Source organism: Nycticebus coucang, chromosome Y (assembly GCF_027406575.1).
Source record: "Nycticebus coucang isolate mNycCou1 chromosome Y, mNycCou1.pri, whole genome shotgun sequence".
In the NCBI taxonomy this organism is placed as follows: Eukaryota; Metazoa; Chordata; class Mammalia; order Primates; family Lorisidae; genus Nycticebus; species Nycticebus coucang.
The window spans coordinates 10,004,910-10,076,998 of record NC_069805.1 but is presented as its reverse complement, the minus strand read 5'-3'; positions in this window follow the sequence as shown (position 1 = coordinate 10,076,998).

Sequence of the window (72,089 nt, the reverse complement as noted above, 5' to 3'; positions counted from 1 at the left end):
TCATTTTCCTCCGTAGTAACCCATATCAACATCCATTGTGATTGTGATCCACAGTGACCATGTAGTGACTTCAGTTTGTAATGCCGGATCCAGGCTTCCAGTCAAAGATCCTAAATGACTGTATCTGCTCACTTCAGCTTGTGTCACTCAAGAGTTTGAACTGGGACTCTTCTTAGTCCTCTATCCACTGAAAGAGAAGTAATCTCCCATTGATGGTTGAAATTCCAGGCACTTAGCCTGACATAACAGTTAAGATTTTGTGCAGCAGTGTAACTCAAGCAGCATCATAGCTGACAAAACTGCATGGAGTAATTTAAATAGGAAGATTTTTCTTTTCTTTCAGACAGAGTTTCACATTGTCTCACTAGGTAGAGTGCAATGGCTTCACAACTCAAGGGAAGTTCCAACTCTCAGGCTTAGGTGATTAGTTTGCTTCACCTTCCTGAATTGCTGGAACAATAATAGCCCACTACAACACCCAGCTATTTTTTTTTGTTGTTGCATTTTGGCCAGGACAAAGTTCAATCTCACCACCCTCCATTTATGGACCTAGTGACCTTAATATTGAATCACAAGCACCACCCTTGGATCTCTATTTTAAGGACGTCTTTGACACGTACCCCAAAACATTTGAGTGAAGCTTACAAATTTACTATTCCTGGCTACAACCTCCATTTGGTCATAGCTTCATACATGTTTAGCATGTCTACTTTGCTTGAAATATCAAGATAATTCTAGTCTTTTTAGATGATGAAAGTGTTTATTGGTTGGTTTGCCAGTTTGTCTGTGCATGGTTGTGTCTATTTTTGAAATATTATTTTTCTATGTAGTCCAGGCTAGTCCTTTGTGGCTTAAGCCTGGATCATAGCAACCTCAAACTTCAGGACTCACAGAAACCATCCTGTTGGAAACAGCCATGTACCTATGAATACAGGTGCCTGTAACAAAGCCTAGCTAATTTTTCATTTTCCTTAGAAACAGTTTGTTATACTTATTCTGTCCATTCTCAGCACCCCCTCATACAAGTACTCCACCCATTTCAGCCTGTCAAGGGCTAGGATTACAGGTGTGAGCAACCAAGTTTGTTTGCATTCTCTGTCTTTCTTTATCTCCCCCTTCCCTTTACCCTTGCTCAGTTTATCCTTCCTAACTGCATTTCAGTCTCTCTTATTTGCTTCCTCTGTCCAGTCTTTACTTTTCTTCATTCCTTTATTTTCTCTATCACTCTCTACATTTTAAGGAAAATTTCTCTGCTAAGAAACGAACAACAACAACAACAACAAAAAACTACACAAGTGATCCCTGAATGTGTATGCTTGAACACTATATTTGAAATGGGTTAATTGTGTAGTGTGTAAATTATATCTGCATAGATTTGTTATATTTTATTCTACAGGCTATATGAAGGAAATAGAGAAAAACTTTGAGAAAATCATAAGTTTGGATGAGCACTATACCTGACACCTATAATCAAAGCAATTTCAGAGGCAGACTCAGAAAGATTCCTAGTAGCTGAAGTGTTTCTGTCCAGAATGAGCAACTCAGTAAGACCCCACAGGTCCTAAACAAGAGTGTAAAATTTCCTGATCAGGGGTGGCAGGGTCTTGTCCTCTAACCTGCTGAGGATAATGTCAGAGGGACCACTTGAGTTTAACAGCTTATATTTCCTTGAGCTATGAAGATACCAATGCATTTTTGGGGACAAAATTTGAAACGAAGTAAGAAGTCTATAACAGATATACTGCATAGATGCAGGAAAAGCCTGGTAGCATACCATATATTTTATACATGTATCCAAAATGAGATTTATTACTAGGATTTCCAGCGTAGCTCAATACGGGAAAATCAACTAATAGAACACATTACCTTAATAGAAAAAAATAAAAGTAACCACATAGTTACCTCAAGAAACAGAGAAAAGGGTTTTGACAGTGCCAACATAACTTGCTGATTAAAAAAAAAAAAATCCTGGTTAAAAAGAAAACATATTTAGACTACCATTGGTAACTACAGATGATTGTATACATATACTGTGCTACATTTAAGGATGGAATATTTTTTGACAATCAAAATAAAATAACCATAACACAATAACTAATAAAATGTGATGAAGGGTATGATAAGTAGTTTGATAGAAATATGTCAAATGGTATATAAAAACAGCACATTGTACCCCATAATTGCATTAATGTACATAGCTATAATTTAATAAAAACAAAATAAAAATAAAACATGAAGAGAAGTCCAATTGTCTGGTGGGGGAGGTTTGTAGGGAAGATGAAAGTGACTGGTGGTAGGTATTGACATTCTTTGGGGAGAATACAGTGCTCTAGAATTAGATTATGGTGATAGCTGTACATTACTGTGACTATTATAAGAAGCAGAGAAATGTTCATTTGCAAAGAGTGAACTGCTTATTTAAATAAAGCTACTTGAGAATGTTTACCACAACTTGAGTCAAAAGTCTCACAGCATAAGAAATACCCAGGCCCGGGGTATACCTGATAGTCAAGACTATCTCCCTGAATTGACATGGAAGGCACACTGTTCCATCCTGCTAAAGTTGTCATTTCCTTTTTCCTTGGAGGACATTTTACCTCCTTCCCCCTTGTAGAGTGCTATCACATCATCATAGCTAACAGCAATTTCAAACTTCTAGGGTGAACAGATCTTTTTTTTTCCTTCCTTTTTTTTGCACAGGGCAACTTTTTGGCCTAGGCCCAAGTTGGATCTGGACAATTCTGGAATATAGGGCAGGTGCTATACTCCTTTGAGTCACATGTACACCCAAGGGCTCAACAAATCATATTTCCTTTGCTTCCTAAGCATCAAGGAATGTCCAGGGCCCCCCCACCTCCACAATGCCAAGTTTCTTTGGACCACCCTCCTCTGCCTCCCCAAAGTGCTAGGATTATAGGTGTGAGCCAAACTCCAGACCTTGAAGTTGAAATATTTTTCAAACTATCATTTTGTCGCCAGTTGTGGTGCCTCCTGTCTGTCATCATGGCACTTCATCAGGGCCAGTCAGTTGGATTGTCTTAGGTTCTGAATTGGTGACTATCCTGAGAACTAGTGAGATCCCCATCTCTGAAGAATAAAAAATGGCCAGATGTTATGCAGGTGCCAAGAGTCCCATCTGAGGAAATTGGTTTATTTTTTGATAATATGTGAATATTGCTGTGAGTTTTGATACCAGGGCACTTTACTATTTGTGATACTAGAGCACCAAGGCGGGAGGGATGAAATTCTGCCTCAATAGATGGAGAAAACTATTGTGTTTGGATTTATACCTCATTTTTACTTTTTTCCACAATTGGAGTTTTTAAAAGTTACTCCTATATTAGATGTCAACTAGAGAAATTATTCTCACATAAGAGCATTTTATTCCTGAAAACTTTATTATTTAATCCTTTTAATTTTATGTAACTATAATCCTTTGATATTTTAAATTCTTATAGCCATTATAGCCATTGGAAACTGCCCATTCAGTGAATTCTTGAATCTAGTTTGTCTTCTCATGCACACTAGAAAATTCAGAGTACTCCCGCAATCTCTTTTGTTGAGATCCTTCAATATGGGCCAATAATCACTCAATCTCTTTTGTTGGGATCTTTCAATCTAGGCCAATAATCCCTTGCCCTAATCAGTAAGATTCCAGGGACCAGAATTTCATATAAAAACTCACTACTCATGAAATCAGCTGGCAGTGTCTTAATGAACAAATCCCAAACTCAGAAGTTTTGACTCATTGATTCTCTACACAGAAGCCACAGCAAATCTTATACTTTATGTAGTCTCCTATTCCATGTACCTACTGACCTCTCACCCAACCGTTGCTGTTGGAAACGATCCCTAGCAAATGTTCTTTCTGTCTAAATTTTATTTTTCATGAGACAGAATCTCACTCTACTGCTTAGTCTAGAGTGTCCTGGCCTCAGCCTATCACACAGTGACATCCAACTCTTTGATTTAAAGTATCCTCTTGCTAAGCCTCTGGAGTAGCTGGAACTACATGAAAGTCCCACAAGGCTTGGTTACCTTTTCTATTTCATTAGAAACCAGGTAGGAGATCATGGCTGAAGGTGTTTTCTGTTGCTCAGCCTTGTCTCTAAAACCTGAGCTCCAGGGATCAGTTCATCTTGGCCTCCCTGAACATCCAAGCATTGTAATATAGCTTGCCAATAGTTACTGAGCTTTACTTAAGAAATGAGCTTGTCTGGGGCTTTCAGGAGTTTCCAATCTTCATGACCCAGTGACACATTGGGATTATGTCAGGACTGTTTGGCATATTCGCAGTGGCAGATATTACAACCATTATGTAGACATCACTTTTTTGCTTATCAGATTTCATTAATGTTTGTGTATTGAATGTGTGTCCCAACGTAAGTCTTCTACTTCCTGTGTGGCCATGAAGCCAAAAGATTCAATACACCTGGCACATAGGTCAGAAATGTTGGAACTTTTCAGATAGGCTGTTTTGTTCTTTACACTCAATTTCTTTTTCTATAAGTTTGTTTGTTTATCCGGCCAAGGGATTCAATAACCCTTCCTTTCCTTTTCACGTCATAGATTTATAAGCAATGGAAGAGTATGGTTTATAAATAGAGCTGCCCTGGAATGTTCCCCACCAAGAACTGAATCCGAAACAGTGATCGCACAGAGCTGACAGGTACAACACACAATTCTCATTTCTGCTATACCTGAGAATTTGTTTTTTTCTCTAGAATATGTTTGTTTTGGGATGATAGGTGTCTTACTGAAGGTCCCCTCATGAAATATGTTTAGGCTATGTCTCCAGTAGTGTATTGTATAACTGCAGTTTTTCCTTCTGATCCTGAAAAATATTAGCCTATGTGAAAAGTTTTCACATTTCAGGCTTTCTTGCCAGGTGTGTCCAAACTTTTGGCTTTGTGGCCACAAAGAAAATTGAACAGTTAATTTGGGCCATTCATTCAATACACAATCACTAATGAAACCTGATTATGAAGTAAGAGATGTGGGCATAATTGTGGTGATAGCCACCTACACGGATATGCAAAAAAGTCCTGACATAATCCCTATGTCCCTTTGAGGACTGGACACTCCTCAAATTTCTTGATAAGGTCCCTTCTTAATTAGAGCACAATAATTTCTTCCACACATAAATACAATATTTGGTTGCCCTGCAAGACCCAGATGGGCTAATACTTTGAGCTTAGGGTTTGGAAACTAATATGACCAACAGTAAATCAACATCAGCCCTGATCACAAACCCAATTTGTACTAAAATAAAAAAGTTTGTCCACGTTTGTGAGCCTTGCCTTAAGTTTCAGCTAATCCAGAGGGTGAGAAAGGAGGAAATCTTCATGCTAAAACTTGGATTTTGCTGTGTGCTAGGCCGATATTATGACGGTATAGCCTGGAAACATAGTGAGAGTCTGTCTCATTAAAAAAAAAAAATGAAAGAAGAAAAGAAAGAAAGAGAGAGAAAAAAAATTGTAGGCTCAGTTTTGAAGATCTGAGGAATGAGGAGAGGTCAGTAGGTAGATGAAATATGGGACTACATAAAGGAGGAGATTTCTTGTGGCCTCTTGTGGTGGAAAATGAGTCAGAACAAGGGGGTTTGGGATTGGTTTGTTAGAACATTGTCAGTTCCTCTGATGGGCAGGTGTTCTCCAGAGATGTCTGGTCCCTAGGTTGGACTTATTGGGGCAAGGGAACCTTGGCCCACATTGAAGGACTTCAACAGAAGAGTTAGAGGGTATACTCTGGATCTTTTAATGTGCATAAGAACAGCCTGATTTGATCCAAAAATTCCTTATGTGTGTAGTTTCCAGTGTCTACAAGAATCTACAATATCAAAGGATCATAGTTACATAAAATTCAAATGGTTGATTAATAGTGTTTTTAGGAAAATGATTTCTTTATGAGAGAATAATGTATTTATTTTACATCTAAACTAGGGGAATAATTTTAACTCTAGGTCTGTGGTCAAAAATACAACTGAGGTCTAAGTTCCCTACCGATTGTTTCCTCCATTTAAGTATTAAGACAGTCTCTTTATTTTTTGCCCTCAGTAGAGTGCCCTGGTATCATATCTCACAGCAAACTTCAAATATTGTCATCAAGAGAACCTATGTCCTCACCTGGGACTATACATGCCTGCATAAAATCTGGCATTCTATATGGGGATCTCAGAATTGCTCATGGAGGTCTCAAATTTGGAAACTCAAGCAATCCAACTGACAGAGCCTCTCAAAGTGCCTAGATAAGAGGCATAAAGGCCCACCACATAGTTTAAAAAAAATCAAAAATTCAATCTGGTGTGGTAGCTCACACCTATAATGTTAACACTCTGGGAGCAAAAAGAGTGTGGTCCACAGAAACCAGGCACTGTCGGGGAACACCTGGACTCCCCCTTGTTCCTAAGGCTGAGGCAATAGGATATGTTGACCCAGGAGTTTTAGATTGCCTTTAGCTATGATGACTTAAGGACACTCTACCCAGGAGGAAGGTGTCACATGCTGCTTCAAAGAAAAAAAAAAAAAGTCCACTTCTGTAAAATGGAACAATGTGCCTTCCATGTCAGTTCATGGTATCCTGTGTGTGAGTAGTAAGGTAAAGTTGACTGTATCTAATGACATAGGCATTTCTTTTGCTATGAACTTTTTGAGTGCCTCATGTTTTGGAAAACATCTTCATGAAGCTTCATTGAATTGAGAAGTTCACGTTTTGAATTTATAAAATTCTGTTTCTGGGTGGCGCCTGTGGCTCAGTGAGTAGGGCGCCGGTCCCATATGCTGAGGGTGGCGGGTTCAAACCCACCCCTGGCCAAACTGCAACTAAATAATAGCCGGGCATTGTGGCGGGCGCCTGTAGTCCCAGCTACTCTGGAGGCTGAGGCAAGACAATCGCATAAGCCCAAGAGTTACAGGTTGCTGACGCAACGGCACTCTACCGAGGGAAAAAAAAAATTCTGTTTCTTAGGGTAGTTACATAATTGTACAACTATCATCACAATCCAATTTTGGAACTTGTCTTCTCCCCCTAGACAACTAATGTCAATACCTGCTGGCAGTCACTTACACTTTCCTTCCACCCTCCCCTAACTTCCCCCTTCTACTTGCAGACAATTGGCTTTGTTTTGATGTTTTATTCTGAGGTCAGCCATGCTTGGTATGGTCCTGTGTAAGTGGTCTTATTCCCTTATTGCAATGATTTAAGGCTCATTCCTTTGGTAACATAAATGTACTGTGTTCATTTAGATTGATGAAAAATATTCCATTGTATGAGTAGAGCATGTTATATTTACCCATTCATCTGTAAATCCCATTAGTAATCCTGAAGACAATCCCTTCTCATCTAAGTTATTTTGTTGTTGTTATTTTTGCAGTTTGGCTGTGGCCAGCCACCCTTCATACATATGGCCATTGCCCTACTGACAGAGCAACAGGCTCTGCCCCTTACCTAATATTTTTAAGATATGTTATCAACTAGTTATGTTCCCACTGTCAAATCCTATTTGGTGTCTCTTGAGGTGACCCTTTGGTTTTCTTTATTGATTCTATTAATGTAGTTTGTTCTATGACTTGATTTTCACATATTAAACTACACTGGCAATCCTGATAAGAAATCCATTTTGGTTCATGTATAAAATATTTTGTATGCTACCTGACTTTTCCTACATGTATACAGAATCTCTCTTATGGATTGGATACTACTTTTTCCCCTTTGTCACAGAAATATGCTACCACCATTGCTTAAGTAAATTTAAGCTGGCAGGTTCAAGGGATCCTTCTGAGTTTATGCTTCACAGCAGGTGAGAGTACAGGAAGATGCCACCACTCCTGGGGAAGTTTTTCACTTGTTTCTTGGACAAGAGGTGTCTTACTATGTTTCTAAGTCTGGTCTGAAACCTCTTGGCTTCCAGGAATCTTTCTACCTTGGCCACAGAATTAGCTGGTATTATAGGTGTGAGCTCTGGTGCTCACCCATGCTTATGTTTTGGTGAAGGTTTATCTCGATAATCCTCATAGATAACAGCCCATCGATTAAATAAAAAACAAAATAACAAAAAAAATAAAAAAAAACAAAATAACAACAACAAAAAAAAAACTTTTCAGATATCGTTTATAACACTCCACATTTCACCCATTTCATATACAGTGTTCAAGACTGCATATTCAGGGATCAGTCATAGAGTTTGTTGTTACTACAGAGATTCCATTAAGGTGAAAGGAGAGAGGTACAGGCTTGAAAGGAATGAAGGAAAGAAAGGAATGGAGAGAAAAAACGAATGAGAGAGAGACAATTGGAGGAAGGAAGAATAAAGTGAGAGATGGATGAAGCGAAGGAGGGATGTTGGAAACAAAGAGAAAAAGACCAAATTTACTGGCTCACATTCTATAATCCAAGCCATCTGGCATGCTGTGATAAGTGGAATTCTTGTTTGAGGGAGTGCTGAGAATGGGCTGAGAAAAAGTCAGATCCTGTCTCTACTAAGATGTGAAAAATCATATAGGCATTGTGAACAGAAGCTGTAATTCTGGCCACATGGGAATATCAGGGAGAAGGATTGTTTGCATCCTGGAGTTTGAGGTTGCTTTTATCCAGGCTGAGGTCATGAAAAACTACCCTGGGCCACATAAGGAAACAGTTGGTGTATATAAAGTCTACATATTTGTGAGTATTGATTTCTTAACCACAGATTCTACTGTACTCCATGATCTCTTCTAAATGATTTGTATTTGAATCCCTGGGTTGTTTCTGATATACAATCATATTATCTGCGAAGAGCGCAAGTTTGATCTTCTCTAATCGTATCTGTATGCATTTGATAGCTTTTACTTGCCTTATTGCAATGGATAACACTTCCATGATAATGATAAAAAGCAGTGGAAACAATGGGAAACCTTGCCTTTTTCCTGAAATGAGTGGAAATGATTTTAATTTAATTCTATTATATATTATTTTAGCAATAGGTTTGCTGTGGATGGCCTGTCTCAGTTTAAGAAATGTCCATTCTGTACCTATTTCTTTGCTTAATTTACTTTTTTCTTATTTTTGTTTCTTTTCTTTCTTTTTTTTTTTTAGTAGTGACAGAGTCTCATTTTATCTTTATCACTTTTGTTAATGTGCATTGGTGTCACATAGCTCACAATGGCTTCCAAATCCTGGACCAAGATAATTTTCTTGCCTCAGCCTCACAAATACCGAGAACTACAGACACTTGCCACAATGCCTGGATATTTTATTTGTTTTTATTGCAATTTTGCCAGGTCTGTGTTTGAAACTGCCACTTTTGGTATATGAGGCCAGTGCCCTACAAGTGAGACACAGGTTCCAGACTTTGCTTAATTATTGGAGGATCTATCCAACTCTGCCAAAGTGTTGTTAAAATCTCTAACTATTGTGATGCTGTAGGAAACCAAGTTGCTCATGTCTGTATTATAAATTTAGGGACATTCTTTTTGAGAGCATAAATGTTAACAGTTGAAACCTCATCATGTTGTGTATTACCCTTACCAAAGATGAAGTGCCCATCCTAATATTTCTTTACTTGTGTCAGTTTCAAGCATATTGTGTCTGTGAATAAAATTGCAACACATTTTTTTTTTCTGATTGCTATTTGCCTGAATTATGTATGGCCATCTCTTCAACCTGAGTATTGATTTATTTTTTATGGCAAAATGAGATTTTTGTATGCAGCAATATCTGGCTTGAGTTTTTCCATCCAGTCAGCCAACTGTGCCCATTCAGAGAAAAATTTCAGGAATTTACATTAATTATAATTATTGACAATCTGGGAATATAGTTTTCCTCAAATTGTCCCAGACCAATATTTCTTCCTCTTTGACAATTGGGGGTATTTAAAATGCATATTTTTAGAAAATTTTTTCAAAAGATCCATTATTCTGCCTGCTGCATTCTGTTACTAAGAATTCTACAGTATTTCTCAGATCTCTGAGGACTGCAATTTTTTGCCTCAATGTATCAAAATCTCTGTCACTTTGTCTTTGAATTAATTCAATTCTTGAGAAAATTTTTGAGATACTCCTTGAATTTCTAATCTAATTTGACCTTCATTCTGTTGATCATGTTTGCCAAAAAGTTACCGAATTTGATTTCTGATATCTCCCTAATTTGTTTATGAATGGGATTGACTGGTGTACACAACGTGTTGTTCCTTGGGGGAGATGATCTACTCCAATGATTTCTGTTGTCAGAGTTTTTCAACTGCTTCAATGTTATGATAATTCTTCACTATTGTAGATGAGAAGATAAAATGTAACTGAGTTAGGGGCTCTTGGAGAAGTGATTAATCGTCTTTTCCCCCAATAGTTGTAACAGTTAGCAGCTTTATCCCCACAGCTTTACAAAGGACCCATACATTATTATTGACTCATGCACTGCGGGCGTCTTTGGTTTGGTGGGTCTAAGTGACACTTTCTTGTTCTCATCTTGTCAGTTTCCAATCCTATTGAATCAGCAACTCTTGATGATGTCTCAGCTGTGGAGAAATACCAGCAACAACAAAGAAAACCTCAACTAGCCAACATATTAATCAGAAATAAAAAAAAAGGAGGAGGAATCACGCTACCAGAAATCAGACTATACTATTTATTTATAGTGATCAAACAGCATGGTACTGGCACAAAACAAAGAAGTAGATGTCTGAAACAGAATAGAGAACCAAGAGTTTAATCCAGCTACTTGCTGTTATTTTTTCTTTTACAAGCCAATTAAAAACATTCTTTTGGGAAAATATTCCCTATTTAACAAATGGTGCTGAGTGAACTGGCTGGCAATCTGTATAAGTTTGAAACTGGACGACCCACACCTTTCACTATTAACTAAGATAGACTCTCACTGTATTAAAGATTGAAACTTAAGACAAGAAACTATAAAAATCATACACTCACTTCATAGACCATTTGACACATTTTTATCACAGTGGTTAACATAGCCTTTCCGGCGTTATCTCAGTAACTGTGCCAAAACATCATATCAATGTATACAGTTATGATTTAATAAAAAAATAAAATAAAATAAAAATAAATAAAAATACAGAACTAAATATAAAATAAAATAGTTTTAACTAAAAAAAAAAAGAAACTATAAAAATACTAGAAGAGAGTACAGGGTAAATCATTGAAGAAAATACTCTGGGTGAGTATTTTATGAGGAGGACCCCCTGGTGGACATGATGAAACTAAAAAGCTTCTGCACAGCCAAGAACACAGTAAGTAAAGCAAGCAAACAGCCTTCAAAATGGGAGTAGATATTTGCAGGTTATGTATCTGACAAAGGTTTAATAACCAGAATCCATAGAGTACTCAAACATATAACCAAGAAAAGAATAAGTGATCCCATCTCAGGCTGGGCAAGGAACTTGAAGAGAAACTTCTCTGAAGAACACAGGCGCACGGCCTACAGACATAGGAAAAAGTGCTCATCATCTTTAATCATCAGAGAAATGCAAATCAAAACTATTTTGAGATATCATCTAACTTCAGAAAGATTAGCCTAAATCACAAAATCCCAGGACCAGAGATGTTGGCGTGGATGTGAAGAAAAGGGAACACTTCTACACTGCTGGTGGGAATGCAAATTAATACATTCATTTTGAAAGATGTTTGGAGAACACTTAGAGATCTAAAAATAGATCTGCCATTCGATCCTCTAATTTCTCTAATAGGCATATACCCAGAAGATCGAAAATCACATCATAACAAAGATAATTTGTACAAGAATGTTTATTGCAGCCCAATTCATAAATGCTAATTCATGGAAAAAGCCCACGTGCCCATCAATCCACAAATGGATTAATAAATTGTTTTATATATACACCATGGAATATTATGCAGCCTTAAAGAAAGACGGAGACTTTACTTCTTTTATGTTTACATGGATGGAGCTGGAACATATTCTTCTTAGTAAAGTATCTCAAGAATGGAATAAAAAGTATGCAATGTGCTCAGTCCTACTATGAAAATAATTTATGGCTTTCACATGAAAGCTATAACCCAGTTATAAACCAAGAATAGGGGGAAAGTGGGTGGAGGGAGGGTGATTGTTGGTATTACCCTGCAGTGCATCATACAAGGGTATATGTGAAACTTCATAAATGTAGAATGCAATTGTCTTAAGATAATAACTAAAAAAATGCCAAGAAGGCTATGTTAACCAGCGTGATGAAAATGTGTCAAATGATCTATAAAACCAGTGTGTGGTAACCCATGATCCTATTAATGTATACACCTATGATTTAATTAAAAAAAAAAAAGAAAAAGAAAAAGAAATGTAATACCAGCAACTAAGACAGCCCATATTCCATGGGGAACAACTAGAATCAAATATTCACACTTTTCCTCCACAAAGCAACCATGGTAGAACCTTGGATAGTCCTCAGTTAATTGGTCCAGGTCAAGAGTTCCAAATCAATTATCTCAGTCAGCATATAGTCTCAAGTTGAAGAATTTAAAAGGTGAACAGCAAATAGATAGCAGGCATCTGCTGAAAGGAATATAAATTGTTCCTGTGCTCTGTGAAGTCAGAAAGTCCCACCAAACAAAGGAATTATTTCAGGAAAATTGATGCCTCCTTTCCCAACTTGCACTTCTGCCACACACAGTCACTGGTAACACTGCTGAAAGGAATATAAATTGTTCCTGTGCTCTGTGAAGTCAGAAAGTCCCACCAAACAAAGGAATTATTTCAGGAAAATTGATGCCTCCTTTCTCAACTTGCACTTCTGCCACACACAGTCACTGGTAACACTGCAGTGCTGTGACCCAGTTTCCTCCAATGAGCAGATGCTCCGGGGTATGCGACTACCTGAGTCACAGGGAGATCTACATCTCCTCGTCAAGGCCACGGAACTCTATTACCAGATGTCAGGAGGATCTGGATACTGTTAACCTCAGTTCTTATTGGAAGCTGAGGAGTTTCAATCTGTTCCAGCCATGCCACAGATTGATTTTTCTGCCAATTGTATTTTCACAGAATTTGGATTTCTGTCCCAGTGATATTTCTCTGTTGGCAGACGCTTTTTGAGTTCACAGAAAATATGATTCAGCTCTGGCCTGTGCCACTGCCATTGCACCAATTCTCACAGGGGTAGCGTTTCACACTGCACTCTGTCTTGCTTACTGCATTGTTAGAACTCAAAAACCAGCTCTGATTTTTTGCCTTTCCCTGGGGTAGTGCTGCTGCCCTAGCTGCATTTGTTCCCACTATGCTTCTCCTGGAGCCAGATGCATCTTGCACTCATAAAGGAGCAATTCTGACTAAGCTCTGCCATGGGATCATGCCACCTCTGTCCATGCTGATTTTATTCTCAGTCCTGGCAGTGTTCCCTGGGCAGGTACTACTGCAGAGATAACTTTTGCTGAAGAGGCCCGAACTTAAAAACCAGATCTCTTCTGCCATGGGCTGGACTGGAGTAGAGGTCTCTTTCCTTCTGGTTGCTAAGAGAGGGGGGAAATTTATCCACTAAATATTCCAAGTGTGTGAGCCCTGTTTTTCCCACCATTACTGCTCCTGCCCTGTGCCATGTGGAAATGCTTCTGCATCTCACATATGGCTCCCTCACTCCACTGTGCCACAAGGAACTGCCTCATTCTCTACTCTATAGCTCTCTTGCTTCCACACTAGTGCCACAGAACCAGCAGATACCTGGAAAATTCCAAGCCTTGTCAAATCTTCTCGAAAAAATGCCCATGAACCTGAACTCCACAGGGGAAAGAATTCCAGAGCATGGGGTCAGAATGCAGGGGATTTCTGTCAGGTCAGATTTGCAGGTACAGTCTCTATTCTTTTTTATACCTCATGAGAGAGTACCACAACACACTTCTCTGTCCTCTCTGGGAAAGGAGTTTTTTTTTTTTTTTTTTTTTTTTTTTTTTAGATGTTCTCTTTTATGAGATAAAATAGGAAGAGATCTAAACTACACTCACTTGTTGGAAGAAAATATACTGCAAATTATAATCATAGGGGAGGGGACTCCCATTCACTTGACAATGAATTTTGTATCTAATGTTTTCTTCCTTTGGTTGCAGCTCACCTCAGCATAGGAGATGTGTGCTCTTCAATCTTATCTCTTGGGTCAGCACCAAACCATGAGCTTCTTGCTAAATTTCTGTTCTGTAAATCTCTTTCTGGAAGGAAATCTCTGTGGATAGTTGGTTCCAGGCAGCCATCTTTCCTCCTTTTCACATTTTACCATATCATAAGGATTTATGTTTCATTCACATTGTAACCTAAATGTGCCCTTCATTACTTTTGATTATTGAACAACTGGAAGCTCTGGGATACTGCAAAGGCAGTCCTAAGAGGAACATTTACAGGGTTGGAAGCCTCACTCAAGAGCATGGAAAAAAGGAAATCAACAACTTATTGGGACAGCTCAAGAAACTGCAAAAGGAAGAACATTACAACTCCAAAGCAAGCAGAAGAAAAGAAATAACCAAAAGTAGACCAGAATGAAATGAAATTGAAAATAAAACAATTGTAGGACATGTACTTCATTTTATGTGGGAACAGAAATGAATACAAATAATCAACGGATTACTCAGAAATAAAAACAAATCAAGTGGAATCACTCTACTTGACTTCAGACTATCTATAAATCTACAGTGATCAAAACAGCATGGTATTGGTAGAAAAATAGAGAAGTAGATATATGGAAAATAATTGATATCAAAGGGAAGAATCAAGACACTTATCATCATTTGATCTTCGATAAATCTATCAAAAACTTGAATTATAGGAAAGACTCCTTATTTAAAAAATGGGGCTGGGTGAATTGGATGGCGACTTGTAGAAAACTAAAACTGGACACCCCTTTCCTAACTAAAAAAAAAAAAAAAAATACTCTCACTGGATAAAAGACTGAAACCCAAGAAGTGAAACCGTTAAGATTCTAGGAAAGAGTGCAGGGAAAATACTTGAAAAAATTGGCTTGGGAGAATAATTTATTAGATTGACCCCTAGGACTATTGAAGCAATACCAAAAATAGATTACTTGGATCTAATCAAACTAAACATTTTCTGGATTGCCAAGAACACAGTAAGTAAAGCAAATAGACCACCCTCAGATTGGGAGAGGATGTTTGCAGGTTATTTGTCTGACGAAAGTCTGATAACCAGAATACACAGAGAATTCCAACTTATTAATAAGAAAAGAACAAGTGATCCCATCTCACTATGGGCAAGAGACCTGAACAGAAGTTCTCCAAAGAAGACAAACCCATGGTCTACAGACACTTGAAAAAATTCTCGTCATTTTTAATCACAAAAAAATGCAAATCAACACCACTTTGAGATACATCTAAATCAAGTAATCCCACATAACAAAATTCCAAAACTAAACTTGTTTGCAAGGATGTGGAAAAAAGGGAATAGTTTTCCACTGCAGGTGGGAATGCAAACTGATACGTTCCTATTGCAAAGAAGTTTGGAGTACATGCAGGGAACTAAACACTGACCTGCCAGTGGATCCTGCGATTCCTCTCCTGTCAGAATATATAAAGGACCAAAAATTACTTTTCAAGATGGTATTTGAACCGGATTACTGATTGCAGCTCAATTTGTAATAGCCAAATCATTGAAAAAGCCCAAGTGCCCACAGGTTCATTTATGGATTAATAAATTGTATAATATATTGTATAATATATATATCCTGCAAATTGTGATCTCTCATGGAATACTATGCAGGCTTAAAAAAGATGAAGCCTTTGCCATTTTTATGATTACTTGGAGGGACCTGGAATGTATTTTCCTGAGTAAAGTATATAAGGAATGGAGAGAAAAAGTATGCTATGTACTCAGTACTTCTATGAAACCTATTTATATTTACTCACAGTTTGTGATGGAAGCTAGAACACAACTGTAGCTCAGAATGAAAGAGATAAATGGAATGGGAAATAATTGGTGGATGGAGGTTTGATAGTGGGAGGGAAAATAGTGTAACCACACATATGGAGAATATTTTAAGGGTACAAGTCAAATCTGACTAATGTAGAACATAAATGTCTTAAAATAATCAAGTAAATGTGTGTTGATTGGTTTGATATAACTATGTTCGATTGTATAAAGAAAAACTATCAACACATTTTATCCTACATATGCCTAAATTTATTCATGGTATATGTGTATATGACTTATTAAAAAAAAAACCACAACAACAACAAAAATAAAAAAAAAAGAAAAAAGATTGTGGTTATCTATGATGACATCACAACTCTCTATCCAGGGGAATGGAGTCAGACTTTGTCTCAAGGAAAAACAAAATGACAACTTTGGTAGGAAGGAACAATGGGCCTTCCATGTCAATTCATGGTAACCTGTGTGTGAGCATGGAGATAGGGTTGACTGACTCTCATGCACTCTTACTTTCTGGGTGATTCTTATATTGTGAGACTTATAAGTACGTCAAATTTGGAAAACTTGGGCAAACAGCTTCATTGAAATAAGTAGTTCATCCTTGGAAAGTGTACAATTCTGTGTTTCTTAGTATAGTCACAAAATTGTACAGTTATCATCACAATCTAATTGTAAGACTTTGTTTTCTCCCACACACAAAGAATGTCAATACCTACTAGCAGTCGCTTTCATTTTCCCCACCCACCCCCTAAAACCAGCCCCCTGCTCCTAAAAGACAATTGCCCTTGACTTGATGTTTTCTTCTGAGTTCTTTCTTTCTATATGTGGTCTTTATATGTGGCCTTGTTATCATATCATAATGATTTTAAGGTTCATTCTTATTGCCACTTCATTCCTTTTGATTGTTGAAAAATATTCCATCATGTGAATATAACCCTTTGTATGTATCCAATTATTTGTAAATTACTTAAATAGTCCTGAAGATGTTCCTTTCTAATCTATGATTTTTAAAAGATTTTATCAACAAGATATGTTGCCTCTGTCAAAAGCCGTTTATGAGTCTCTTGAGATGACCATTTGGTTTTCCTTATTGATTCTATTAATGTAGTGTGTTCTAGTAGGTGATTTTCCCATAAATACAGATGTCAGAAAGGAGGTAGAGAAAAAGAATACTTTTGCATTGGTGTTTACAATGAAACCTAGTATATTGCATTTCATTGTAGTCCTGCTGTTTGATCATTTAATTCCTCTACCAGGTGTATATACAATAGACCAAAAATCAATTGGCAAAAAAATATATGCAGCAGATTGTTAATTGAAGTTTAATTCATAATTACCAAGTCTTGAAAGAAGCTCAACTGCCCATCAACCCATGAATGGATTAATAAATTGTGATATATGTATATCATGGAAGTTTATGCATCATTAAAAAAGATGAAAACTATACCCCTTTTATATTTACATGCATGTATCTGAAAAATATTATTTTTGTTGTTGATTTAATATTTTTCTTTTTATTTTTTTATTATTGTTAAATCATAGCTGTGTACATTAGTGCAATCAAGGTGTACAATATTCTGGTTTCATATACAATCTGAAATATTCTCATCAAACTGTTCAACATAGCCTTCATGGCATTTTCTTAGTTATTGTATGTAGACATTTGTATTCTGCATTTAGTAGGTTTTGCCTGTACCCATTCTAAGATGTACTGTAGGTAAGGCCCCACTAATTACCCTCCCTCCACCAAAACCTTCCCCCTCCCTTCCCCTCCCTTGGCCCTTTCACCATATTCTTGTGCTATAGTTGGGTTATAAACTTCATATGAAAGCTATAATTTAGCTTCGTAGTAGGGCTGACTACATTTGATGCTTTTTCTTCCATTGTTGAGATACTTTGCTAAGAACAACTTCTTCCAGCTCCATTCATGTAAACATGAAAGAGGTAAAGTCTCCATCTTTCTTTAAGGCTGCATAACATTCCATGCTACACTTGTACCACAATTTGTTAATCCATTTGTGAGTTGATAGGCACTTAGGTTTCTTCAATAACTTAGTAATTATGAATTGGGCTGCAATAAACATTCTTGTACAACATCTTTGTTATATTCTGATTTTTGATCTTCTGGGTATATACCCAGTAAAGTAATTATAGGATTGAATGGCAGGTCTATATTTAAATCTCTAAGTATTTTCCAAACATTCTTCTAAAAGGAACGTATTAGTGTGCATTCCCACCAACAGTGTAGAAGTGTTCCCTTTTCTCCACATCCACACAAACATCTCTGGTTTTGAAATTTAGTTATGGGGGCTACTCTTACTGAAGTTAGATGATATCTCAGAGAAGTTTTGCTTTGTGTTTCTCTGATAATTAAGGATGATGAGCAGTTTTGCATGTCTCTGTAGATCATGCATTTGTCTTCTTTAGAGAAGTTGCTCTTTAAGTCCTTTGCTCACCCTGACATGGGATCACTTGTTCTTTTCTTCCTAATATGTTTGAGTTCTCTGTGGATTCTGGTTTATAAACCTTTATCGGAGGTATAACCTGCAAACATTTTCTCCCATTTGAGGCCTGTTTGCTTGCTATATTTACTATGTTCTTGACTGTGCAGAAGATTTTTATTTTGATCACGTCTCAGTAATGTATTTTTGATACTGCTTCAATTGCCTGGGGAGTCCTCCTCATAAAATATTCACCCAGGCTGATTCCTTCAAGAGTTGTCTCTGAACATTCTTCTAGTATTTTTATAGTTTCATGTCTTATACCAGACTTTTTCTGCAACTATACAGAATCTCTCATAGATTATATACTATGTTTCCCCTTTTGCTGCAGAAACATACAATGCTACCATCATAGCTCAAGTAAATTTAAGATGCTAAGCTAAGGGGATCCTTCTGAGTTTATGCTTCACAGCAGTTGAGAGTACAGGCACATGCCACCAATGCTTGGGAAGTTTTACCACTTATTTCTTGGACAAGGGGTGTCTTACTATGTTGCTCAGACTGGTCTTAAAACCCATAGCTTCCAGTTATCTTTCTGCCTTGGCTTCTGAATTAGATGGTATTAAAGGTGTGAGCTATGGTGCTCATCAACACTTATGTATTGGTGAAGTATTTTCTTGGTAATCTTGATAGATAACAATCCCTAGATTACCAAATAAAAAAGGTTTAGATATAATGTATAACATTCCACTAATTCACCTATTTTATGTGTACAGTTCAAGACTGCATTTTGAGGGATCCGTTTAATAGTTTGTTTGTTAATACAGAGTTTCCCTTAAGGTGTAAAGGAGAGAGGTACAGGTTTGAAAGGAATGAAGGAATGAAAGGAATGGAGAGAACAAATGAATTAGGGAGAAAAAATTGGAGGAAGAAAGAATAAAGTGAAGGGTGGGAGGAATGGAAAAATCAAACAAAGAGAAAATGAACAAATTTAGTGGCTCACACCTATAATTCCATCCCTCCGGCATGCTGAGATAAGTGTAGTTATTGAACATAGGGGTGCTGACAATGGACTGAGAAAGTTTCAGACCCTGTGTCTTATAAAATGTGAAAAATCATCTAGGCATTGGACAGGCACCTATAGTCCTAGCAATATGAAAATGTCAGAAAGGATGATTCCCTGAATCCTGAAGTTTGAAGTTTCTGTGATCTAGGCTGAGGTCATGAAAAACTAGCCTGGGCCACTTAAGGAAAGTGTATTTGAAAGATACTCACACACACATATGCATAGACAAACCACCAGACCAACCAACAAATATTTTTATCATCTAACAAGACTAGAATTACCTAGCTTGTTCAAGCAAAGTTGACATGCTAAAGAACAAGTTGAGGCTTTAGCCAGGCATAATAAATTTTTAACCTTCTCTCAAATGGATGTTTTGGGTAGCTTTCAAAAATGTCTTGAAATAGCATACCAGGAGCATTGCCTGTGGCAAGTGTGTAGGGCGTTAGCCCCATATAATGAGTGTGGTGATTTCAAACTCGTCCTTTTATCAAAGGCAAAAAATATATATATATATATATATATACATAAATATATATATATATATACCGGTGTTGTCATGACATCCTTTTGTTTCAGTGACTTAAGATGCTGAAAAAAATGAATCACCTAAGAACAGGAGCAGGAGCTTGCTGTAAACTGTGATGCCCTGGTACTCTACTGAGTGACAAAGAGAAACTCTGTCTCCAAGAAAGAAAAAAAAAAATAAAAAGCAAATAGCTTCCTACTTAAATGTCTCCATGAAGATATGTCAGCTGTGATGTAGCCTGAGTCACTTTGCTGTACCAAATCTCAAATTGTTTCTTTTTTATTAATATTAAATCAAAGCTGTGTGCATCAATGTGATCATGTGGCACCATACACTGGTTTTATTAACAGTTTGAAACATTTTTCTTTATTATTATTATTATTATTAAATCACAGCTGTGTACATTAATGCGATCATGTGTCACCATACACTGGTTTTATAGACCGTTTGACACATTTTCATCACACCAGTTAACATAGACTTCCTGGCATTTTCTTAGTTATTGTGTTAAGATAATTATATTCTACATTTACTAAGTGAACTGTTCTGTCAGCCTAGTACCAAGAATCCCAACATTTAATAGAATCAATAAGTCACAAATGGCTGATCATTTCTCTGTCTTGGATGGAGTGCTAAAGAGTGTCCTGATTCAAAACCTTAAGTGATACCAGCTGAAGAGAGAAGAAAAGGCCACTTAGTATCTTTGACCAGAAGACAAAAATCCTAGCACATTATTAGATGAAATCACTATATGTCACATGGATGACATCACAATAGGGATGACCGTGGTTTACCATGTTTATGCTTACCCTCGTTTATGCTAAGCATGTGTAGTGGCTATCCAGGTTTGTCATAGTGTTCAAACTGTTAAAAAATAGTGAGGTTATGTTTTCCATACTCAATTCCTACCTCTAAAATTTGTTTTTATATCCCCCCAATGGATTCAACAACCTTTCCTTTCCTTTTCATGTCATGAATTTTTAAACAAGTGGAGCACTGAGGTTTATATCTCGTGCAGTGAGATGTTCCACACCAAGAATCCAAGCTCAAAGATTAGACAGTGATTTCCCAGACCTGACAGGTACATCACACAATTCTCAGTTCTACTGTTACTGAGATTTCACTTTTTTTCTCTCTCTAGAATGGGCTTGTTTTAGATGGTAGTTGTCTTACTGAAGATCTCCTCTCAAAATCTGGTTAGGCAATGTGTCCAGTAGTTTGCTGTATACCTGCAGTTTCTTATGATTTTGGGAATTATCAGTCCACCTGGAAAGTTCCTATATTCCTGACTTTCAGACCAGGTGTGTCCAAAATTTTGTCTTCTTGGCCACAGAGGAAGTAGAAGAGTTTTCGGGGCCACAAGTTCAATGCACAATCACTAATAAAACATGATAACCAAGAAAGAGATGTGGGCATAATTGTGGTGATATCTGCCTCCACGGATATACAAAACAGTCCTGAAATAATTCCTATGTGTCACCACGACCTGAGGATTGGCCGATCCTCAAAGACATGATAAGGTTATTTTTTAAGCAAAACTCAATTAATTTTGCCACATGACTACCATATTTGGTTGCACTGGGAGGCCAACATGGGCTGATCTCAGGAGTTTAGGTTTTGGAGACAAAGCTGAGCAATAGGATATATACTTTCCTTCAGAAAATCAATGAAACAATTTTTTTTTGTTTTTCTTTTTTTATTAAATCATAGCTGTGTACAAAAAATGCAATCATGAGTTACAATGTGCTGGTTCCATACACAGTCTGAAATATTTTCACCAAACTGTTTAACATAGATTTCATGGCATTTTATTTATTATTATGTTCATACTCTTATATTCTACACTTAGTAAACTTCACTTGCACACTTCCAAACCTAGTTTGGTTTTTTTTTTTTTTTTGAAAAAATAAGTGAAAGAGATAAAATTTTGGCCAGACTAACTAGAAATAGAAAAGTAAAATCTCTAGTAACCTCAATCATAAATGATAAAGGGGAAATAACAACTGATGTAAAAGAGATACAAAAAAAATCTCTGACTACTACCAGAGTCTCTATGCCCAGAAATTTGACAATCTGAAAAAAAGAATCAATATCCATTAATAAAGAAGAAATGGAGCTTTTCATCCAGGTGGCTTTACCCCAGAATTTTATCAAACCATCGATGAAGAGCTTATTCCCATACTGCAGAAATTATTCCAAATAATTGAGGAGGAAGGAATATTCCCCAACACATTCTGGGAGGCAAACAACTCTCTGACACCCAAATCAGGAAAAGACACAACTAAAAAGAAGAATTTCACACTAATTTAACTAATGAATTCAGATGCAAAAATTCTCAACAGAATCCTTGCAAATAAATTACAAATTATCATTAAAAAAGTCAGACATCATGATCAAGTAGGTGTCATCCCAAGGATGCAAGGCTAGATTAATCACCCTATTAACAGAAGCAAAGACAAAGGCCATATGATCCTTTCAATAAATGCAGAAAAATCATTTGATAAAATCCAGCATCCTTTTCTAAATACAACACTGATGAGTATATGCATATGTGACACATTTCTGAGACTGATTGAAGCTATCTATGACAAATCCACAACTAATATTTTACTGAATGGAATAATATTGAAAGGTTTTCCCCAAGAAGTGGAGTCAGACAAGTTTATCTTCTGTCAATGTTACCATTCAACTTAGTACTGGAAGTTCTTGCCAATATAATTAGGCATGACAATAAAACAAAAGGCATTCAAATAGAAGCAGAGGAGGTCAAACTCTCCCTGTTTTCTGATGATATAATCTTATACATAGAGAACCACAAATACTCAACCATAAGGGTTCTGGAAGTCAGTAAAAATTCAGTAATGTCCGAAAATATAAAGTCAATGTGCACAAGTCTGTTGCCTTTATATATTCCAACAGCAGTCAAGACGAGAGGCTATTTAAGGACATCACTCCCTTCAACATAACTTCAAATAAAATGAAATACTGAGGAATATATGTAACAAAGGTGGTGAAGAACCTCTATAAAGAAAAATGTGAAATTCTAAGAAAGGAAGGAGCAGAGGATATTAATAAATGGAAGAACATACCATGCTTATGACTGGGAAGAATCAACATTGTTAAAATGTCTATACTTTCCAAAGCAATTTACCTATTAAATGCCTTCCTCATTAAGATACCAACATGGTACTTTTAAGATTTGAAAAAAATGATTCTACATTTTTGTATCAAACCTGAAAAAGACCCTTATGACTAAGGCAGTTCTTGGTAATAAAACTAAAGCATCACCAGAACAGATTTTAGTTTGAACCACAAACCCATACTAGTCATGAAAGCAGGGTACTGGCACATAAATGGAGACGTAGACATTTAGAATCAAATATATAATCAGAAACTTAAACTAACATCTAACAACCATCTATTTTTGATAAGCCAAACAAGAACTTACCTGGAGAGAAATATTCTCAATTATACAAATGGTGCTGGGAGAACTGGATATCATCATGTAAAACACTGAAGATGGACCCACATCTTTCTCCCTAAGAAATATTGATTCAAGTTGTATAAAGAACTTAAATTTAACTGTGAAATGATAAAAATTCTCAAAGAAAGCATAGGAAAAACACTGGAATATATTTGCCCAGGGAAAAACTGTGGCAATTTCAACAACAACGAAAAAATAAACAAATGGGACTTAGTTAAACTGAAAAGCTCTGTAGGGCTAAAGAGACTACAGTGAAAGCAAATAGACAACATACACAATGGGAAAGGAGATTTGCATATTTTGAATCTGACAAAAGCTTGATAACTAGGACACATGGAGAAGTCAAATTAACGCACAAGAAAAAAGCCAACAATCCCATATATCAATGGGCAAGAGACATGAATAGAACCTTCTCTAAAGGAGACAGACAAATGGAAAACAAACAAATGAAAAAAGCTCATCAACCTAATTATTGGAAAAATTCAAACCAAAACAACCCTGAGATACCATTTAACCCCAGCGAGAATGCCCTACATCACAAAATCTCAAAACTACAGATTCTGACGTGAATGTAGAGAGAAGAGAACACTTTTATATTGCTGGTAGGACTGCAAACTAAAACAACCTTTTTGGAAGGAAGTATGGAGAATCCTCAAAGAACTCAAGCTAGACTTCCCATTTAATCCTGAAATATTATTATTGGGTATCTAGCCAGAAGAGGAAAAATCATTTTATCATAGGACACTTGCACTAGACTGTTTATCACAGCTCAATTTACAATCACCAAAATGTGAAAAAGACTAAATTCCCACCAACCCATAAATGGATTAACAAACTGTGGTATATATACAGCATGAAATAATATTCAGGCATTAAAAAATGAAGACTTGCTGATGCGTTTGACTTCTCTGTGGATTCTGGTTATTAAACCTTTGTCAGAGTTATACCCTGCAAATATCTTCTCCCATTCTGAGGGCTGTCTGCTTGCTCTGCTTACTATGTTCTTAGCTGTGCAGAAGCTTTTTAGTTTGATCAAGTCCCAGTAGTGTATTTTTGAAGCTGCTTCAATTGCCCGGGGGGTTCTCCTCAAGAAATACTCACCCAGACCAATTTCTTCAAGGGTTTTCCCTGCATTCTCCTCTAAGATATCCCATCGCAGGCTGGGCAAGGGATTTGAAGAGAAACTTCTCTGAAGAAGACAGGCGCACGGCCTTCAGACATATGAAAAAATGCTCATCATCTTTTATCATCAGAGAAATGCAAATCAAAACTACTTTGATATATCATCTAACTCCAATGAGACTAGCCTATATCACAAAATCTCAAGACCAGAGATGTTGGCGTGGATGCGGAGAAAAGGGAACACTTCTGCACTGCTGGTGGGAATGCAAATTAATACATTCCTTTTGGAAAGATATATGGAGAACACTCAGAGATCTAAAAATAGATCTGCCATTCAATCCTGTAATTCCTCTGCTGGGCATATACCCAGAAGACCAAAATTCACAACATAACAAAGATATTTGTACCAGAATGTTTATTGCAGCCCAATTCATAATAGCTAAGTCATGGAAAAAGCCCAAGTGCCCATCGATCCACGAATGGATTAATAAATTGTGGTATATGTATACCATGGAATACTATGCAGCCTTAAAGAAAGATGGAGACTTTACCTCTTTCATGTTTACATGGATGGAGCTGGAACATATTCTTCTTAGTAAAGTATCCCAAGAATGGAAGAAAAAATACCCAATGTACACAGCCCTACTATGAAACTAATTTGGGACTCTCACATGAAAGCTATAACCCAGCTACAACTTAACAATAGGGGGAAGTGGGAAAGAGGTGTGTGGGTAGAGGGAGGGGAATTGGTGGGATCACACCTGTGGTACATATTACAGGGTATTTGCAAAACTTGGTAAATGTAGAATGTAAATGTTTTGGCACAGTAACTGAGATAACGCCGGAAAGGCTATGTTAACCACTGTGATAAAAATGTGTCAAATGGCTTATGAAGTGAGTGTATGATGCCCCATAATCATATCATTGTATACAGTTATGATTTAATAAAAAAATAAATAAATAAATAAATAAATAAAAAGAAAGAAAGAAAGAATTTTACATTCCACATTTACCAAGCCTCACATATCCCCTTGTAAGATGCATCACAGGTGTGATCCTTTCAATCCCCCTCCCTCTACCCACAGCTATGATTTAATAAATAAATAAATAAAGGAAAGAAAGAAAATAGCTAGGTGTTGTTTTGAGCTCTTGTAGTCACACTTACTGTGGAGGCGGAGGCAAATCAATCGCCTGAGCTCAGGAATAGGATTTTGTTGTGAGCTAAGTCACTGCATAGTACCAAGAGTGAAAAAGCATAATTCTGTCTTCAAGAAAGGAAAAAAAAAAAGCCAAAGACAGATACCATCATACCTAACTGACTTCATGAATTTATGTGAGCTATGATGCTGCCTGAGACACAGTACTGTAAATATTAATTGTGTTGCCAGCTTAGTGCTGAGAATCTCAACCATCAATAGAATTAGTAAGGCGTAAATGGGAGGTCGTGTCTCTGTGGATAGAGGGCTAAGAACTGTCATGGTTGAAACCCTTGAGGGATACAAGTTGAAGTGAGCAGAAAAGGCCACTCAGTATCTTTGACCAAAAGACTGGCCTAGGACTCTAAATGATGAAGTCACTACCTGGTCACTAGGGATGACATCACGAGGGTGTTGCCCTGGGTTACCATGTTTGTGCTTCACCTTTTTCATACTAAACATGTGTAGTGGCTATAGTTGTTTTCCACTGGGTTCAAACTGTTAAATAAGTGTAGGGTTCATTTAGTCACATTCAATTTCTACTTCCAGAAGTTTCTACATCTGGCCGAGGGTTTCAACAACACTTCCTTTCCTTTTAAAGTCAGGGATTTGTAAGCTAGTGGAAGAGTATGGTTTATACCTATTTCTGCCCTGAGATGTACACAACAACAGATTGCAAAGATCAGACAATGATTTCACAGACCTGACAGGTATGTTACACAATTCTCATTTGAACTTTTCCCAAGACTTTATTTCTTTGTCTGGTATAGGCTTCTTTGAGATAGTAGGTGTCGTACTGAGGGTCCTCTTTCAAAATCTGGTTAGGTAGTGTTTCCAATAGTGTGCTTTGTACATGTAGTTATTTATTTATTTATTTATTTTTGGTCATGAGAAATATCAGCTTATCTAAAAGTTTAAACATTCCTGACAGATGTGCCTCGTGTGTCCAAACTTATGGCTTCTTGGCTACATATGAAGTAGAAAAGTTATTTGGGGGCACACATACAATACACACTCACTAATGAAACCTTATAAGCAAGAAAGAGATGTGGACATAATTGTGGTGATATCTTCCACAGTGGATATGCAAAGCAGTTCTGAGATATTCACAATGTAGCACTAGTATCTGAGGATTGGGCACTACTCAAAGTCCCTCACAGCTCATTAATTAGAGCTCAATGACTTTTGCCTCACATGACTGTAATATTGCTCTGGAAGGCCAAGCTGTGCTGATCCCTTGAGCTCAGGGGTTGCAGAGAAGGCTGAGCAACAGCAAGATACCCTCCAATTACACAGCCAATTTGTACAAAAATAGAAAAGGTGGTCACAGGTTTCGGTCCTTGGTTTTAGTTCCAGCTTCTCCAGAGCTTGAAGAAGGAGAATTCCTTCATTCTAAGAGATGAATTTTGCTATGCGCTAGGCTGATGCCATGATACTCTATCCTGTGAAACATTGTGAGTGGCTGTCTCATGGAAAATAATCAGGTTGAAAGAAAGAAAGAAGAAAAGAAAAAAGAAAGAAAGAAAGAAAGAAAGAAAGAAAGAAAGAAAGAAAGAAAGAAAGAAAGAAAGAAAGAAAGAAAAAGAAAGAAAGAAAAAAAGAAGGAAAGAATTAGAGAGAAAGAAAAATTTAGTAGGTTCACTTTCCAAGAGGCAAAGTACAAAAAAAGGTCAGTAGGCAGATGAATATAGGACTACATAAATGAGGAGATTTATTGTGGTCTCTCGGGGTGGGGTGGGCAATGAGTCAAGTGAGTTTGAAATAGTTTTGTTAAGATATTTACAGTTGATCTGATGGGTTGGTGTTCTCCAGAGATGTCTGGTCCCTGGATTCAGACTGATTGGAGCAAGTGAATACTGGTGAAGATTGAGATAATTCTACAGAAGATGTGCACGGTAGCCTCTGGATCTTTAGGGTGCATATGAAAAAGCTGATTTGAGTCAAGAATTCATTTTGTGCGCAGTTTCCAGGGATTACATGAATGTAGAATATCAGGTGGTGCCTGTGGGTCAGGAGTAGGGCGCTAGCCCCGTGTACTGAAGGTGGTGATTTCAAACGTGACCCTTGTTAAAATATGCAAAAAACAATTATTCTAGAATATCAAAGGTCAGAGTAAAGTAAAATCAAAGGACTGATTAATAGAGGTTGTAAGAAACAATTTTTGTATAAGAGAAAAATTTCTGTAGTTGACATCTAATCTGGTCAACTTTATTTATTTATTTATTTATTATTTTTTGTTTGTTTGTTTTTGGCTGGGGCTAGGTTTGAACCCGCCACCAACTGCATATGGGACAGGTGCCCTACTCCTTGAGCCACAGGCACCACCCAAAATTCAACTTTATTAGTGGTCAGAAGTAAAAATGAGGGGTAATTTCCACACCAAAGTTTTTCTCCATTTTTGTATTGAGACAGAGTCTCATTCTGTTGCCTTGGGTAGAATGCCTTGGTATCATATCTCACAACAAACTTCAAAGGTTGTTATCAAGCGCACCTATTCCCTGAGCTGGCACTCTAGGCACTTGCATAACATCTAGCCATTTTTTTATTTTTTTGAGATGGGGCTCTCACTAGTGCTCGCACCGGAATCCAATTCAGAAACTCAGGCCAAACAGGGCCTCCATAAATTCCAACATGACAGGCATAAAGCACCACTGGTGGCCATGAAACTTAGCTCGAAAAATATCAAAAATTCAAGGTCAGGAGATGGCTTACACATGTAATGCTAACACTCTGGAAGGAAGGGGTAGGTGGTTCAAAGTAACTGGATACTTTGGGTATACACGTGGACTTCTGGAAGCTTAGGAGGATGAGTCAATAAGTTCTGTTGACCCAGCAGATTGAGATTACAGATAGCTATGATGATTGCAGGGCACTCTATCCAGGGGGAAGTTGTCAGACTCTGTATCAAGAAAAAAGAAAATGTCAAATTTGGTAGGATAGAACAATGTGTCTTCCATGGAAATTGACACTGTGTAAGAGCAAAGAGATAGGATTGCTTGTCTCTCAAGTAGTTTCACGACCTGGGTATTTCTTATGCCGTGATCCTTTTGAGCACCTCAAGTTTTGGAAAATATCTTCAATTAGCATCAGTGAAATAAGCAGTTCACCCTTTGAAAGAATAAATTTCTGTGTTTGTTTAGTACAGTACAATTGTACAGCTATCATGACAATCTAAGTTTACAACTTTCTCCCCCCCACAAAGAATGTCAGTACCTACTAGCTTTTTCACTTTAACTTCCCCACCACCCTCCCCCACCTGCCACCTACTCCAAGCAGACAATTGTATTTGTCTTGTTGTTTTATTCTAAGTTTAGTCATGCTCTTTGTGCTCTTATGTAAGTGGTTATGTTCCCTTATCAGAATGAGTTTAAGGTTTATTCCTATTGAAACATAAATGTGCACTCCATTCCTTTTGATTGTTGAAAAATATTCTATCTTTGTGAATATAGCATGTTATATGTATCCACTCATCTGTAAATTTCAAAAGTAGTCCTAAAGTTTCTTTCTCATCCAAGATTATTTTTCTTGGGCAGCGCCTGTGGCTCAGTCGGTAAGGTGCCGGCCCCATATACCGAGGGTGGCGGGTTCAAACCCGGCCCCGGCTGAACTCGAACCAAAAAAAAATAGCCGGGTGTTGTGGCAGGCGCCTGTAGTCCCAGCTACTCGGGAGGCTGAGGCAAGAGAATCGCTTAAGCCCAGGAGTTGGAGGTTGCTGTGAGCTGTATGATGACATGGCACTCTACCGAGGGCCATAAAGTGAAACACTGTCTCTACAAAAAAAAAAAAAAGATTGTTTTTCTTGTTGTTATTGCAGTTTGGCTAGAGCTGAGTTTGAACCCACCACCCTGGATATAGTGTCCTGTGTTCTACTCACTCAGCCCAAAACATCAGTTTCCCTCATCAAATACTTTCAAACGTATTATCCAGAAGATATATTTATTCTGTAAAAGCCTCTTCTGGGGCGACACCTGTGGCTCAGTGAGTAGGGCGCTGGCCCCATATGCCGAGGGTGGCAGGTTCAAACTCAGCCCTGGCCAAACTGCAACAAAAACATAGCCGGGGGTTGTGGTGGGCGCCTGGGAGGCTGAGGCAAGAGAATCGCGTAAGCACAAGAGTTAGAGGTTGCTGTGAGCCGTGTGATGCCACAGCACTCTACCCGAGGGCGGTACAGTAAGACTGTCTCTACAAAAAAAAAAAAAAAGCCTTTGCTGAGTCTCTTAGAGTGATCATGTGATTTTTTTTTTTTAGTGATTCTGTTATTGTAGTGGGTTCTATTCGTTGATTTACCCATATGGAGCTGGACTGGCAATCCTTGTTAATAAATTCCATTTGGAATACTTGTATAAAATATTTTGTATGATACAGGTCTTTCCCTACACTTACAAAGTATGTCTTTTACATTGGATAATTTGTTTCCACCATTTTCCCCAGAAAAATAGATTGTTACCATCACAGCTCATGGAAACAGAAGCTGCTAAGCTCAAGTTGTTGCTTTCATCTAGCCCAATCAACCGCACAAAGGTAGCACTGCAGACAGAATGATTTATTAAGAGAAGACTGGGTCTCACTCAGGCCCCCCAGTGATTGTCCATCTTTATACACTATATGAACAAAGATATATCCAAACTCATCAGATAAGAAAAAACAAGAATAATGAACAAAAGCACTAGTTGAGACTGCCATAAAAAATTTCTCCTCAGCATAAAGGTTACAAAGCACTTACACGTCATTTATAATTCTGAAGAATTTAACTTAAAGATAAACTACAAGGACACCAGGCTGTCTGTTCTGTTCATCCACCTCCCTAAGAGATTAAATGAATATTTTATGCAACTTTGAAGTTAGAAAATGAAGAGCAACAATTCAGCTCCAGACAGGTGTTGAGTCTTCATCTCTGACTTGGTGGGCACCTCCAGGGATTCATTTCTCAAGGCCTTTTAAGCAAGGAGGGAGGAATTAATACCCGAGTTTCACTTATGGGCAAGAATGTAATTTTCCCTTCTCAGGGACTCTTACCTCAAGAAGCACATATGAGATAATGCCATGGTTCTGGGGAGCAGAAAAATATGCACCTTCATCGATCTTCCTGAGGTTATGTTTCTCAGCATTGTTGGGGAATTTTTGCACTTATTTCTTGGACAAGTTGTATCTTAATATGTTGCTCACTGTGGTCTGATAATCCTTAGCTTCCAAAGATACTTCTGCCGTGGTCTCTGAAATTGCTTAGATTATACGTGTGAGCTATGGATTTTATATATGCTTATAAGGTTAAGCTTTTCTCAATAATACTCGTAGAAAACAGCCCATAGATTATAAACAACTCTATTCGGATATAATTACTCATTTGAATTATAGAGTTTAAGACTATACAGTAAGGGAGAACTTGTATAGTTTCTTTTCTTTTCTTTTTTTTTTTCTGTTAATAGAGAAGTTTTCTGTAAGGTGTAGAACACAGAGATAAAATAAAGAAATAAATTAAAAAAAAGAAAGGATTAGGGAGAGTAGTGAATGAGAAAGAGACAATTGGAGGAAGGAAGCATAAAGTGAGAAAGGGGCAAATGAAGTGCAGGGAAGAGGTAAACAAAAAAGCAAAAGAGAGGCAGAGAGAGAGAGAGAGGGGGAGAGAGAGAGAGGGAAAATGACTAAACTTTGTGACTCACACCTATATTCCCAGCCCTCTGGCATGGTGAGTTAAGTGTGGCTCTTGAATTAGGTAGTGCTGAGAATGGACTGAGCAAGTGCAGACACTGTCTCTATTAAAATGTGAAAAATCATCAAGGTATTATCACAAGCACTTGTACTCCTACTCACATGGGAGTCTCAGGCATGAGGATTGCCTGAATCTTGGAATCTGAGGTTGATATAATCTAGAGTGAAGCTTGAGAAACTAGCAAGGGCCACAAATAGAAACCGTGTCTCAATAATACACACACATACACACACATGCTCAGACCACCCCAAACCCAAAAAGCAAATATTTTCATTATCTACAAATACAAGATTTACCTTGAAGGTTCAAGGTAAGTAGAAATTCTTAAGACCTGTGAAACTATGACCAAATTGAGGCTGTAGCCAGGCATAGTAAATTTGGAAGCTTCTCTCAAATGGATGTTTTGGGGTACATGTTAAAGAGGTCTTTGAAATAGTGTTCCAGTGGAGTTACCTGTTGCAAAATGGGTAGGATGAGTACAAAGAGGATGGTGAGTACAAACATGGACCTGGCCAAACTTCAAAGAAAAAAAAAAAAAAACTAGTTGTGTTGTGGGGAGCTTCTGTAGTTCCATCTACTCAAGAGGCTGAGGTAAATTAATTACTTAAGCTCTGAAATAGGAACTTGACATGAGCTGTGATGCCACAGCACTCTGCCAATGGTGCCAAAGCAAACCTCTATCTCCAAGAATGACAAAAAGCACAAAACAAATAGTATCCTACTTAAGTGATTCCATGAAGTTGTAGCAAATGTGATACACCCTGAGTGAAATTGTTGTACAAAATCTCTAATGTTGTCTAAACAGTGCTGGAAATGTCAACAGTCAATAGAATCAGTAAGGCACAAATGGGAGATCACTTCTCTGTGTTTGGAAAGCTGAGAAGTGTGCTGACTCAAAACTTTGGAGATAGGAGCTGAAGCGATCAGAAAATACCAATTATTATCTTTGACAAGAAAGCTGGACGTAGTACTGCCGCGGACCACCCTGTCGGTGGGCTCCAGTCCGAGGGAAAGCAGGGAGAAGGAACGAGGAAAGTTGAGAGGTCGGTGCAGGAATGACAGTCTGGCACACTACGGGTTAAAGTATGCAGCTGCAAATTTTACTGAGAGTATATGTTGGTATTTATACATTTTCTTTCTAAGGTTCAAACAATGCAATCTTTATTTTGCTTATGCTTACAAATTATCTTTGTGTCTGCATATGCGGTTTGTCATGCATTACATGTTTTCAAGGTTTTGCTCTCCGGAGGGAGGTGGTTTATCAGTAACACCTGCTTACTCCCTCTTTAGGAATGTCAAGGCTTACAACTCTTCTCAGTTCTGTAACTCTTTTCAGTTTCTTATAATCTTTTTTTTTAAAATAGCTGGACATATTCTTTTATGTATAATGCTTGACTACTTTTATATATATTTTCTATATATTTTTACTCTTATTAGTAATTATACTTTGATTCATAATTGATTGTTTGTTAAACATTAAACTACTCTATTGATTTGTATTACATATGAAAATTAGTGAAGCAAGATGTTTTTCTAAGTAAAGTTTTACTGCAGGTGGTGATGGTGCATGTCGTGATGGAACATCTTGTTTGCTGTGCCTGCATTGTCTCATTTCACTGACATTTATGGTGGGAAAGTTCTGTTGTGCAGGTTTTCTTGGAGCCATTGAGTCTGGCACAGTCACACTTTTTGTGCTGTTTCTGGACCAGCTACCTTTGTGTTCATTCTTATTGCTTACTTATCAGGACAAACAGACATTCAGCTTAACATACACGTACACTGTAACAGAAAGCCATACCCTTAGGTTAATGCGATAGAAAACAGCATGCTGGGCAACATCTCTGTTGCTGCACACACTGGGGGTGCTGGGGGCTTCGCTCCGGGGAGCACAGACCTCCTTTCCGTCGTTTTACAATGCGGACAGCGCCACCTCACTGCGGCTTGGTGCCGAGGGTGCGGCATAGTACATTGTAGCACGGTGTTCCTACATGGTAATTGTGGAGTACATCACTATGGGTTTTGCCCTGAATTACCAGGTTTATGCTTAACATTATTCCTGCTAAGCATGTGTACTGGCTATCTGGGTCTTGGTTGTTTTCATACTGTTAGAAAATAGTGGGGATCTCTTCTACACACTCAATTTATGCTTCCAAAATTTGTTTGCACTTCTGACAAAGGGATTCAAAACACTTTCTTTCCTTTTCGTTCTTTTTTTATTATTTTATTTATTTATTTATTTATTTGTTTGTTTATTTTATTGTTGGAATTCATTGAGGGTACAATAAGCTAAGTTACCATGATTGCATTTTTTAGGTAAAGTTTCTATTGCAATCTTGTCTTGCCCCCAGATGTTGTAGCAAACATCAAGGCCCACCAAATGCCTCCTTCCTTCTCTGCGCTTTTTTTTCCCCCAGACCTCCCTCTTTTCTCTCTCTGCTCTCCCCTTCTCCCACACCCATGATAGTCAATTGTCATTGACTGTCCTCATATCAAAATTGAGTACATAGAATTCATGCTTCTCCATTCTTGTGATGCTTTACTAAGAATAATGTCTTCTACTTCCATCCAGGTTAATACGAATGATGTAAAGTCTTCATTTTTTAAAATAGCTGAATAGTATTCCATACTTCACATATACCATAGTTTGTTAATCCATTCATTTTATTATTTTTTATTAGTATTAGATCATAGCTGTGTACATTAATGTGATCATGGGGCACCCTGAACTGGTTCATGGTGCACCATGCACTGGTATTATAAACAGTTCAACACATTTCCATAACACTGGTTAACATAGCATTTCTGGCATTTACATAGTTATTGTGTTAAGACAATCATATTCTGCATTCATTAAGTTTTACATGTACCCTTGTAAGATGCACCACAGGTGTTGTGCAGGGACACAAAACAAATATCAACAAAATAAAAATAATTGAAACTTTACCTTCTATCTTCTCAGACAGTAAGGCACTAAAGGTGGAACTCAACTCTAACAAAAACATTCAACCGCACAGAACGGCATGAAAATTAAACAACTTCTGTAAAATAACAGATAGGTGCAGGAAGAAGTAAAACAGGAAATCATTAATTTTCTTTTTTTATTTTTATTTATTTATTTATTTATTTATTTATTTATTTATTTATTTTTTATTAAATCATAGCTGTGTACATTAGTATGATCATGGGGCACCATACACTTGGTTTATAGACCGTTTGACACATTTTCATCACACTAGTTAATCTAGCTTTTGTGGCATTTTCTTAGTTATTTTGCTAAGACCTTTACATTCCACATTTACAAGGATTCACATATTCCCTTGTGAGATGCACCGCAGGTGTAATCCCATTAATCCCTTTCCCTCCCCCTTCCGTCGCCCCTCCCTCCCCTCCCTGTCCCCTACTCCCTATTCTTAGGTTGTAACTGGGTTATAGCTTTCATGTGAAGGTCCTTGTAGGATAATATTTAGAAATAAACTTACCGTACATCAAGCAAACAAAGTAAATTCAGTGTGAGTTTAAAATGACATGCTTTTCTTCCAGAGGCTTAAGACACTTGGACCATCCTGGGTTACTCACAGATTTAGGTTTTTTGGAATTGTAAAAATAACTTAGACCTTTTCTCTGAAGCAGTACACCCCGTGAAGCCTGAGATCCAAGGGCATGCCACCCTTAATCAGAGATATGGGCCAGAGGGTTGACATATGTTAACAGCATATTGTCAGAGGTCTATAGGTGCTCTGTCCTGAAGGAAAGTCACAGTCATCACTTCATACTGAGTAAACTGAGTGAATGCTTGAAGATATTCTTCTTTAACTCTGTTCCCCTATAGCTGTTTTCGTCTTTGTGCAATGCTCAGAAAACTAGTCACTGTTTAGAGGAAGGGATTTACTACAGAAGTGGTTACATTGATATGATAAATATTTCCTTTCATATTAAAATTCAGCTAATAGAATGGATTAGGTATGTACGTGACTGGAAGAGTATAAAACTTAAACTTGTTCCAAAAAATTGGTGATTTCTTTCTTAATCTCATCTCTGACCCAGCTATCGTTAAGCATAAGGTTATTTAACTTCCATGTGTTTGTATGAGTATGCAGATTCCTGTTGTTACTCAGCTCAAATTTTATTTGATGGTGGTCCGAGAAGATGCATGGAATAATTTCTATTCTTTTACATTTACTGAGGTTAGACTTGTGACCTAAAATATGATCAATTTTGGAGTAAGTTCCGTGGGCTGATGAGAAGTATGTGTATTCAGTTTTGTTGGGATGAAATGTTCTGTAGATGTCTGCTAAATCTAAATATCGGATGGTAAGGTTTAAATCTAAGATTTCTTTGCTCAGCTACTTTCTGGAGGATCGATCCAACACTGCCAAGGGAGTGTTGAAATCTCCGAAGATTATGGAGCTGGAGGAAACTATCAGAAACTCTGGGACACTGCAAAGGCAGTTCTAAGAGGGAAATTTATAGCACTGCAAGCCTTCCTCAAGAGAACAGGAAGAGAGGAAGTTAACAACTTAATGGGACATCTCACGCAACTGGAAAAGGAAGAACATTCCAACCCCAAACCCAGTAGAAGAAAAGAAATAACCACAATTAGAGAAGAATTAAATGAAATTGAAAACAAAAGAATAATACAACAGATCAATAAATCAAAAAGCTGGTTTTTTGAAAAGGTCAATAAAATAGATAAACCTCTGGCCAACCTAATCAGGAAAAAAAGAGTAAAATCTCTAATATCATCAATCAGAAACAACAAAGACGAAATAACCACAGACTCATCAGAAATCCAAAAAATCCTTAATGAATATTACAAGAAACTTTATTCTCAGAAATATGAAAATCTGAAGGAAATAGACCGATACTTGGAAGCACGCCACCTTCCAAGACTTAACCAGAATCAAGTGGAAATGTTGAACAGACCCATATCAAGTTCAGAAATAGCATCAACTATACAAAACCTTTCTAAAAAGTAAAGCCTGGGACCAGATGGTTTCACGTCAGAATTCTACCAAACCATTAAAGAGGAATTAGTACCTATATTACTCAACCTGTTCCAAAATGTAGAAAAAGAAGGAAGACTACCCAACACATTCTATGAAGCAAACATCACCCTGATCCCCCAAACCAGGAAAAGACCCAACAAGAAAAGAAAATTATAGACCAATATCACTAATGAATATAGATGCAAAAATATTCAACAAGATCCTAACAAACAGAATCCAGCAACACATCAAACAAATTATATATCATCACCAAGTTGGTTTTATCCCAGGGTCTCAAGGCTGGTTCAATATACGTAAATCTATAAATGTAATTCAGCACATAAACAAATTAAAAAACAAAGACCATATGATTCTCTCAATTGATGCAGAAAAAGCTTTTGATAATATCCAGCATCCCTTCATGATCAGAATACTCAAGAAAATTGGTCTAGAAGGGACTTTTCTTAAACTGATAGAAGCTATCTACAGCAAACCCACAGCCAATATCATTTTGAATGGAGTTAAATTGGAATCATTTCCACTCAGATCAGGAACCAGACAAGGCTGCCCATTGTCTCCATTACTTTTCAACATTGCAATGGAAGTTTTAGCCACCACAATTAGGGAAGAAAAGGTGATCAAGGGTATTCATATAGGGTCCGAAGAGATCACACTCTCGCTCTTTGCAGATGATATGATTGTGTATCTGGAAAACACTAGGTACTCTACTACAAAACTCCTAGAAGTGATCAAGGAATACAGAAGTGTCTCAGGTTACAAAATCAACATTCATAAATCAGTAGCCTTTATATACACCAACAACAGTCAAGTTGAAAAAGCAGTTAAGGACACTATCCCATTCACAGTAGTGCCAAAGAAGATGAAATATTTGGGAATTTACCTAACAAAAGACGTGAAAGATCTCTATAAAGAGAACTATGAAACTCTAAGAAAAGAAATAGCTGAAAATGTTAACAAATGGAAAAACATACCATGCTCATGGCTAGGAAGAATCAACTTTATCAAAATGTCCATACTACCCAAAGCAATATATAATTTCAACGCACTCCCTATTAAAGCTTCACTGTCATATTTTAAAGATCTTGGAAAAACATTACTTCATTTTATATGGAATCAGAAAAAACCTCGAATAACCAAGACATTACTCAGAAATAAAAACAAAACAGGAGGAATCACACTACCAGACTTCTGACTTTACTACAAATCGATAGTGATCAAAACAGCATGGTATTGGCACAAAAACAGAGAAGTAGATATCTGGAATAGAATAGAGAACCAAGAGATGAATCCAGCTACTTACCGTTATTTGATTTTTGACAAGCCAATTAAAAACATTCAGTGGGGAAAAGATTCCCTATTTAACAAATGGTGCTGGGTGAACTGGCTTGCAACCTGCAGAAGACTGAAATTGGACCCACACCTTTCACCATTAACTAAGATAGACTGTCATTGGATTAAAGATTTAAACTTAAGACATGAAACTATAAAAATACTAGAGGAGAATGCAAGGAAAACCCTTGAAGAAATTGGTCTGGGTGAGTATTTCTTGAGGAGAACTCCCCGGGCAATTGAAGCAGCTTCAAAAATACACTACTGGGACTTGATCAAACTAAAAAGCTTCTGCACAGCTAAGAACACAGTAAGCAGAGCAAGCAGACAGCCCTCAGAATGGGAGAAGATATTTGCAGGGTATATCTCTGACAAAGGTTTAATAACCAGAATCCACAGAGAACTCAAACGCATCAGCAAGAAAAAAACAAGGGATCCCATCGCAGGCTGGGCAAGGGATTTGAAGAGAAACTTCTCTGAAGAAGACAGGCACACGGCCTTCAGACATATGAAAAAATGCTCATCATCTTTAATCATCAGAGAAATGCAGATCAAAACTACTTTGATATATCATCTAACTCCAATGAGACTAGCCTATATCACAAAATCTCAAGACCAGAGATGTTGGCGTGGATGCGGAGAAAAGGGAACACTTCTGCACTGCTGGTGGGAATGCAAATTAATACATTCCTTTTGGAAAGATATATGGAGAACACTCAGAGATCTAAAAATAGATCTGCCATTCAATCCTGTAATTCCTCTGCTGGGCATATACCCAGAAGACCAAAATTCACAACATAACAAAGATATTTGTACCAGAATGTTTATTGCAGCCCAATTCATAATAGCTAAGTCATGGAAAAAGCCCAAGTGCCCATCGATCCACGAATGGATTAATAAATTGTTGTATATGTATACCATGGAATACTATGCAGCCTTAAAGAAAGATGGAGACTTTATCTCTTTCATGTTTACATGGATGGAGGTGGAACATATTCTTCTTAGTAAAGTATCCAAAGAATGGAAGAAAAAATACCCAATGTACACAGCCCTACTATGAAACTAATTTGGGACTCTCACATGAAAGCTATTACCCAGCTACAACTTAACAATAGGGGGAAGTGGGAAATGGGGGGTGGGTAGAGGGAGGGGAATCGGTGGGATCACATCTGTGGTGCATATTACAGGGGTATTTGCGAAACTTGGTAAATGTAGAATGTAAATGTTTTGGCACAGTAACTGTGATAACGCCGGAAAGGCTATGTTAACCACTGTGATAAAAATGTGTCAAATGGTTTATGAAGTGAGTGTATGATGCCCCATAATCATATCATTGTATACAGTTATGATTTGATAAAAAATAAATAAATAAATAAAAGTAAAACTTAAACTTGGAATAAAAAACTTTGCTGTATGCCATCCCATGGTGTATAGTCTGTTTCTTGACTTAATAATTACAGAAGCAAATTTACACCTACAGCAAAGCTGCTGCTCTTTCGCTTCTCGGTTTATGCAACATATTGGTGTAGTCGGCAGGATCAGGGGATCGCGAAGGATTAGTAAGACTTTCTGGACACCGGGGTGGAGGACAGCTGCCTCCACCAGGACGCCTCAGAGAGATCTTCACTGAAGCCGTTTGAGGTAAGCTTGAGAACCCTGTAACTGGGACAGTGCAATTGCCACGCAGAGTATGTGGGACGTCTCCAGCATAACAAGAAACATGGGAGGGAATAATATGAGTCTTCAACTCTCTTCTTTGGAGGACCAGAATATTGCCATCTTAAAAACTCTGATTTCTGCCACTAAATTCCAGTAAAAACCAGTAACCTGAGGGAACTTTTCCGTGTTGTTGTTAAGCATTGCCGCTGGTTTACACCTAACCGGAAAGTCCAGCTTAATTTAAAAGTCTGGAAGAAAGTGGGTCAGGATCTGTGTCGTGCCCATCAAAAAGGCAATTTTATAATCAGAGAAATTTAGGCAATTTTTAAATTGGTTCAAATTGCGTTGGAACCATTTCAACCGTATTCAGAACAAGATTCTGAGACTGAGGACATTGGCGCTGACGAGTGGCCACCCCCGCCTTCTTTGCCCGAGCTGGATAAGTGACACCAGCCAGAGCAGATTGCAGAAATTCTCAGAAATTCTGAGCATGAGTATGATTTGCCAGGTTCCCATTCTGAATCCCAATCTGATAAGCCTTAAAAGAAATATGTGGGTGACCTAATTAGTCTTAAAAGTGACACAGAGACCTGTCCAGAATTAGTGGAAATGGCTGATGAATCAGCTCAAAAAGAGTCAGAGTTTGAACACCTTAAAAAGGTTATGGCTGAAAATTTTCATTAAATGAATCAAAGAATTGCCTTCTTAGAAAAGAAGGGAACTGCAATACTCTCCTCTAGAGCAAGCTCTAAAGCAGGTTCTTGTAAAGATGTCCCTCCACCTTACAAGCTTCTAACTCCTTCTGCACCAGCAGGTTCTATAGGCTGGAGGGAAGGCCCCTTCTATCCTGTGTGGCCTACTCCTCCAGATACACGCTTCAGAGCACAGCATCACTTACCTTTAGATATTTCTGAATTGGCTATATCTAATGAAAACTCAGTTCAAATTTCAGAATCAGGTAATAATAAAGATTCTGTTATATAAGCATATCCTGTTTTCAGGGAAATTCAAGAGAATGGTCAATCAGGAGTTGCTCAGCATGCTCTTATACAAATAAAATTTTTAAGAACAATGAAAGATGCCGTTTTCGCCTATGGACCCACGTCATCCTTCGTAATTGGCATTTTAAATTCATATTGCACAAATTATATTTTTATTCCTGCTGACTGGGAAATTTTAGCTCATACTACCTTGAGCCCTGGTCAGTTTTTACAATTCAAGGCTTGGTGGCTGGAAGAGGCAACTTTGCAAAACCGAGCTCAGGGAACTCCAGTTAACTCTTTAATTGGTACTGGCCCTGTGGCTGACATTCACCAACAGCTGCAATTAACAAAGGATTTATTACTGCAGGTTAAAGATGTTTGTATTAGATCTTGGCAAAGACTAGAGGAAAAAGATGGGGTTAAACAATTTTTTACAAAAATCATGCAAGCAAACAATGAACCATACTCTGAATTTGTAGCTAGACTTCAGACAGCAATTGAAAGATCTGTTCCTGGAGAAAAGGCCAGGCAGATGCTTCTATTACAATTAGCATTTGAGAATGCCAATTTAGATTGTAAGTTAGCCCTGACCCCCGTCAAGAATCAGGACAATGTTTCCATTGAACAACATCTCCGCACTTGTAGGGATATTGGTTCTGCAGCATTTCAGGCAAAGCTTAATGCTGCCGCCTTAGGGGAGGCACTTAATGGGACTAAAAGGAAGGCAAAATGTTTTAATTGTGGGAAAATAGGGCATCTGCATTCTGAATGTCGCAAGGCTAAAATTGAGAGTACTTCAGCTGTGGTAGCTCAGGATGTTAAGCTGCAAGTACCTGGCCTATGCTGCTGCTGTGGAAAAGGTAAACATTGGACTAATGAATGTAGATCTGTTAGAGATAAAGATGGCAAACTTCTGCAGCCCGAAGTAGATTTATTTCGTCTCAGGAATCAAAAAACGGGATATCAGGCCCAGCTAGGGGCCTGAAAAAAAATTCGCGCAATCAAGGTCCATTTCCAGTGGACAATGGGGTAACACATGCACAGGCAAATCAGAACAATTAATTGAAATAGAGCCTGTAAAATTACATGTCCAAGATCTCTTTCATGCAACTCAAGGAAGTGCAGCATTAGACATACCAATACTCTATGAGGAAGAAATCTTAGCTGGACAAAAACCTAGAAAACTTCAGACTGGAATATATGGCTCTATTCCACCAGACTCTGTGGGACTTATTTTAGGTAGAAGCAGTTTAACAATGGAAGGTTTGAACATACATCCTGGAGTTATTGATTCTGATTTTCAAGGGGAAATTATGCTTATGGCTTCTTCTCCTCAAAATATAAAAGTAAAAGCTGGTCAAAGAATTGCACATATTTTAATACTGCGTTATCATAAAGGACAGGCCACTCCCATAAAGCGGGAAGGTGGCTTTGGCAGCACATGAAAACAGGTTTTTGGCATACTTTCCTTAATGACTCTAGACCCCAGTGTACAGTAACTTTTGCTAATAAAATAACAATTACTGGACTAGTAGATTCAGGAGCTGATGTTTCGATAATTGCTTCTTACATGTGGCCTAAGGGCTGGCCAAAAAAGAAAATCGAGGCTACTTTTGTTGGTATGGGAACTTTAACTGATATTGAACAAAGTACAAATATTTTAAACTGCTGTGGCCCTGAGGGTCAGAAAGCTCAACTACGCCCTTATGTGGCTCTTAATGTATTATCTATATGGGGCAGAGATCTTTTACAACAGTGGGGAGCTATGATTACTATTCCAACTATTTCCAAACCAGCCAAGACTATAATGATGAATATGGGTTATAATCCCATTGACCCCACTCCTAGTTTAAAACCTGAAATTGTAAGAATGGGAAATGACAAAACTGGACTAGGCTTGCCTGCTCTTCATGAGGGTTTTATACAGAGGCTCCTGTTCAGTGCTTCGCCCTGCTGTTAAAACAGTTAACAGATAAACCGATATGGGTTGAACTTTGGCCCCTCCCTTATGAAAAATTAGAAGTGCTTCATAATATAGTTCAAAACCAGTTAAAAGCAGGTCATATAATGCCCAGTATCAGTCAATGGAATAGCCCAGTATTTCTAGTAAAAAAGAATCTGGGAAATAGATAATAGTAACTGATTTAAGACAAATCAATGCAATTATTTCACCAATGGGAAACTCCGAATCTGGAATACTTAACCCATCTGTAATTCCTAAAGCCTGTTCTATCATCATAATTGATTTAAAAGACTGTTTCTTTTCCATTCCTCTTCATCCTGAAGATGCCGAAAGATTTGCTTTCACTATTCCTGCCTTGAACTCAGAAAAACCTGCAAGACGCTTCCATTGGAAGGTCCTTCCTCAAGGCATGTTGAATAGCCCCACCTTAAGTCAACTTTTTGTAAATCAGCCTTTAGAGTTAGTAAGGACACTTTTCCCGGAGGGTATGTGCCTACACTATATGGATGATATCTTAATAGCATACCCTGATGAGGAAAAGTTACAACAGATGTTTGAAACTGTAAAGAAAAACTGCCAGCAGTTTAGATTTATAATTTCTGAGGACAAAATACAGTATACTGATCCATGGGAATATTTAGCATATAAAATAACTAGACAAAAATAATTCCACAAAAAGTAACTATTAGAAGAGATACTTTAAAAACTCTGAATGATTTTCAAAACCTATTAGGAGATATAAATTGGATTAGACCTAGTTTAGGAATTCCCACGTATGCTCTGAAAAATTTGTTTGCAACTTTAAAAGGACCAGCTGCTTTAAAAAGCCCTAGAGTATTAACTGCTGAGGCAGAAAAAGAATTACAGTGGATAGAAAAGCATATCCAGCAATCTCAGACAGATAGAATTGATGAAGTCAGTCATTTTTAATTATATGTGTTTCCTTCCAATCATTCTCCTACTGGACTGTTAACACAAGAAAATAATTTTATAGAATGGTGTTTTCTACCTAACAAAACAGTTAAGAAAATGGAAACATATATATACAAAGTAGCCGCAATAATTTTAAAAGGACGTCAAAGATTTAGACAATTAATTGGTAAAGACCCAGAAAAAATATTTGTGCCTCTTACTAATTCTCAACTTAATAATTTATTTATCTTCAACATTGAATGGCAAATCTCTCTTTCAGATTACCTAGGAATTATAGATAACCATTATAGTAAAGATAAAAGAATTCATTTTCTTAAAAAAAAATTGGATATTACCAAAATTTATTAAAGAACATCCATTAGATAATACTCTCACTTTTTATACTGATGCTAACAACAAAGGAATTGCAGGATATATAGGAGAAAAAATACAAAAGTTCGAACAGTCTCCTTATCAATCTGTTCAGAAACCTGAATTATTCGCTATACTAATGCTACTAAGTGATTATCCACATCAAGAGATAAATATTATTAGTGACTCAATCTTTTGTACAATTGTAGTACAAAACATTGAGACTGTTACTTTAACTGAAAATAATTCAGAATTAAATTTGTTGTTTCACAAACTACAAATGTTAGTAAGAACCAGAGTAAAAGGTATTTATATTACACATATTAGAGCCCATACAGGATTACCCGGACCTTTATCAGAAGGCAATCATAAGGTAGATCAATTAATAGGGTCAGTACTTACTGCCCAACAAGAACATAATATTCATGATTCTAATGCAAGATCATTAAAACAGAGATGTGGCATCACTTGGCACTCTGCCAGAGCCATAGTCTGATCTTGCCCCACTTGCCAACCTTTAGTAGCACCTCCTTTACCCAAGGGAGTTAATCCTAGAGGATTGAAATCTAATCAACTATGACAAATGGATGTGACTCAATTTCCAGAATTTGTTAAGACAAAATATATACATCATACTGTAGATACTTATTCTCATTTTTCATGGGCAAAAACATAATCATCAGAAAAAGCAGATGCTGTTATTGCACATCTATTAGAATGCTTTGCTATTATGGGCAAACCGGAAACTATAAAAACAGATAATGGATCAGCATATATTTCAAATAAATGCAGAGAATTTTTTGATCTCCATCAAATAAATCATTTAACAGGTATTCCTCAAAATAGCCAGCGTCAGGCTATAATTGAAAGACAGAATAGAACATTAAAAGATATACTCAAAAGACAGAAGGGGGACGGACAGTATATCACCCCAAAAAACAGATTATCTTCAGCAGTATTTACTTTAAATTTTTTAAATTTGAATGATGAAAATGAAACTCCAGCATTTAAGCACTGGAGTGTGGTCACACCCTCATCTACTGACCAACCAGTGTATTACAAGGACAATATCAATAATCTGTGGATACCTGCCACTGTGGTAAAATGGGGAAGAGGATATGCTTATATTTCTACAGGAGACTGTAACTTTTGGGTTCCAGATAAAAATATTAAACTCAGAAGAGTTACCCATGAAGAAACAACGACAGAGAAACCGGATGAAAATTCGAGTGAACAAATTAGCCACGAGATTCCAGCCTCTAACATTGACCCACAAGAATGGAAAGAAGAAAAAGATGACATCAGAACACCCAGAAATGGTGACCATGCAACAAATGAGGAAACTGGGGAAAGCCACTGTGACAATTATATGCAAACAAAAGTGTATGTTAACACCTTACACTAATGTTTGCTTTCCTTATGTTAACTGTAGAAGGAAAGGAATTTCATTATTGGACATATGTCCCATAATCCACCGCTGCTGCGAGGGGTTAGTTGGACAGAACCCACAGTCCCCGTATTTACAAATGAATCTGTCTGGCTCCCAGGACCTTTTAATACCCGAGGGCCATTTAAACCTGAAGAAGAGGGGATGAAGTTTGTTGACTATACTTCTGGGGTCACCGGTCCTCCTATTTGCTTTGGTCAACAATACCAGTGTTTAAATATGACTGTACAGTACTGGCTAAGTCATTATGACCGGCCAGCTTCTGTGAATGATGTCAAACGTGAGATGTTTATACTAAGTGCTAATTCCATCTCTCGTTTTATCCCAGGTTTTACACCTATAGATGTGGAAGCTCCTCCCTGTAAGGAGCACAGCTTTACGTTACAAAGGGAATGGGTGCATTGGACTCAATGTAAAGGAAATCAAACTTTTTTCTTAACTAATACTTCTAAAGGTCCTATAATGGACTGGAGTCCAAAGGCAACTTTACTGGACAGCAATAAGAGACCTATTAACATTGAGTTTCCAAGAGATGTGTTTACATATCTAATAAATAAAAATAAAATCAGTATTAATATGATAACACCTATGAATTGGACAGATGTTGGGTTTGCACCCCCCGCACCTGGAATTTATGGCTTTCCTTAACAAAATCATTTGTGGAAAGTAGCAGCAGCTCTAAAATCTATGAAGTGTTGGATTGGTGGATTTTTTTATCATCAAACCACCGCATCTCATGCTTATGGTATGGAATTTACTGTTCATGATGAAAGATACATTCAAGCTTTGTTCAATTACCCTTTGTGTGGCTTAAAGGCAACATAAAGTGGAACGAAAAAACAGGAGAATTATTTTGTCCTGTGTGTCACACTGTCCTGTGTGTCAACTCTCTCTAAAATTTAGAGAACTGTATTAATAGTTCTCTAAATTTTAACCCTCAAAAGAAACAGCTGTATTTGTTCAGAGCCAGGACAGGTGTGTGGCTGCCAATGAATTTGACCAGACTGTGGCAAGAATCTCCTGCCCTGACAGTTCTTCAACTTCTGGCTGATCAAGTTTTGAGAAGAACGAAGAGATTTATTGGACTTTTATTTGCTAATATTCTAGGAATTATTGCTGTTACAGCTTCTGCTGCTGTCTCTGGTGTGGCTTTAACTCAAGAGATCCAAATACATAATTTTGTGGCTAATTGGCATAAAGACTCTGAACAATTATGGACTGCTCAAAAACAAATTGACACTGAGTTATATAATGAAATTGCTGACTCAGAGCAACCTGTTGTTATGTTAGGAGATGAATTAGTTAGCTTAAAGAAACAAATGAAGAAATGTGATTAGAATATAACTACATTTTGTATACCCCCTGTTAAATATAATGAGAGTAAATTCCCTTGGGAGAATGTTAAAAAGCATTTTTTAAACCATGATAATTTGACTAAGGAAATTGTAAATTTACAACATGAGATATATTCCACTTTTGAAAATAAGTTACAAAGAATAGATGGAGATCAGATTTTACAAGGCATAGCTGATGGAATTGAATGAATGAATCCTATCCCCAAAATACAAGGACTTATAGGGAGTTCTGTAGGATCATTAGTATTATTTTTAATTATTGGATTCATTTTATATTAGATTTGTAAAAGAGTGAAGCATGCACAAAGCGAAAATGAACGTTATGTGCAACTGTTTGCTTTAATGATGACAGATATGAATAATATTTGTCAAAAACAAAAGGGGGAAATGTAGGATAATATTTACAAATAAACTTATCCTACATCAAGCACACAAAGTAAATTCAGTGAAGTTTAAAAGGACATGCTTTTCTTCCAAAGGCTTAAGACGTTGGACCCCCCTGGGTTACTCAAAGATGTAGGTTTTTTTAGATTTGTAAAAATTCCTTAGACTTTTTCTCTGAAGCAGTACACCCTGTGAAGCCTGAGATCCAAGCGCATGCCGCCCTTCCTCAGAGATATGGGCCAGAGGGTTGACATATGTTAACAGCATATTGTCAGAGGTCTATAGGTGCTCTTCCCTGAAGGAAGGTCACAGTCATCACTTCATACTGAGTAAACTGAGTGAATGCTTGAAGATATTCTTCTATTAACTCTGTTCCCCTATAGCTGTTTTCATCTTTGTGCAATGCTCAGAAAACTAGTCACTGTTTAGAGGAAGGGATTTACTACACAAGTGGTTACATTGATATGATAAATATTTCCTTTCATGTTAAAATTCAGCTAATAGAATGGATTTGGTGTGTACGTGACTGGAAGAGTATAAAACTTAAACTTGGAATAAAGAACTTTGCTATATGCCATCCCATGGTGTATAGTCTGTTTCTTGACTTAATAATTACAGGAGCGAGTTTACACCTACAGCAAAGATGCTGCTTGTTCGCGTCTCGGTTCACGCAACAGTCCTACATTATTTTCATAATAAGGGTGAGTACATTGGGTACTTTTTCTTCCATTCTTGAGACACTTTACTAAGAAAAATATGTTCCAGCTCCATCTATGTAAACATGAAAGAGGTAATGTCTCCATATTTTTTAAGGCTGCATAATATTCCATGGTGTATATATACCACAATTTATTAATCCATTCATGGATCATTAATTTTCTTGAGCATAACAACAATTAAGACACAAGCTCCAAAACCTGTGGGACACTGAAAAATCTGTTTTGAGAGGAAAATGTAGATCCCTACATTTGAAACACGGTAAGAGAATGCATCAGCAAACTTACAAATCAGCTAATGAAATTAGGGAAAGAACAATCTAAGCCTAAACCCAGTAGAAGAAAATAAATATGCAAAATCAAATCAGAGATCAATGAAATTGAAAACAAAAGAATCACGCAGAAAATTTATGAAACAAGGAGTTATTTTTTTTGTAAAAATCAATAAAAAGATAGACCATTGGCCAGACTAATGAGAAATAGAAAGTAAAATCTCTAGTAAGCCCAATCAGAAATGATAAAGGGGAAATAACAACTGATCACACTGAGATACAAGAGATCATCTCTGAATACTACCAGAAACTCTATGCCCAGAAATTTGACAATATGATGGAAATGGATCAATATTGGGAATCACAACCTTTCCCTAGACTTAGCCAGAAAGAAATAGAGCTCTTGAAAACACCAATTTCGAGCACTGAGATTAAAGAAACAATAACAAATCTTCCAACAAAAAAAGTGCCCTGGTCCAGATGGATTCACACCAGAATTCTATCAAACATTAATGAAGAGCTTATTTCTGTCACTTCAGAAATTTTTCAAAAAAATTGAGGAAGAAAGAATCTTCCCCAACACATTCTATGAAGCAAACATCACTCTGATACGAAAACCAGGAAAAGACCCAACCAAACAGGATAATTTTATACCAATTTCACTCATGAATATAGATGCAAAAATTCTCAACAAAATCCTAGCCAATAGATTACAGCTTATCAGCAAAGAAAAATCATACATCATGATAAAGCCATTTTCATCCTGGGGATGCAAGCCTGGCTTAAAATATGCAAGTCCATAAACTTTATCCACCATATTAACAGAAACAAAAATAAAGATTATATGATCCTCTTAATAAATGCAGAAAAAGCATTCAATAAAATCCAGCATCCTTTTCTAATTAGAACACTGAAGAGTATAGACATAGTTGGCACATTTCTAAAACTGATTGAAGCTATCTATGACAAACCCACATTTTACTTAATGGAGGGAAACTGAAAGCTTTTACTCTTAGAACTGGAAACAGACAAGGTTGTCCTTTGTCACCTCTACTATTAAACATAGTGCTGGAAGTTCTAGCCAATACATTTTGACAACTCAAGGAAATAAAGGGACTCTAAATGGGAGCAGAGGAGGTCAAACTCTCCCTCTTTGCTGATGACATGATCTTATACTTAGAGAATCCCAAAGACTTAACCACAAGATTCCTAGAAGTCATCAAAAAATACAGTAATGTTTAAGGATATAAAGTTAATGTCCACAAGTTAGTAGCCTTTGTATATGACAATAACAGTCAAAATGAGAAGCAAATTAAGGATACAACTCCCTTCACCTTAGTTTCAAAGAAAATGAAATACCTAGGAACATATCTAATGAAGGAAGTGAAGGACATCTATAAAGAAAATTATGAAATTCTCCCAAAGGAAATAGCAGAGGATTTTAACAAATGGAAGAACATACCATGCTCATGGATTGGAAGAATAAACACTGTTAAAATGTCTATACTTCCCAAAGCAATCTACCTATTCAATGTCATTTCTATTAAAATACCAATATCATACTTTCAAGATTTGGAATCTGCATTTTGTTTGGAACCAGAAAAAACCCGTATAGTTAAGGCAGTTCATAGTAATTAAAATAAAGCTGCGGACATCGCCATATGAGATTTTAGGCTGTACTACAAAGCCATAGTGGTCAAGACAGCATGGTACTGGCACAAAAACAGAGACATAGACACTTGGAATCAAATAGAGAACCAATAAACGAAACTAACATCTTACAACTATGTAATCTTTGAGAAACCAAACAATAATATACCTTGAGGGAAAGACTGTCTATTCAATAAATGGTGTTGGGAGAACTGGATATCCACATATTAAAGACAGAACCTGGACCCACTCTTTTCCCCACTCACAAAAATTGATTCAAAAATGGATAAATAACTGAAATTTAAGGCATGAAACAATAAAAATCCTCAAAAAAATCATAGGAAAAACACTGTAAGATATTGGCCTGGAAAAAGACTTCATGAAGAAGACTCCCATAGCATTTGCAACAATAACAAACATAAATAAATGGGCCTTCATTAAACTGAAAAGCTTCTGTACAGCTAAGGAAACAACAACCTAAGCAAATAGACTACCTACACAATGGGAAAGGATATTTGCATATTTTGAATCAGACAAAATGTTGATAAACTAGGATCTACAGAGAACTCAAATTAATCCACATGAAAAAAAGCCAAAAATTCCATACATTAATGGGCAAGAGACATGGATAGAACCTTCTCTAAAGAAGACAGATGAATGGCTAATAAGCATATGAAAAAATGTTCATCATCACTATCTATTAGAGAAATGCAAATCATAACCACCCTGAGATACCATCTAACCCCAGCAAGAATGGCCCACATCATAAAATCTCAAAACTTCAGATTCTGACGTGGATGTGTAGAGAAGGGAACACTTTTACACTGCTGGTGGTACTGCAAAGTAGTAAAACCTTTCTGGAAGGAAGTATGGAGAAACCTCAAAACATTCAAGATAGACCTCCCATTTGATCCTGCAATCTTTTTTCTTTTTCTTTTTTATTGTTGGGGATTCATTGAGGGTACAATAAGACAGGTTACACTGATTGCAATTGTTAGGTAAAGTCCCACTTGCAATCATGTCGTTCGCCCATACAGTTAGATCTTATTATTGAGCATCTACCCAGAAGGGAAAAAAAATATATATTTCCTTTTCACATCACAGATTTTTAAGTAAGTGGAAGAGTATGGTTTATACCTCATGCTGCCTAGGGATTTTACACACTAAGAACCCAAGCTAAAATTTCAGACAGTTATTTTATATACTTGACTGGTATGTCTCACAATACTCAGTTCTACTTTTCCTGAGATTGTATTTCTTTCTCTAGTATAGGCTCCTTTCAGATGGTAGGTGTCCTACTGAAGTTACTCTCCCGAAATTTTGTGAAGTAAATTGTCTAGTAATATACTTCATACCTCTAATTCTTTCTTCAGATTATGGAAAATAACAGCCTATTTTGAAAGTTCCTACATTTATGACCTCTGGGACAGGTGTATCCAACCTTTCAACTTTTTGGCCATATGGAATCAGTAAAAAACCTCGAATAGCCAAGACATTACTCAGATATAAAAACAAAGCAAGAGGAATTACGCTACCAGAAAGCAGACTATACTACAAATCAATAGTGTTCAAAACAGCATGGTATTGGCACAAAAACAGAGAAGTAGATGTCTGGAACAGAATAGAGAACCAAGAGATGAATCCATCTAATTACCTTATTTAATTTTTGAGAAGCCAATTAAAAAATTCAGCCAGTTAAAAAGATTCTCTATTTAACAAATGGTTCTGGGTGAACTGAACTGGCTGGCAACCTGAAGGAGACTGAAACTGGACCCACACTTTTCACTATTAAATAAAATAGACTATCATAGTATTTTTGTAGTTTAATATTTTAAGATTAAATCTTTAATCCAGTGAAAGTCTATCTTAGTTAAGAATAAAGAGCTGGGTTTCATTTCTTCCATCTATAGGTTACCATGAAATTCACCAGCACTATTTGTTAAATAAAGAGTTTTTTATTTACTGACATTTTTTAATTGCCTTATAGAGGATCAAATGAAGGCTAGTAGCTGGGTTCATCTTTTAATTCTCTACTCTGTTCCATATATCTACCTCTCTGTTTTTGTCAGTACCGGGCTGTTATGATCACTATTATTTTTAGTATAGTCTAAATTATGGTAGTGTGATTCCTCCTGATTTGTTTTTATTTCTGAGTAATGTGTTGTTCATTCAATTTTGTTCATATTCCATATGAAATGAAGTTTATTTTTTGAGGTCTTAAAAATTTGACAGTGGTGCGATAATAGCAATTGCTTAAAATTGCATATTTCTTTCAGTAGTATGAACTTTTTAACAATGTTGATTCTTTCCAGCCATTACTGTGGTATTTTTTTTTAATTTCTTAATATCTTCAGCTATTTCTTTTCTTTGAGTTTCATATTTTTGTTTATAGAGATCTTTTACATCGTGTATTATGTAAATTCCCAAATATTTAATGTTCCTTGGCAATACTGTAAAGGGAATAGAGTTTCTGACATTTTTTTCATCTTTACTATTGTTTGTTTATATAAAGGCTGCCAATTTGTGAGTATTGAGTTTTTAACCTGAGACCATACTGTACTCCATGATCTCTTCTAAGAGTTTTATAGTTGAATCCCTGGGTTGATCCTGATATACAATCTTATCATCTGGGAAGAGTGCAAGTTTGATCTCCTTTAACTCTATATGTATACAATTGATAGCTTTTACTTCCCTGATTGTGATGGCTAGGACTTCCATGACAATGATAAAAAGAGGTAGAAACAATGGGTAAACTTGCCTTGTTCCTGATCTGAGTGAAAATGATTTCTGTTTAACTTTATTCTGTTTGATATTGGCAAAGGTTTTGCTGTGGATGAGCTCCATCAATTTATGACATGTCCATTCTGTACCTATTTATTTGCTTAGTTTATTTCTTCTTTTCTTCTTTCTTTCTTTCTTTCCTTTTTTTTATTATTAGTGACAGAGTCTCATTTTATCCCTCTTGGTAAATTGCATTGGTGTCACATAGCTATCAGAAACCTCCAAATTCTGGACTGAGGTGATTTTCTTTCCCCACCCTCCCAAATACCTGGAAGTACAGACACCTGCCACAATGCTTGACTATTTTCTTTGTTGTTATTGAAATTTGGCCAGGTCCAAGTTTGAACCTGCCACCCTCGGTAGATAAGACCAGTGCCCTACCCACAGAGACACAGGTTCTGGTCTTTTCTTAGTTAATTATTGGAGGATATATTCAACACTGCCAAAGGGGTGTTAAAATCTCCAAGTAATATTATGCTGTTGGAAATCAAGTTGCTCATGTATGTTAGAGTCTCTCTTATAATTTTAGGGAGATACTGGTTTGGACCATAAATGTTAATAGTTAAAATCTCATTATGTTAGTTACCCTTAACAAAGAGAGTGCCTATCCTAATCCTTAATTACTTGTGTTGGTTTCAAGAGTATTGTATCTGCTAATAAAACTGCAATATATGATGGGTTTTTTTTTCCTAGTTGCCAGTTGCCTGAATTATGAATGATCATCCCTTCACCCTGAGTTTTCATATTTTTTTTATGTCAAGATGAGACCCTTGTAAGCATCAGAAATCTGCACTGAGTTTTTGTACCCTGTCAGCCAAACTGTGTCTCTTCAGAGAAAAATTTAAGGAATTCACATTAATTACAAATATTGACAATTCTGGTAATATTTTGGGTGTTGATTTTGTCAGAAGTCCAGTGGATATTTTTAATTCTTTTAACACTTTATATGTTGGAATTTGATCAAAACTTTCTGAGTGAGTTTAGTTTGGTGCTATTGTGTTGACTACTATGGATGATAGGTCTGAGAATATTCTAGACATTTGGTTTACTTAGGACAAATTTCTTCAACATGTTAATATCATTAAAATATTTAATTTCCCCGTCATAAAGAAAGCTCAGTTTAGCTGTATGCAGGAACGTGGTTGAAAGTTATTTTGTTTTAGGAAGTTAAAGTTTCATGACCACCTACTTCTAGCTTGAACATTTTCAGCAGAGAGATCTTCAATCAGTCTAATATTCTTCCTGTTGTAGGTTATGCTGTTCTTACATCTGGCTGCTTGCAGAACTTTTTCCTTCATAACAACTTTGGCAAAGTTAATTATGATGAGCTGGGAGATACTTTATTTTGTTTGAGTTGTGCTGGCGTTCTGAAAGTGTATGCTATCTGGATTTCTGAAACTCTGGCTATGTTTTGAAGACCTTTTTGATTATTTTTTAAAGTAGAGCATTCAGGCTGTGTGAAGCAACTTTGATGGCTTCAGGAATTCCCATAAGGCAAATATTACATTTTTTTTTTAATTGTCCCAGAGCACTCTGAGAGAATGATACATTTTTTTCCTCTCCACATCTCCTCCTTTTTGAGAATTTGGGGGTGTTTGAAAATTATATTTTCAATATCAGAGATCCTTTCTTCTGCCATTCTTGTACTGAGAGATTTTACTTTCTTTGTCAGAATTTTGAGGGCTGCAAGATCTTGCCTCAATGTGTCAAAATCTTTAGGCACTTTGTCTTTGCATTCATTGAATTCTTGAGACAATTTTTAAAATCCTCCTTGAATTTCTATTTTCATCTTTACCTTCATTCTATTAATCATATTTGCCATCCAACTATTGAATTTGATCACTGACATATCACTCATTTGTTTATGAATGGGATAGACTATTGTTTTCACCTTGTTTTTTCTTGGGGAAGTTGATCTAATGATGATTCTGGTTGCCAAAATTTTTCCACAGATTCCACCCAATGATAACTTTTCACCATTGGGTAGATGAGCAGATATGTTGTAAGTGGGTTAGGGGCTCTTGGAATAGTAATTTAACAGCTCTTTTCCCAAGAGTTGAAATTGGTGCCTGAAGCTTTTCCCCTTCACCTTTGCAAAGGATGTATACATTACTATGGCCTAAACCAAGAGCTGGAATTTGCAGTGAGCTGTGACACCATGGCACTTTACTCAGGGTGACAAAGTGAGACTCTGTCTCTAAAAATAATAATAATAATACAATTATTCAATCAATATCATGATTAGATATCCCTCTCCATCTATAAATATTGAGATGTGGACTCAAAATTTATGATTTTGCAAGCTATGTAATTTTGATCTGCCAATTTTCATACTGACCAGTTGACAAACACATAAGAGGAACTCACCTTTTGAAGAAGTTCTGTATAGTAATTGTTTCAGTAAGCCAGTCTTGATAATTAGTTATATTAAAATATCACTGGTATAAATTAGGTGTTCATTGCATATTAACTGAATAAATGAAAAAAGAACATTATTTCCAGGGTAAAAAATGTGGAACATGGGTAGGAAAAAAACGTAAGCCATTCACCAAAATATGTTTCATGCCTTAATTTCTGAACTTTTTTTCAAAAGTTTTCAATGATTATTTGCATCAGGCACCATTTAATTATTCAGGAAATATTTGCTAACCACTTACTTTAAGCTAGGCATAATTTCAAGAACTGACGACATATGAAAGAAAAAAGCTGAAATGATGAATCTTAGACTGTTTGGAATTCCATATAAGCTTAGTCCTTATACACAAAACACCTATCTAGAGGCTTTTTCAGAATGTTTCAGAAAAACATAAACCTGTTGTAAGGGCTTCCATAACACTGTATATTGTTTTAGATTTCATAATTTCGATTCATACATTTATAAAATGTCTACTACTACTGTTCTGGGGACTGAGAAAATATCAGCAAATGAGAAAGACAGTGTTTGCCTTCTAAGGGATTGCATTTTAGAAAACAAAAATAAAAACATGTAAGTATTAGTAAGTGGTATGAATCAAACAATGAAGGATAGGTGAAAAAATGTATTAGATCCACTGACCCCAGGCCTGTGGCTGCAGTAGCCTGGCAGGATAATGGAGGGGAGAGTTCCTGGCCTTTGTGGCCTCAGGTGTGGCAGGGCTCAGGCAGTAGTCACCAGGTCCTCCGGTTCTGTCTGGCTCCTCTGATCCTTGTAGCCAGTGGCAAAGCTTTCCAGCACCCCTATGGCTCCAGTGACCAGTGACCAATACTGCAGACAGCAGTATTCCAGACCAATGTCGCCACCTTGACAGTGGCATCACTGCCCTGAAAGTAGTGGTAGGTCCACAGTCTATCCCACTAGGCCCAAATTGACATTCCAGTGGACCCCAGTTGCCTAGATGCTCAAGACCTTTTGAACTCTCTCACCAGGTTCTTGTTTGTGTTGATTGGAAAAGTTGGTTTGGTAAACTTGACCTGGGCCAATAACCCGAACCATTAATATTGTACTTTGTTTGTACTGTTGTGGGAGTATTGGATTCTCCCCTCCCAGTTGTCACCTGTGGGGGTTGGATGGGGTGCCTTAGTTGTCTCTGTTTCCACAGCTGAGATTTCAGGCCAAAGCCACTCACTAGGATTGGGCAGAGAGTAGCAGAGTACTGTAAGTGCCATCTACACCCACCGATTTTTCAGGCTGTACTTCTGTATGGTACATTTGTAAAGCTTTAAGGGAAAAGCTACTATCACCAATCCCAGTTATTTGTTAAAGGGCTGGTCAATTACAACACCAGGAGCCATTTATTAAATTTCACCTTGCCAGCTTCTCTAGGCAAAGTGTGAAAAATAATCATGGGTTAGAATCAGCAGAAGACCTGTGGCAACATGAATCATCAGAGTACATCAACTCCCTAAGGAATGACAAAGGAAACACTGAGAAGATCCCAGTAATAATAATAATAAAAAAAATGGCTGAGATGTCACAAATAAAATTCAGAATTTGGATTGCAAATAAGACTAATATAATGGAGGACAAAATGGAATAAGCAATTGAAGGAGCAATTTCCATTGCCTCCTCTTTATTTCTATCCAATAACCCATATGAAACTAATCACCCAAGTTGCCATACTTCCTTACTGACGAGGAAATCATGGCTGACATAGGCATATGAACAGCTGGCATTTCTTACTCAATAACTCGTTTTATTGAAACTCAACTCTCAATATTGTCTCAACAGGTAACTACTCAATTGAAGCTCCAAACCTACACTCCAGATATAGCTCCAAACATAAAACACAAAGAAACTGTTCTTCTTTAATGGCCTACACTGAGATCCAGGCCACAAGACTTTCATGAACACCACTATAAAACAGTCACTGCTATACAGGCAGTATGAAAGCAGAAACTTACATCCTCCCAGTGAAAAATATCATAATCATACTCTAGTTCACCAATTAAAAATAGGAGCCCCTCTCAGCAGGAGGAAACTACAGAAGAGAGAACTTAATTCCCCCTATCCCAAGGCTAACCTCCTTTGTAACATATCAAGAAGAGAAGAATTTTAGGTAATTTGCTCCAGTGGCAAAACTTATCTCATCTCCCTGTACCAATTACCCACTAAAAATTTCAAATTTATGTGCTGCCCCTAATAGCTCTTCTGGAGAGAGCAGTAACCCTTTATTGTCTATTTTACCATTCCATCACCATTCTAAGACTTCTTCAAACTTACATAAAGGGGCTTTCTCTCTCTCTCTCTCTCCCACACTCTCTCTCTTTCCTCTCTCTATTTTCTTCTCTATCTCTCTCTATTCTTTTCTCTCCTCCTGGTGATGCTCTACAGCATCCATTCCTCACCAATAAAAACTTTTTGTACAAATCTTGGTGGTCTGTGAGATCTCTTCCCGTTGAGTGCCATCCTTTCAAAATCTCTGTTGGAGACATAAACCTCAAATATCTTCTCCCATTCTGAAGGCTGCCTGCCTGCTGTTATTAGCATGTTCTTTACTGTGAAAACATTTTTAGATTTATCGGATCTCTGTAATGTGTTTGAGATGTTGCTAAAATTGGCCAAGAGTTCTTCTCATAACATATTCGCCATGACTGATTTCTTCAAGTGTTTTCTCTGCACTTTCTTCTAGTGTTTTAATACTATTATGTCTTAAGTTATAGGCTTTAATCCAGTGAGAGTCTTTCTTGTTTAATAATAAAAGCGTGGCTCCAGTTTCAGTCTTCTATAGGATGGCAGCCAGTTCACACAGCACAATTTTTTATTTATTTATTTATTTTTATTAAATCATAGCTCTGTACATTGATATAATCATGGGGCATCATTCACTAGCTTCACAGACCGCTTACCAAGTTTCACATATACCCTTGTAAGATGCATCGCTGGTGTAACCCCACCAATCCCCTTCCCTCTACCCACCTCCTTTCTTCCTCCCCTCACTTTCCTCCTTCCCCCATTCTTAGGAGGTTATATTTGAAACATGGTAAACGGTCTGTGAAGCTAGTGAATGATGTCCCATGATTATATCAATGTACACAGCTATGATTCATTTTTTAAATAAGAAAATTTTCCCCAGTGATGATTTTTAATTGGCTATGGAAGATCAAATGATAGTAAGTAGCTGGGTTCATCTCTTGTTTTTTTATTCCGTTCCACATAACTACCTCTCTGTTTTTATGCCAGTACCATGTTATTTTGATGACTATCAATCTATTGTGTGGTATGTGGTCTGGTAGCATGATTCCCCCTGATTTGTCTTTATTTCATAGTAATGTCTTGGCTTTTCAAGTTTTTTTTTTTTTTTCATGATTCCATACAAAAACAAGTGTTATATTTTTGAGGTCTTTAATGTATGACAGGTGGTGCTATCATAGGATTGTATTAAAACTGCATATTGATTTAGTTAGTATGCACATTTTAACAAAGTTGATTCTTCGCAGGCATGAACATGGTATGGTTTTACAATTGTTAACACCTTCAACTATTTCTACTATTAGAAAATTTAGAGTTTCTTTCTAAAAAAGTGTACAAACTTGTAGAGTTTCATAGTTTTCTTTATAGAGATTTTTCACATTTTTTGTTATGAAAACTCCCAAATATTTTAACTTATTTGGCTCTATTGTAAAAGGAATAGAGTCCTTGACTGGTTTTTCAGTTTGACTATTGTTGTTATAAAAAATACTATAGGGCGGCACCTGTGGCTCATGGATGAAATTAGATATTTTTCTCTTTTTATCCTTGTTATGTTTGTCAATGTTTTTTCTATTTAATTGACCTTTTCAAGAAAGCAACTTTTTGATTTGTCAATTTGTTGTATAATGCTTTTGTTTTCAATTTCTTTTAATTATGGTCTAATTTTGGTTATTTCTTTTCTTATGCTGTGTTTGGGATTGGAAAATTCTTCCTTTTCAAGTTGTTTGAGATGTTCTATCAAGTGTTTAATTTTCTCGCTTTCTGCTATTTTTTTTTTTTTTTTTTGAGGAAGGTTTACAATGCTATATATTTCCCTCTTAGAACTGCCTTTGTGCTACCCCAGAGGTTTCGGTAATTCATATATTTATTATCATTTTCTTCCAAAAATGGAATACGATTGTTTGTTGATGTTTCAGTTTGGCTGGGGCCATTTTTGAAACTGTCACCCTTTGTATGTGGGGCCAGCACCCTACTGAATGAACAGTAGGCAACAACTCTCATCTAATTTTTTTTTTTCCTGCAGTTTTTGGCCAGGCTTGGTTTCATCCTGCAACGTCCAGCATATGGGGCCAGCACCTTACTCCATTGATGCACAGGAGCTGCCCTTCATCTAGTATTTGTAAAAGATTTTATGAACAAGATATGTTGCATCTGTCAAAAATTGTCTGTGTTTCTTGAGGTAGCTGTGTGGTTTTCCTTATTTATTGATTAATGTAGTGTGTTCTATTTGTTGATTTTCTTATGTTTAACTGGACTGGAAATCCTGGTAATAAATCACACTTGGGATACATTTATAAAATATTTTGTATGCTACCAGATTTTCCTGCACCTATACAGTATCTGTCTTATACAGTATCTGTATAACAAAGAATATACAGTATTTTTTTCCCTTTCCCTCAGAACAATACATTGGTATCATCATTGCTCAAGGAAATGCAAGTTGCTAAGGTCAAGTGAACCTACTGAGTTTATTCTTCACAGCATCTGAGAGTACAGATCCATGGCAAAACTGCTGGGGAAGTTTTTCACTTATTTCTTGGACAAGTGGGGCCTTACTATCTTGCACAGTCTTTTCTGAACCCCCTTAACTTCCAGTGATATTTCTGACTCAGCCTTTGAATTTTCTGGGATTATAAGTGAGAACTGTGGTGATCATCCATACTTATGTTTTGGTGAAGCTTTTTCGCAATAATCCTCATAGATAACAGCCCATTAATTGAAAAATAACAACTGTATTCAGATATAATTTACACACTCCACAATTCAGCCAATTCACATATAGAGTTCAAGAATACAGAATCAGGAATCACTTGTACAGTTTGTTTCTGTGTTACTAGAGAAATTTCCCTTAAGTTGAAGAGGAGAAGAATTAAGGAAAGAAACCAATGAAGAAAGGAATGGAGAAAGAAAGAAATGACAGAGAGAAAATTGAAGGAAGGGAAGATAAAATGAGGGAAGGGTGAATGGGGGGAGGGATGGAGGGAAAAAAAGACAGTGAAAATTACCAAACTTGGTAACTCACACCTATAATGCCAGCTCACTGCAGGCTCAGATGAGTGGTTTGTTCATGATTAGTTTCTGAGAACAGACTGAGCAAGAGTCAGACCCTATCTCTACTAAAAATGGGAAAATTATTTAGGCTTTGAAAATAGCAGCTGTAGTCCTAGCCACATGGGAGTCTCAGACAGGAAGATTGCCTGAATCATAGAGGTTGAAGTTGTTATAATCTAGGCTGAGGCAATAAAAAACTAGCTTGGGTCACATATGGAAACCATATATACTAATATCTATACACACACTCACAGACAAATTAACAAACAAAGATTTTCATCATGTAAAAAAAAAAAACAGAACTAACTTGTTGGTTCAAAGAAAGTAAAGATGCCTAAGACCTGTGAAACTATGCCCAAATTGAGGCTGTAATCTGGCATAGGCATAGTAAATTTCTAAGTTTTCTATCAAATGGATGTTTTTGGGGAGGTGTCAAAAATATGCTTGAAATATCATACCAGGAGCATTGCTTGAGGCAAAGTGGGTAGGGCACTGGCCCTATGTGATTTTATTTTCTTCTCTAGAATAGGCTTGTTTTGGACGTTTGATGTCCTACAGAAAGTTGTCTCTTGAAATCTGGTTAAGTAATGTGTTCATTAGTGTACTCTGTACCTGCACTTATTTCTTCTGATCCTGGTAAATATTAGCCTCTCTGGAAAGTTCTAACATTCCATAATTCCAGGCCAGGTATGTCCAAAAATTTGATTCTTGGGTACATAGGAAGGAGAAGAGTTGTGTGGGGCCACAGGTTCAATATAGAATCACTAATGAAACATGATAAGCAAAAAAGAGATGTGGGCATAACTGTGTTAATATGTGTCACCAAGGAAATGCAAAGCAGTTCTGACATAATCTCTATGTGTCACCAGGACTAGAAGATTGGACACTTCTCAAAGCATCTAAATGCCCCTTAATTAGAGCTCAATTAACTATGACACACGACTATAATATTTGCTTCCTATAGGAGGCCAAGGTGGGCTGATGCCCTGAAATCAGGAGTTGCAGAGAAGACTGAGCAACAGCAAGTTACCTCTGCACCAATGACACAAAGGGTTCATACTTAAATAGAAAAGGTTGTCACAGGTTTTGGCCCTTGCTTTATCTTCTGGCTACTCCAGACTGTGGCAGCAGGATGATTCCTTTGTCCCAAGAATTGGATTCTGCTTTGTGCTAGGCAGATGAAGTGACAGTCTTGCAGGGGAAACACAGTGAGAGGCTGTCTCATAAAAAATAATGAAATAAGTAAAGAAAGAAGGAAGGAAAGAAAGAGAGAGAGAAAGGGAGACAGAAAAGAACAGAAAGGAAAGAAAAAGAATGGAAATGAAAGAAAAAAAAGGAAAGGAATGGAAAGAAAATAAAGGAAAGGAAAGGAAGAAAATAATTTGCTAGGCACAGTTTCCAAGAACTGAGGTTCCAGAAGACGTCAGTATAAAGGTGGAATATGGGACAACCTAAAGGAGGAGATTGTTGTGGCCCCTGGTTTGCAGAAAATGAGTCAGGACAAGCGGGATTTTGATTGGTTCATTAGGATATTCATAGTTAATCTTTTGGGTAGCTGTTCTCCTGAGATATCTGCCCCCAGGTGTCAGACTGTTTGGGAATAGGAAATATTTTTCCACATTGAAGTTCAACAGAAAAGTGGAGGGGGTACTCTGGATCTTTTTGTGTGCATAGGAAAACCCTGATTTGAATCAAGAATTTATAGTGTATGCAGTTTCCAGTGGTTACAATAATCTAGGATATGAAAGGGTCAGATTTACTTAAAAACCATACGGTAGATTAATGGAGGTGGTAAGAAATACAATTTCCCCATAAGAGAACAATTTTTCTAGTTGTCTAATCTAGGGGAAATTTTTCAACTCTAGATCCGAGATCAAAAAGGAAAAATGAGGAATAAGTTCACTACCAGTGTTTTCCTCCATTTTTGTAATGAGATATAGTCTCGTTTTGTTGCCCTCAGTAGAGGGCCCTCAGTAAATTTAATCTACTGTCATCAACCAAACCTTTTTCCATAGCTAAGACTTTCAGCCCCTGCAAAACATCTGGCCATTTTTCATTATTAAGAGATGGGGATCTCACTTATGCTAAGCTGGTCTCCAATTCACAAAGTCAGACTATCCCACTCATGGGGTCTCTCAAAGTGCCAACATGATATACATGAAGCAACACCACTGGCCACCAAATATAGTTTAAAAAAATATCACAAAATGAAAGTCTGGGATGGTGGCTCACACCCATAATCCTAACACTCTGGGAGGCAGAAACTGGTGGTCCAAAGTTACTGGGCAATGTGGGGAAGCACTTGGACTCCCAGATACTCATAAGGCTGAGTCTATAGGATATGTAGACCAAGAAGTTTGAGATTGCATTTAGCTATGATGACATCAGGGCACTGTATCTAGGGGGAAGTTGTCATACTCTGTCTCAAGAATAAAGGAAATGACAACTTTGGTAGAATGGAATAATGTGCCTTCCATGTCAATTCACGGTATTCTGTGTGTGAGCAGGGAGGTTATGTTGACTATTTCTCAAGTACTGTCATGATCTGGGTACTTCTTATGCTGTGAGTGTTTTGAGCACCTCAATTTTTGGAAAATATCTTCCAGTAGCTTTATTGAAATAAGTAGTTCACCCTTTGAAAGTATACACTTCTGTGTTTCTTATTATAGTCATACAATTGTACAGCCATTATCACAATCTAATTTTAGAACTTTGTCTTGTCCCCACACACAAAGAATGTCAATACCTACTAGCAGTCACTTTCACTTTACCACCAACCTCCCTGACTGTCACTTCCACCTAGCAAATGATTGGTCTTGTCTTGATGTTTTCTACTGAGTTCAGTCATGCTCTGTGTGGTCTTTTGTAAGTAGCTTTATTTCCTCATCATAATGGTTTTAAAGTTCATTGTTATTGTAACATAAATTTGCACTTAATTCCTTTTGATTGTTGAAAAATATTCCATCATTTGAATATATCATGTTATATGTGTCCAACCATTTGTGAATCCAATTTGAAGATGTGTCCTTCTCATCTAAGACTTGTTGTTGTTTTTGTTATTTTTCAGATTGTTTGAGGCCCTTTTTGAACCTATTACCCACGGGACATGGAACTGGAGCCCAACTCAATGAGAAATAGGCAACTCCCTTCATCTAATATTTTTAAAATATTTTATCAACAAGATATGATACCTCTCTCAAATACCTTTTCTGTGTCTTTTGAGATGTTTGTGTGGTCTTCCTTATTTATTCCATTAATGTATTGTTTTTTATTTGTTGATTTTCTCATATTTTGCTGAACTGGCAATCCTGGTAATAAATCCCATTTGGGATCCTTGTTATAGAACATGTTGTATGCTACAGGAAATTTTCTTCATCTATACAGTATCTCTCTTATATTTGGATACTGTGATTCCCCCTTTGACCCCCAAAATGACATCCGTATCATCACAGGACAAGGTAATGCAAACTGCTAAATGCAAGTGATCCTCCAGAGTTTATATTTCTTAGAAGCTGAGGGTACAGCCCCATGCCACCACTACTGGTGAAGTTTTGCTCTTTTTTTCAAGAACAAATGGGGTCTTAGTATGTTTCTCAGTCTTGTCTGAAACCCCTTAGATTCTAGTAATCTTTCTGATTCTGCCTCTGAAATTTTTAAGATCATAGGCCTGAGCTATGGTGCTCATCTTTGCTTATATTTTGGTGAAAGTTTTTCTCAAATGTCCTCACAGATAACAACCATATTTTAAAAAATAACAGCTCTAGTCAGATTTTATTTACACAGTCCACAATTCACCCATTTCAAGCACAAAAATAAAAAAACACATTTATTTATCACTTCTATAGTTTGTTTTTTACTAGAGAAGTTTTAATTAATATGTATAGGAGAGAGACAGAGGAAAGAAAGGAATGAAGGAAAAAAAGAAGTGGAAAGAGCAAGCGAATAAGAAAGAGACATTTGGACAAAGGAAGGATAACATGAGGAAGGGATCAAGAGCAGGTGGGACAGAAAAAAACCTAAGACAAATAAAATAACCAAACTCAGTGGCTCACATTTGTAATCCCAGTCCTCGGTAATGCTGTGATGAGTGGAGTTGCTGAATGAGAGGTTGCTGAGAATGGACTGAGAAAGTGTCTGGCCATGTGTCTACTAAAAACTGAAAAATCATCTAGGCATTGCAACAAACATCAGTAGTCCTAGGCACATGGGAGTCTCAGGCCAGAGCATTGCCTATATCCTGGAGTTTGAGGTTGCTCTGATCTACACTGAGGCCACAAAAAACTACCCCAGGCCACATATTAAAAACATATCTCAAAAGTGTCCATAGACACACACATGCAAAGACTAACTAACAAACCAAACAACAAATATTTTCATCATCTAAAAACACTCAAATTAAATATACAGTTCAATCAAAGTAGAAAGGCTTAAGATCTGTGAAATTATGACCAAATGGAGGCTATAACCAGGAATCATAAATTTGTAAACTTCTCTCAAATAGATATTTTGGGTTATGTGTCAAACAGGTTCTTGAAAGAATTCCAGGGGCTTTGCATGGGGCAAAGTGGGTAAGGGAATGGGCTCCATATAATGAGCCTGGTGGTTTTGAAGCCGGTCCTGTCCAAACTGCACAAAAAAGACACCTGGGTGTTGTGGTGGGCTCCTGCGTTTCCTGCTACTAGGAAGGCTGTGGCAAAAGAATCACCTAATCTTAGGATTAGGATCTTGCTCTGAGCTGTGATATCACAAAACCCTAGCAAGATGATAAAGTAACCTCTTTCTTCAAGAAAAACAAACAAACAAACAAACAAACAAAAAAAACAGAAAACAAATAGCATCCTACTTAAGTGACATGAAGTTATGTCAGCCGTAATGCAGCCTTAGTCACACTGTTGTACAAAGTTTCATCTTTTGTGTCAGTTTACTGCCAGGAATCTTAAACAGGAATAGAATCAATATGACAGAAATGGGAAATCACTTATCTGTCTGTAGGTGGAGGGCTAAGAATTGTCCTGGTTTAAACCTTTAAAAGATACTAGATGAAGTTATTATAAAAGGCCATTTTTCATCATTGATTAGAAGCCTGGCTCCCAGGACATTACAGGATGAAGTCAATACATGGTAACCATGGATGACATCTCAATGCATGTTGCTCTGTGTTACAATGTTTATGCTTAACCTTATTCCTGCTAAGCATGTGTAGTGGCTATCTGGGTTTGTCATTGTATACAAACTGTTAAAAGATATTGGGATTCTGGGGAAGCGCCTGTGGCTCAGTGAGTAGGGCGCCGGCCCCATATGCTGAGGATGGCGGTTGGGATCCAGCCCCGGCCAAACTGCAACGGAAAAATGGCCGGGCATTGTGGGGCGCGCCTGTAGTCCAAGCTGCTAGGGAGGCTGAGGCAGGAGAATTGCGTAAGCCCAAGAGTTAGAGGTTGCTGTGAGCCGTGTGACGCCACGGCACTCTACCCGAGGGCGGTACAGTGAGACTCGGTCTCTACCAAAAAAAAAAAAAAAAAGATATTGGGATTCTGTTCTCTACACTCAATTTTTTCTTCCAAATGCTTGTGTACCTAGCGAAAGGATTCAACAATGTTTCTCTTTCTTTTCACATTAATGTGGGAATCTATTATTAAGAGTAGACAGGGAGCCACCCCCACTTTTATTGTCTTTGCCCAGGTGAGCTCAGAGGTCTGAACCTCATTTCCAGGCACATGCTGACTGACTTTTTTAGGACACAGCATCTGGGCTTTCATAAGATCATGAACAATGTAGCATGTATGTGTTTTGCTTGGTTCAACCTTGGATAGGAGCACAAATCCTCATCCCTTCTCAGGGACAAAAACTGTTAAAGACCAACTGCCAGCCATGTGTAAACCTTCAGACTTAAGATCCTAGATTAAACTGTCCACATGGAGACTTCCAATAGAGTTCTTCCTTTCTTTCCAATCCAGAAGGTCTAGTGATTTTTACTTCTTCTATATTCCTTTCTAACTTCTAATAAAAGTTCTATCTTATCAATGATCCATGGTTGCTGGTTTCATTCTTTCAAGCCTCAATACCAAGAAACTACTAAAGAGTGAAATTCTGGTATCAACGTCATAGAATTGTAAGCAAGTGTGAAAATATCATTTTAGAATTGTAAGCACGTGTGAAAATATCATTTTAGAATTGTAAGCAAGTGTGAAAATATCATTTGTATGTAGTGCTGCCTAGGGAGGTTACAGACCAACTACCTAAGCCCAAAGATCAGACAGTGATTTCACAGACCTCCAAAGTATGTCACATAATCCTCAGTTCTAAATTTACTGATGTTTTATTCATTTCCCTGGAATGGGGTTCTTTCAGATGGTAGGTGTCCTACTGAAGGTCCTCTCTGAAAACCTGGTAAGGTAATGTGTCCAGTAGTGTATTCTATATTTGAAGTTATTTATTGAGATCATGAGAAATATCAGCCTATCTGCAAAGTTCCAACATTCCAGAATTCTGGTCCAGATGGGTTCAACTTTTGTCTTCTTGGCAACATAGGAAGTAGAACAATTATTTTGGGGCACATATTCAATAAACAATCAATAATGAAACATGATAAGCAAATAAGAGAGATGGGCATAATTGTGAAATCTGGATTATGGATATGCAAAACAGACCTGACATAATCCCTATGGGTCACTGGGACCTGAGGGTCGGACACTACTCAAAGAATCTAATAATATCATTTCTTAAGTAGACCTCATTGATTTTTGCCACATGTGACTGAAATATTTGGTTTCTCACGTAGGCCAATGTGGGCTGATTCCCTGAGCTCAGGGATTGGAGACAAAGTTGAGAAACAGAAAGATACCATCATCACTAATCACACAACCAGTTTTTACTAAAGTATTAAATGTTTGTACTAAAATACAAAAGATTGTCAAGGATTGTGGCCCTTGCCTTTACTTCCAGCTACACCAGAGGCTGAAGCAGGGGGATCTCTTCCTCCCAAGAGTTGGATGTTGCTGTGTGCTAAGATAATGTCATGACAGTCTGACCTAGGCAACTTTGTGACTGTCTGTCTCATGAAAAATAAAAATAAAAGAAAGAAGAGAGAGAGAGAGAGAGAGAGAAAGGAAAGGAAAGGAAAGAAAAAAAAAAGGAAAGCAGTACATATACCACAATTTATTAATCCATTGGTAGATCGATGGGCACTTGGGCTTTTTCCATGACTTAGCAATTATGAATAGGGCTGCAACAAACATTCTGGTACAAATATCTTTGTTATGTTGTGATTTTTGGTCTTCTGGGTATATGCCCAGTAGAGGGATTACAGGATTAAATGGCAGATCTATTTTTAGATCTCTAAGTGTTCTCCATATCTCTTTACAAAAGGAATGTATTAATTTGCATTCCCACCAGCACTGCAAAAGTTTTACCTTTTCTCCACATCCGCGCCAACATCTCTGGTCTTGGGATTTTGTGATATAGGCTAGTCTCACTGGAGTTAGTTGATATCTCAAAGTATTTTTCAGTTTGCATTTCTCTGATTATTAAAGATGATGAGCATTTTTTCATATGTCTGAAGGCTGCACGCCTGTCTTCTTCAGAGAAGTTTCTCTTCAAATACCTTGCCCAGCCTGCGATGGGATCCCTTGTTCTATTCTTGCTAATGCGTTTGAGTTCTCTGTGGATTCTGGTTATTAAACTTTTGTTGGAGACACAACCTGCAAATATCTTCTCCCATTCCGAGGGCTGTTTTACTTACTGTGTTCTTGGCTGTGCAGAAGCTGTTTAGTTTGATCAAGTCCCAGTCGTATATTTTTGAAGCTGCTTGTAAACCATGGAATATTATGCAACCTTAAAGAAAGATGGAGACTTTACCTCTTTCATGTTTACATGGATGGAGCTGGAACATTTTCATCTTAGTAAATTATCTCAAGAATGGAAGAAAAGGTACCCAATGTAGTCAGCCCTACTATGAAACTAATTTAGGATTTTCACATGAAAGCTATAACCCAGTTCCAAACTAAGACTAGGGGGAAGAGGGAAAGGCAGGGGAGGGAGTGTAGAGGTTAGTGGAGGGAAGGGGATTGCTGGGATTACACAAGCAGTGCATCTTACAAGGGTATATGTGAAACTTTGGAAAAGTGGAATGTAATTGTCTTGGCACAGTAACTGAGAGAATGCCAGGAAGGCTATGTTAACTAGTGTGATGAAAGTGTGTCAAATGGTCAGTGAATCTAGTGAATGATGAACCATGATCATATAAATGTACACAGCTATGATTTAAAAAAAATCATAATAAAAAAAGAAAGAAAAAAGAAAATATTTCCATGTACAGTTTCCAAGAGCCTAAGTAGAAGGGGAGAGTAGACGGTAGATGGAATGTGGGACTACAATCAAGGTGAGATTTATTGTGGCCCCTGGGGGAGGAATATGTGTCAGGACATACAGGTTTGTGATTTGTTCCTAAAAATAATGAGAGTCTAACTGGTGGGTAAGTGTTCTCTAGAGATGTCTGGTCCCTGTATTCACCGTGATTAGGGGAAGGGGATATTGGGCTAGGTTGAAGGATTTCAACAGAAGAGGTAGAGGGTATCCTATGGATCTTTTAGTCTGCATAGGAAAAGCCTTATTTGAGTCAAGAATTCATTGTGTGTTTCCAGTAACTACGAGAATGTAGGATATCAAATGGTCAGTTACATAAAATGAAAAGCGTTGATTAAGAGGTTTTAGCTAAAAGAAAAATTTATGAAGGAACAATTTCTCTAGTTAACATCTCCTCTAGGGGAGAATTTTTAACTTAGGTCCACCGTGGTCAAATAAAAATGAGGGATATGTTACCTACCAATACTTTTCTTTGATTAAGTATTGAGAGAGAGTCTAGTTTTTTCCATTTGTAGAGTGCCCTGGTGTCATGTCTCACAGCAAACTTCAAGTGTTGTCATCAAGTGGACCTATTTCCTCAGCTGGGGTTCTAGGCCCTGGCATAGTATCCTACCATTTTTTTTCTTCAGAGATGCGATCTCACTAGTGGTCAGGCTGGTCTCCAATTCAGAAACTCATATAATCCAAATTTTCTGGGGTCCCTAAGTGCCAAGTTGACAGGGATGAAGCACTACTGCTGGCCACCAGGTATAGTTGAAAAATTATCCCAAATTCGAAATCTAGACTGGTCGATCACACCTCTAATGCTAACACTCTGTGAGGCAGAAGTAGGTGCTCCAAAGTAACTGTACAGAATGAATTATCACCTGGACTCTCAGACGCTCATGAGGCTAAAGAAATAGGATCTACTGACCCAGGAGTTTGAGATTGTAGTTAGCTATGATGATGTCAGCGCACTCTACCCATGGGGAAGTTGTCATACTCTGTCTCAAGCTAAAAGAAAATGACAACTTAAGTAGAATGGAACAATGTGTCTTGCATTTCAATTCATAGAATCCCGTGTATGAGCAGGGAGATAGGATTGATTATCTCTCAAGTATTCTCATGACCTGGGTACTACTTATGCTGTGTGCCTTTTCAGCACCCCAACTTCTGGAAAATATCATCTAGTAGCTTTATTGATACAATTCTGTGTTTCGTAGTATAGTCACATAATTGCACAGCAGTGTTCACAATCTAATTTTACAAATCTGTCTTCTCCCCTCAAAACAAACAATGTCAATACCTACTAGTCACTTTCACTTTCCCACAACTCTCATCCGCCCACCTCCTACCCCTAGTACAAATTTGGAATTGACTTGATGATTAGTTCTGAGTTCAGTCATGTTCTGTGTGGTCTTTTGAAAGTGGCCTTGTTCCCCTATGAGAATGATTTTAATTTTCATTCCTATTGGAACATAAACATGCATTTCATTCTTCTGATTTTTGAAAAATATTCCATCGTGTAAATATAGCAGGCTACATGTATCCACTCATCTATAAATCCCACTAGTACTACTGAGGACATTCCCTTATCATATAAGTTGTTTTTTATTTGTTTGTTTGTTTTTATAGTTTGTCTAGGGACGGATTTGAACCTGCCACCATCAGTGCATGGGGCCAGTGCTCTACTCACTGAGCAACATGCACCTCCTCACATTTCATATATATATATATATTTTGTAATTAAATCATAGCTCTGTACAATAATGCAATCATGAGGTACAATGTGCTGGTTCCATATACAGTCTGAAATATTTTCACCGAACTGGATGACATGGCATTTCCTTACTTATTGTGTTCAAACCCTTATACTCTACACTTAGTAAACTTCACCTGCACCCTTCCAAAATGCACCCTAGGTGTGGACCCACCAGTCACCCTCTTTCACCCTTCCTCCCCTTCCCTTCCCGTCATTTGACCCCTTCTCCATATGCTTGTACTGAGATTGGGTTGTAGCCTTCGAATGAAAGCTACAAATTATTTCATATCAGGTCTGAGTACATTGGGCCATTTTTCTTCCATTCTTTGGATACCTTGCTAAGAAGAATATTTTCCAGCACATTCATGTAAGCTGCATTATATTCCATGGTGTATAAATACCACAATTTATCAATCCTTTCATGAGATAATGGGCACTTGGGTTTTTCCATGAATTAGCATTTATGAATTGGGCTGCAATAAACATTCTGGTACAAATATCTTTCTTATTGTGCGATTTTTGGTCTTCTGGATATATACTTAGTAGAGGGATTATAGAATCAAATGGCAGATCTATTTTTAAATCTCTAAGTATTTTCCAAACATTTATCCAAAAGGACTCTATTAGTTTGCATTCCCACCAGCAGTGCAGAAGTGTTCAGTTTTCTCCATGTCCACACCAACATCCCTGGTTTGGGGATTTTGTGATGTGGGCGAATCTTACTGAAGTTAGATGATATCTCAAAGTAGTTTTGATCTGCATTTCTCTGATGGTTAAGAATGATGAGCATTTTTTTCTTGTGTCTGTAGGCCGAGCACCTGTCTTCTTCAGAAAAGTTACTCTTCAAGTTCCTTGCCCAACCTGAAATGGGATTACTTGTTCTTTTCTTGCTTATATGTTTGAGTTCACTGTTTATTCTGGTTATTAAACCTTTGTCCGAGACATATGCTGCAAATATCTTCTCCCATTCTGAGGGCTATTTACTTGATCTACTTACTCTGTTCTTAGCTGTGCAGAAACTTTTTAGTTTCATTGGGTCCCAGAAGTGTTTTTTGATACAGCTTCATTTGCCTGAGGGGTCCTTCTCCAAAAAATATCACCCAGGCTGATTCCTTCAAGAGCTTTCCTTGTACTTTCTTCTAGTATTTTTATAGTTTCATGCCTTAAGTTTCACATCAGAATTCGACCAAACGTTTAAAAAGGAACTAGTACCTATATTACTCAAACTTTTCCAAAATATGGAAAAAGAAGGAATACTCCCCAATACATTTTAATAATGCAAACATCACCTTGATACCCAAACCAGGAAAAGACCCAAGAAGAAAAGAAAAATATAGACCAGTATCACTAATGAATATTGATGTAAAAATATCCAAAAATATCCAAGCGAACCGAATCCAGCAACACATCAAACAAATTATAGACCAGGACCAAGTGGGTTTTATTCCAGGTCTCAAGGCTGGTTCAAAATACATAAATTTATAAATATAATTTAGCACATAAATACATTAAAAAACAAAGACCATATGATTCTCTCAATTGATGCAGAAAAGTTTTTGATAATATCCAGCATCCCTTCATTATCAGAACAATTAATAAAATGGGTATAGAAGGGACATTTCTTAACCTAATAGAGACCATCTACAACAAGCCTACAGCCAATATCGCATTAAATGGAGTTAAATCTAAAACATTTCCACTCAGATTAGAAACCAGGCAAGGTTGCCCAATGTCTCCATTCCTCTTTAACATTGTAATGAAACTTTTAGCCATCGCAATTAGAGAGGAAAAGGCGATCAAGTGTATCCGTATAGAGTCAGAAGAGATCAAACTTTCACACTTTGCAGATGATATGAGTTTATGTATGGAAACACCAGGGATTCTACTACAAAATCTTAGAAGATCAAGGAATACAGCAATTTCTCTGGCCACAAAATAAACATTCAAAAATCTGTACCGTTTATATATACCAATAATAGCCAAGCTGAAAAAACAATCAAGGATGCTATTCTATTTACAGTAGCCACAA